We start from the raw sequence: 72089 nt of genomic DNA, 5'->3' as shown, positions 1-72089 counted from the left end.
TTTGATGAAGGCAGAAGACATGAAATCAAGAACATACTACTTTTTGCAGAAGTTTGCTGCCAGTTACCAGAAGCAGATATCACCATAAAAGATTTTTGTTTTCTTCTAGAAGGCTAAGTAAGAGGAAATGTAAGAATTGGGGTCATAAAATACTCTCCTGAAAATATCAGAGTCCTGTTTTGTCAGTTTTTCCCAAAGCATGGAGTACCTCATTCCTGATATCAATGCTAAACTCCTTCCAGGTTTGCTGAAGGTCAGCAACTCCAGTGGCTCATAATTTGATACTTGTAGAGTAGATGGCAAGTGCTAATTTGTAGGTGACATTTGCCACTGGCATGAAGAAAAACTTTCTGTGGCCCAGCCAGGACAAGTATCATGTTTAGATTTCTTCCATCACACTCTAGTCCTTTTTCTGTTTTACCTTAGAATGGATGAGGTGTTCCTTTATTGGGGTGTTCATTTATTTGTTTTCATACCTCTTAGACATGAACCCACTACCAGAAGCATGGCCCACTTTTCAGAGGGATCTGCAAAACTTTCTACAGGTTAGGTAGAAACATACAGGCTGATGCTTTTTGGAAGGACCCCAGGAGCTGGTACGGAATGCAGGAATCCTTCAGGAACCTGCACCAAAGGATTGTCAGGCTCTGCTTTTTTTTTAATCTTATTCTAGAAAATTTTACAAATGCAAAATGTCTTCTACAATGAACCTCCACGTAACTATTACTCAGCTTCCATAATTCTTAACTGATAACCAATCTTGTTTTCTGTAACACCTTCCATTCCCCACATCTGATTATTTTCAATCAGTTCTTAAGTATTATATAATTTCATCCAGAAATATTTCAATATGAATATAAAATACATGGATTATTCTTGAAAACATAACAAAAATATCATTTCACATATCTGAAATTCACATCAACATTCAAATGTTAAAAAGAAGCATAAAAAAAAATAGAGACAGCAATAATTAAGACTGATTCTAGAGAGTCAGTATGGTCTTTCAGAATAAGAAAGCACTGGCAACAATGCCTGCTGGACTTTGGCCACTGTGCCTTGAACTTCTCATGTGGTAAACTAAAAGCATTAGAAAGATAAGTTTTCACCTATCTCTGATGTTGTAAAAGTTTTCATAGTGAGGTGGGTTATCTTGTACCTATGAGTCTGAGTACCATTTAATGTACCCTCAACATTTTTATTAATGTCTTTGATAGCATTTCATCTATCTCCTCTACCAGAATGTACACTTACTGACCATCAAGAACTTATCTCTTATTCACTGTCAGATCCTCAGTTCCTAGTAGAAAAATTATAAAGGATCTTGTGTGCTGAGCCAAGGAGTTTGAATTTTATCCTGAAAGAATGAGGAGTCGTGGACGGAATTCAGTGAGAGAACATGGATCACCAGAAGTGTCTTTAAGAAAGATAGGATTTGTGGAAGGTGAGAGTAGCAAACGGGAGGTCAGTTAGGAAGTTACTTTTATGATCCTGAGCCTAGGTAGCAAAGATATGAACTAAGGAAATAAATGGTCTTCCCAGGTGGCTCAGTGGTAAAGAATCTACCTGCCAAACAGCAGAGGCAGATTCAGTCCCTAGGTTGGGAAGATCTCCTGGAGAAGGAAATGGCAACCCACTCCAGTATCCTTACCTGGGAAATCCCATGTACAGAGGATCCTGGCCGGCTACAGTCCATGGAGTCACAAAGAGTCAGAAACGACTGAGCAATTAAATAACAACAACAGCATCCTTAAGCTGATGGAAGGGAACTGTGGACCTCATTCCTATTCAGATTGAGAGCAATAATTTCCTCTTGGCAAGTTCTGACTCTTGGTGCAACCTCAGCCAGTGATCAAGATGCGGAGGGACAGCTGATGAGGATGAAGCATGGTAAGTATTGCTGGTCACCACTCTCAGGTTCAATGTAGATTATTTATTAAGTACAGTGAGGATTTGGCCAATTAAATCACAACTACTACAGTGTCTGCTGACTTGGTAGTTATTCAGGTAACAGATTCAAATATCTTGAGTGCTTCAGTAAACATGGATTATATAATTTAATGTATGATAGAATCCTTAAGCCCACAAACCCCAAAGTCCAAAGTCTCTAAGAGGTTCAGTAACTTGTCCACATTTGCTAGGTTAGTGGGTAACAGAGCCAGGCTTTGGGCACAGACAGAATGTCTCTGAGAGTTCATGCTTTAAAAATTCGTGTGACGTACAGCCTATCACCTTGCCCATCTACCTAGGTAAGAGATGAATACAGTCATTTAATACTGGAGATTACCAAATATAAGAAGAGGAGGCAATAAAATATGAATTTATAACAACCTTTCATTGTTCAGCCAGAGTCCCTGCCAGGGAATCTAATGCCTGGAGGAGAAAGGACTTGAATTCTGTAGAATCACTCAGCAGTTGAGCTCAAGAACATGAAAAGAGCTCTCTAAAATGAGTTTGAATTTTATCCCGAAAGAATGAGGAGTCACGGAAGGAATTCAGTAAGAGAGCGTGAAGCTGTTGCCTGAATATCTACCAAGTAGGCAGACATTGTAGTAGTTGTAATTTGATTGGCCAAATCCTCTCTGTACTTAACAAATAATCTACACTGAACCTGTGAGTGGTGACCAGCATTACTTACCATGCTTCACCCTCTTCAGTGAGTCTAGAATCATAGGGTAATGCTTGTGAGCTTTCTTCTAAAGACCACAGCAGGATTAATGTTGCAGCAAAAACAGAAATGAATAAAAGGCCTTAAGCACAAACCAGCCAAACAGGTCTGCAAGAGTTAAACAATCTGTGTTATTCTTTGGCTGTTGCTACTAACAAACACTTAGGTAGATACGCCTTTCACAAAGCTAATTACTCTCTGACTCCATATAAATTATACTCTGTACCTGGCAGTCTTCTCCCCCTACACTCCCTTGTAGCCATCTTGTGTTTCAAAACCAAAAAGTCACAGGCAGATAACCTCAGAGGCACTAGACTGTTACTGAGCCACCTGATGCTGGCTTTGACCATAGATTTTGCAGAAAAAAGGAAAAATGCAAGTCTTTCATCCCTCTGATCCTTTTCACCTACCCCAGACCATGAGCCCTGACTGTAAAACCTCTCCCTACTTCCCTGAGAGGAAGGCACAGTTCTTGAGGTGCTAGCCTTCTATGTTCCTTCTTTGCCTGGCAAAGAAAGAAAGTTACTCTATGTCTTTTCTCCAAAACCCTGTCTCCATATTTCTATTCAGCAGCAGTGCCAAGATTTTGGCAGCATTAATAAAGTGAGGCAGGGAGTTAATCATGTTAATAAACTGAGGCATGTGAATCTCTCTCCTGATGGGAACAGAGTTCAAGTTGAGGATCCTGGCTGTGTAAGGCCCCAAGAGTCCTTCAGGTAGGTGACAGTGAGAACAGACTCAGGGAAAGAACAAAGAGGGGCACCCAGATGTGGAGATGTCTTCTAACAGGAATAATTCTGATAACCTTTCATGGCAATACCCTCCACAGTTCAAAAGGCGTATACATGTATGTGCATTCCACACTCGCCCTTTCAGCAACAGCGAGGCAGTGATGTCTGGTGGCATTAGCTCCATTGCATAAGGGGAGAAACTGAGATTTAGAGTAAGTGGAAAATCCAGGATACAGAGCCCAGTTTTCAAAATCCAAGATCAGCTACATGTTGGAACAGATGGCCCCCAAATTCTTGGAGTAAAGAAGTGTGAAGTGCCTAAGGGACAGACCTGAGCAAAAAAAATTTAAGTGGTGTCAACTGGGAAGCTCAATACCTGTACATTCAATTTAGTCCCCAGTGTTTAAGATTCTCATGAGAATGGTCCTTAATCCAACAGCCTTTAAAATTAAATCCCCCATTTGTAGCAAAAGCACAATATCACTTTGCCACACACATAGAAAAGGATATTCTAACATAAATGGGACTTTCTAAAAAATAACTCTTGTCTGTAGTGTCTTGGAAGGCAAATCCAAGCCTATACATCAGAAAAATAGACCAGGAATTATATCTCTGATTATTTGCAGACTCAGAAGAATCTTCTTCCAGAAAATCAGGAGTGGAAATGAGTAGCAGGATCTGCTGACCAGGAGAGTTGGGAACACTTTTAACATCAATATTTAAAACAATGCCTTGGATATTGTCAATGCTCCATGAAAGTTTTGCCACTGAAATAATTCATCTTAGTTACCAGTTAACACTTTGGGGAAAGGGGAAGTCAGGTCTAGAACCATAACTTACCTTACTTAAGAATATCTTTGAGTAGAACGGTGGTTGCCAGGGGCCAGAGGGTAGAGGAAATGTTAGTCACAGGGCACAAACTTCCAGTTGTAAGAGGAATGAGTTCTGAGGATCAAATGTACAGCATAGTGACTGCAGTTACCACTTCTGTGTCCTGTGCTTGAAAGTTGCTGTACAAGTTGGTTTTGCACATTCTGTCCATAACAAAGACAGAGTGGCAGTTATGTGAGGTGAAGGATGTGTCAACCAGTCTTACTGTAAATATTTGACAATGTATTTGGATATCAAATCATCACATTATGCACCTTAGACTTACATGTTATGTGTCAGTTATCTATCAGTAAACCTGGGAGAAAAAAGAATATCACTGAAAGAGATACAAGAAAAATCTGTTATATACTAATATAGAAATTACTGCCAAATAGAGCAACACCCCATAAATGTGTATGTGAGTGCCTGTGCCTCTTGCCCTTACTTTGTGGGACAGCAGTCCTGTGCGTCCTGTCTGGAGTTACCATCACTGGTTGTTCACATCTCTAGTTTATATAATCCAAAATATGTTTTAGTAGTTTAGAAGTTGAATGGTTCTATGAAGATCTACAAGACCTTTTAGAACTAACACCCAAAAAAAGATGTCCTTTTCATTATAGGGGACTGGAATGCAAAAGTAGGAAGTCAAGAAACACCTGCAGTAACAGGCAAATTTGGCCTTGGAGTACAGAATGAACCAGGGCAAAGGCTAATAAGAGTTTTTCCAAGAGAACGCACTGGTCATAGCAAACACCCTCTTCCAACAACAAAAGAGAAGACTCTACACATGGACATCACCAGATAGCCAACACTGAAATCAGACTGATTATATTCTTTGCAGCCAAAGATGGAGAAGCTCTATAGAGTCAGCAAAAACAAGACTGGGAGCTGACTGTGGCTCAGATCATCAACTCCTTATGGCCAAAGTCAGACTTAAATTGAAGAAAGTAGGGAAAACTGCTAGACCATTCAGGTATGACTTAAATCAAATCCCTTATGATTATATAGTGGAAATGATAAATAGATTTAAGGGACTAGATCTAATAGACAGAGTGCTTGATGAACTATGGATGGAGGTTCGTGACATTGTACAGGAGACAAGGAGCAAGATCATCCCCAAGAAAAAGAAATGCAAAAAAGCAAAATGGCTGTCTGAGGAGGCCTTACAAATAGCTATGAAAAGAAGAGAAGCCAAAAGCAAAGGAGAAAAGGAAATATATACCCATCTGAATGCAGAGTTCCAAAGAATAGCAAGGAGAGATAAGAAAGCCTTCTTTAGTGATCAGTGCAAAGAAATAGAGGAAAATAATAGAATGGGAAAGACTGAAGATCTCTTCAAGAAAATCAGAGATACCAAGGGAACATTTCATGCAAAGATGGGCTCAATAAAGGACAGAAATGGTATGGACCTAACAGAAGGAGAAGATATTAAGAAGAGGTGACAAGAATACACAGAACTGTACAAAAAAGATTTTGACGACCCAGATAATCATGATGGTATGATCACTCACCTAGAGCCAGACATCCTGGAATGTGAAGTCAGGTGGGCCTTAGGAAGCATCACTACAAACAAAGCTAGTGGAGATGATGGAATTCCAGTTGAGCTGTTTCAAATCCTAAAAGATGATGCTGTGAAAGTGTTGCACTCAATATGCCAGCAAATTTGGAAAACTCAGCAGTGGCCACAGGACTGGAAAAGGTCAGTTTTCATTCCAGTCCCTAAGAAAGGCAATACCAAAGAATGCTCAAACTACCGAACAATTGCACTCATCTCACATGCTAGCAAAGTAATGCTCAAAATTCTCCAAGTCAGGCTTCAACAATATGTGAACCATGAACTTCCAGATGCTTAAGCTGGTTTTAGGAAAGGCAGAGGAACCAGAGATCAAATTGCCAACATCCATTAGATCATCCAAAAAAGCAAGAGAGTTCCAGAAAAATGTCTATTTCTGCTTTATTGACTATGCCAAAGCCTTTGACTGTGTGGATCACAATAAACTGTGGAAAATTCTGAAACAATTAGGAATACCAGACCACCTGACCTGAGTCTTGAGAAATCTGTATGCAGGTCAGGAAGCAACAGTTAGAACTGAACATGGAACCACAGACTGGTTCCAAATAGGAAAGGGAGTATGGAAAGGCTGTATATTATCAGCCTGCTTATTTAACTTATATGCAGAGTGCTGCTGCTGCTGCTGCTAAGTCGCTTCAGTTGTGTCCGACTCTGTGCAACCCCATAGACGGCAGCCCACCAGGCTCCCCCGTCCCTGGGATTCTCCAGGCAAGAACACTGGAGTGGGTTGCCATTTCCTTCTCCAATGCAAGAAAGTGAAAAGTGAAAGTGAAGTTGCTCAGTCGTGTCCGACTCTTCGTGATCCCATGGACTGCAGCCCGCCAGGCTCCTCCATCCATGGGATTCTCCAGGCAAGAGTACTGGAGTGGGGTGCCATCGCCTTCTCCAATATGCAGAGTACATCACGAGAAATGCCAGGCTGGTTGAAGCACAAGCTGGAATCAAGATTGCTGGGAGAAATATCAATAACCTCAGATATGCAGATGACACCACCCTTATGGCAGAAAGTGAAGAGGACCTAAAGAGCCTCTTAATGAAAGTGAAAGAGGAGAGTGAAAAAGTTGGCTTAAAGCTCAACATTCAGAAAATGAAGATTATGGCATCTGGTCCCATCACTTCATGGCAAATGGATGGGGAAACAGTGGAAACAGTGGCAAACTTTGTTTTTTGGGGCTCAAAATCACTGCAGATGGTGATTGCAGCCATGAAATTAAAAGACACTTACTCCTTGGAAGAAAATTTATGACCAACCTAGACTGCATGTTAAAAAGCAGAGACATTACTTTGCCTAGGCAAAGAAAAAGGCAAGGCTACAGTTTTTCCAGTGGTCATGTATGGATGTGAGAGTTGGACTCTAAAGAAAGCTGAGCGCCGAAGAATTGATGCTTTTGAACTGTGGTGTTGGAGAAGACTCTTGAGAGTCCCTTGGACTGCAAGGAGATCCAACCAGTCCATTCTAAAGGAGATCAGTCCTGGGTGTTCATTGGAAGGAATGATGCTGAAGCTGAAACTGCAATACTTTGGCCACCCGATGCAAAGAGCTGACTCATTTGAAAAGACCCTGATACTGGGAAAGATAAAGGCAGGAGGAAAATGGGACAACAGAGGATGAGATGTTTGGATGACATCACGGAGTCAATAGCCATGAGTTTAAGTAAACTCCAGGGGTTGGTGATGGACAGGGAGGCCTGGCATGCTGCAGTCCATGGGGTCGCAAAGAGTCGAATGTGACTCACTGACTGAACTGAACTACACACTAGTGAGGGGTCACTCTCCATCCCTCTTCTGATGTCTGTGTCAGAAGCTTTCTCTATCTCTCTTATACTTAAATGAATCTTTACTACAGAAAAGCTCTGAGTATCAAGCCTTGTCTCTGGCCCTGGATTGAATTCTTCTCCTCTGTAGGCCAAGAATCCTGGCATCTCTTGTGGTTCAGCAACAGCCTTTCACATTGATCAATATGTATTCATTATATTATTGCAAGATATGTTTACCATGTCTTTAAATTAGGTGTGATAACAGGCATCTGCTGCTACTGCTGCTAAGTTGCTTCAGTTGTGTCCGACTCTGTGCGACCCCAGAGATGGCAGCCCACCAGGCTCCCCTGTCTCTGGGATTCTCCAGGCAAGAACACTGGAGTGGGTTGCCATTTCCTTCTCCAATGCATGAAAGCGAAAAGGGAAAGTGAAGTCGCTCAGTCATGTCCGACTCCTAGCGACCCCATGGAGTGCAGCCTACCAGGCCTCTCCGTCCATGGGATTTCCCAGGCAAGAGTACTGGAGTGGGGTGCCATTGCCTTCTCTGTAACAGGCATCTAAAGCCCTGCAACTTTGGTCTTCATTAGAGATTTTTTTTGGGTCATTCTAGACTTTTTTTTTCTCTTTCCAAATGGATGTGGTGCTTTTTTTTTTTAGAGGAAGGCTGCACTATCATGACTTTCTTGTATGTTAAATGCTCTTTAATCTCCTCTCTGTTACCTTTTGGCAATCAACATTCTTTTAGTAAAAAAAAAAAAAAAAATCTAATTTCATTAGGTTCTCAAATACAGTTGGATATTGTTGATTTCAGTGTTCTTCTCTTATTTTAAATTTTCTTTGTTCCCCAAATTAGTTATCCACTTTATTGTTATTTTTAGCTTTGGAGAATGCTGCTGTTGCTGCTGTTAAGTCGCTTCAGTCGTGTCTGACCCTGTTTGACCCCATAAATGGCAGCCCATCAGGCTCCCCTGTCCCTGAGATTCTCCAGGCAAGAACACTGGAGTGGGTTGCCATTTCCTTCTCCAATGCATGACAGTGAAAAGTGAAAGTGAAGTCGATCAGTCGTGTCCGACTCTTAGAGACCCCATAGATGGCAGCCCATCAGGCTCCCCCATCCCTGGAATTCTCCAGGCAAGAACACTGGAGCAGGCTGCCATTTCCTTCTCCTCAGAGAATGAATTCTTTCATTTATTATTTCTGTCATTTATGGGGTTTTCAACATCAATTAAAAATAATCGCTACTCTCTTCTCCTTTCTTTAATATTATTTTCTGATGCCTTGAAATGTATACTTACTTAATTTATCATTATTTCCTATTTATTAACTCAAATATTTATAAAGTTATAAAAATTTATTTGAACACCTCTTATAGTTTGTAATGTCATGGTTTGTAAAATATTATTTTATACATATTTTTCAATTTTGTTTTTAACCAACCAAAGTGTTGTTTAAATGAGAATTTCAGTTTTAAGTGGTAGAATTTTAGGTGTTTTTAACTTCAAGCTTTACTTTTAAATTCTAGATCTACTTCTTTAGATCAGAGAATATTTTCTACACTATTTCTGATTTTTGGAGTCCATTGTATTTCTGTAATTCTTTCTGGGACATATAAAAAGGACATAGGAAAGAATTAAAAAAAAAAAGGAAAGAAAGAAGAAAGGGAGGGAAAGAGGAAGGAAAGAAAGAAAGAGAGAAAGAAAAAGAAGGAACAAAGAAAGATATTTGTCTGATTTCAAGTTATTTTGAAAGGGGAAAATCAGTTCTTCCAATAAACCAGACTGTGATGTGTCTATCACAGTATCAATAGCCACAAAAAACCAATTAGAAACAGCGTTTCTAACTGGATTCCCTCAGTCTACAAGGAAACTGTAAAAAGACTAAGAAATCTCTAAGTATCTGCTACTTTCTCACTATAGCTTTTCCTACTTTATTCTTTGCACCTCTTGAGCACTAATTACTGAGATGCCCAGTTGCTGGTCTTCTTTTTGCTAGTAACTAAATCTAGAGAGTACCTGCTTCCTTATTTCATACTTGGATTTGTTAAGCAAAGCATGTATTCTATAAAAAGCCCGTTCCCACTTACTGAGATGTCTATAGCTTCTGTGGAGTGAGCTAAAGAAGCAAAATAAACCTAAATTTTGATTTTAGGTGTGTTTGATTGGTAGGCTTCCACAATATAGAGTTTCTGTATGTATTTACTCTCATTAATTATATCAAATAGTTTTTCTGTAACTTTATTAAAATTTTTTTTTCTCAACTTGATCTTTCATGAACTGGGAGAGGTAAGTTTAACATTTACTATTACAGTACCATTATGCTTTTTTCATCCATGCATTTTGTGATCTTTCACCTTGTAAATAATAAGGTGATATTATTTAATATACAGGTTTTTCTCATGAATATAGCTACACAAAGTTCTCTATGCAAGGTATTTAAAGATATTACATTAAAGAATGTTTGTATAAGGAGACTTATCAAAATATTAAAACTTAGAAGCACCTCTGTCTTCAGAGATGATTCAGGGTGGTAAATATAAACATCTCTCCTTTCCTCTCAGAAGAGGATTTGCTTACACTTCGGGTGAAGATAAGGTTTCTCTCTGCAAAGCAAATATGAGCAGGTCACCGGCAACCTTAAGTAATATCAGAGTTTCATAATTTTGGGCTTTCTTTCCCAGAGTGCAGAAAAATGCACCCTGTTGCATGGGCTGGTATTATCTGGTTTCTTTTGATACTGTTTGTGTTAGAACTGGATCCATATCGCTATGCTTCTATGCTCGTAATTCAGTCCACAATTTGGAACTTCTGGAAACATTGAAGAAGACAATGAACTCTCATCCTATTGTTACAACATCCTATGATTTAACTGACGAGTGAGATTGAAAGAAGTATAATAAGTGATCTCAAGTCTTTTTTTTTTTTTAAACATGCTTGTCAACAGGATGGGTGTGTAATCAATTCTTTTTTTCCCCCCTCATGTTCAAGCTCAGGTATAACTTCTTCCGTTCAACCTCAACTCCTCCAACCTCAAGGCCTCACTTGTGGGTAAATGAGTCCATTCTGTAGCACCAAATTATTCATTGCATGTTATATATGTGCAAGATGGTATTGCTGGAGATTCATGTTATATTTAAAATACAATTTTACCAAAATGAACTGATATGATCTGCATTTGCCTGACTCCTGTGTCAGCTTCCTAGCTGGTTAGAGAACATACACAGAAAGGACAGATACTACTTCATAATGTCTGCATATGTATGCAGATTCACTGAAGGGGTTTTCCCCCTTACCTTTCTGCATGTTTTCTCAAAAAATGGCACTTTCAATTATTCTTTATAAAAGTAAAATAGCTTAGCTATAGACTCACAGCTAGAGTAATAGTACCAGACACTAAAAAAGATTTTTGTCCTGAGATTTTTTTATATTATACATATAGAGGGTATTTAAAAATTTTATACACTTTATTTTCTTGTTCTTTTTTAAGGGCAGGTGTTTGAAAAAAGGGCTCATCAAAAGGTTCAAAAGGAGTATCAAAGATCTTTTCAGACACTTTCAAGAAACACATGAATTAGAAAATTATTTAATCACAAGATGTTTTCATTAAATTTCAGATCCATTGATATAATTAAAGAACGCCTTTGGAACTCATGGGCTTCCCCAGTAACTCAGCTGGTAAAGAGTCCTCCTGCAATGCAGAAGACCCCGGTTCTATTCCTGGGTTGGGGAGATCCACTGGAGAAGGGACAAGCTACCTACCCCAGTATTTTGGGGCTTCCCTGGTGGGCTCAGATGGTAAAGAAACCACCTGCAATGTGGGAGACCTCGGTTAGATCCCTGGGTTGGGAAGATCCCTGGAGAAAGAAATGGCTACCTACTCCAGTATTCTGACCTGGAGAATTCTATGGACTGTATAGTCTATGGGATTGCAAAGAGTCAGCACGACTAAGTGACTTTCACTTCACTTGGAACTCACAAATATTTGAAACACCTTCTGCTGTTGAAAAATGAGAGAATTGTTCCTTGCTTGTTGAATCATACTGAGTTAGTAATTGATGTTCAGTCTAGGAACACTTTTTTCCAATCCCTTTTAGGGCTTCTCTTACATCTTGGTTTCTCAGACTGTAGATGATAGGGTTTAACATGGGAATCACAATCCCATAAAAAATGGAAGCCATTTTTTCTTGCTCTTGAGACTCTATGGTACCATGATGCACATACATATAAGAGAGTGTTCCATAGAAAATGGTGACAGCTGTCAGGTGGGAGGCACAGGTGGAGAAGGCTTTTTTCTTCCCTGCAGCAGAAGAGATCTTCAGGATGGCAGACAAGATAAACATGTAGGAAAAGATGATGACCAATATAGTGAATGTCAAGTTAAACCCCACAAAGGCTGCTAGTACCATGATGCTGAAGTAAATATCGGAGCATGAGAGGGCCAGAATTGGGGGTTCATCACAGAAAAAGTGGTTAATTTTATTGGATTTGCAAAACTTCAGTGAGAAAGTAAAGCCTACATTGACAGAAGCATTCAGGAAACCCATGAAGTATGAAGCAGTTAAGAGTTGACTGCAGACTCTCTGGGACATGACAGTTCCATAGCGAAGTGGGTTACAGATGGCCACATAATGGTCCACTGCCATAGCCCCCAGGATGTAGCAATCACTTGTTACAAAGGTGCCATAGACTAGCAACTGCACCATACATCCGAAGAATGAGATGGAATTTTCAGTGCTCATCAAATTATGCAACATCTTGGGAGTGATAGCAGTGGCATAACAGAGATCAACAAAAGCCAAGTTTTGGAGGAAAAAGTACATGGGGGTGTGAAGGGAAGAGTCAGTCTTGATGAGTAGTATCATGCCAATGTTACCCACCAAGGCGACCACATAGATCACTAGAAATACTATGAAGAGGACATGCCAAGACTTGTGTTGACCAGTGAATCCCAGGAGAATGAATTCAGTTACTTCAGTGCCATTGTTTTGTCCCATGGCTTGTAATGATTATCAGCTGAAAAGTTGCAAAGAAAGAGCAGAGAAAGCTGACTATTGTGATTCTTAAATTCTAGAACTGGAAATAGTACAATATATAACTTCACAGTAGGGTCAGAGAATAATTTCCATGACATAATTGACTTAGATATTTAAAGGTTGAACCTTGATATTTGACTGAGATATTTTTAGTTTGGGGATGTTGTTGTGGATCAAAGAGCATCTGTGTTCTCAAAGTGCAGAGTGATGGGTATTTCATAAGTACATCAATCCAGGAACAAATGAGATATACATAAAGAAATACTCTAATTATTCTTTCTTTTATGCTCCCTATACTTTAATTGGGCATCCCATCTTGCTCAGTGCGTAAAGAATCTGCCTGCAATGCAGGAGACACAGGAGACATGGGTTCAACTCCCCTGAAGGAGAGCGTAGCAACCAACTCCAGTATTGTCTGGAGAATCCCATGGACAGAGGAGCCTGGTGGGCTACAGTCCATGGGTCACAAATAGATGTGACTGAAGCAACTGGGCATGCAAGCATGCTCATATACTTTAATTAGAAATTCTAATTGGTTTAATTACTAATCATTGTATTTGAAATCCATAGAATTCTATATGATCTTGTTTACACTCATCTTTGTATTTTTCCTTTTATCCTTTTCCTTTCCTTAGCAGCTCTTCTCTACTATGATGGTCTCAATGAAATTGTAGAGTTCCTTATGGAAGTGTCTATCACAGCATTTATGGTTGGTAAAGGATTTATTTCTTTATAAAATTTCCAATCTGTTGTGATCCTTTACTTTTGTAAAAAACAACGAAAAGTTCTCAGCATTGTGAACATTTTGTGATCGTTTAAGCACCCGATCTCACTTTCAGTAGTTGCCCCATCACAGACTAGAGACAGAGAGTCCAAGGATGGGTGCTGGTCCGTGGATCACACACTGAGTAGCACTGCTCCGTGGTGTCCATGCATCCTAATTTACCGGTGTGCTTTCCTAGTGATGGATAGCAGACTGCCTACCACTTGTCTCCACTCCAAATAACCCAGAGTGAAATTTTTGTAGGATGTATTCCTAGAGAAAAAATTTTTGATCTGCAGGCATACTCATATTTAACTTAATCAAAGTTTTTCAGATCACTTTCCATAATGGATATCCCGATGTACAGTCATACTATTCATGCATGGGGATTCCCATGTCCTCACTTCCTAGTGAAAATTTGTTATTTTCCTAATATTTTTCTGCCAGGAAAATAGGTATAAAGTGTTGCCTCATTTTTATTCATTTATCCCCTTTAATTACAAAAATGTGATTATTGTCTATTATTCTTCTTAGACTAGGGGGTTTCTATTGTTTTGTAAATTGCCTATTTATATTATTTATAAATCCTTCTATTGATTGATTTTATATGTTCTTTGTTTATCTAAGATTTGAATATCTTATCAGTTTTTGCCTGAAAATTTTTCTCACATTCTATCATCTATTAATTTTTCTTATCCTTTAGAAAACAGAAATTCTTAAATTTAAAATAACAAGTCTTCATTTATTTGCCTTATGCTTGTTCGTGTGAAGAGTAAACTTAATTTCCCAGTTCATTTCCCCAGGATAGTAAAATGCGATAATAAAACCTTTTTCATTTTAGGTTGCTGGCATATGGTGTTTATGGCACATCACATTTTATATCATATATATAATTTGATAAATCTTATTCGTGTTTTCTCAGTATTTATTTTTTTAAAGAGGCAGCAGGAAAACAGGATAGAGTAATAGTAGTCACTGTGTGTCTCACTCTGTGTGTATGTGCAAAATATTTAAATATTTTAAAAGCATTATGTGATTTGACTTTTATTAAACATTTACAGATAATAGACCCAGTATATTACAGGTAACTTCTACCAAACATTTTTGAAACGATTAATTCTAATATTTATTTATGTAAATTTGTTTGAAACACATACAAATATCAAAGAATTAGTATCCAGTGTAAGTAATTTCTATAAATTGCCCCATGGGAAAAATTCACAAATGAAATAATCGGGACAATTGTAGAAGGGAAACTTATATGGCAAATAGGAAAATGTCACATATAACAACTCACCAGTAATCAGATATGTGTATATTAGTACTGCCTTGAAATAGAATTCTACACTTCTCAGTCTAAAATGCAAAGTTTAGGTGAGAATGTAGACTCACATATTTCTGATGTGAAGGTAAATTAGGATAGCCACATTGGAGACAAGTTTGGAAATATTAATGAAATTAAACACATACCTCCCTTTGGTCCATAATTTCCATTTAAGTCGCTTCAGTTGTGTCCGACTCTATGCAACCCCATAGACGGCAGCCCACCAGGCTCTGTTGTCTCTGGGATTCTCCAGGCAAGAACACTGGAGTGGGCTGCCATTTCCTTCTCCAATGCATGAAAGTGAAAGTGAAGTCGCTCAGTCGTGTCTGACTCTTCGCGACCCCATGGACTACAGCCTTCCAGGCTCCTCTGTCCATGGGATTTTCCAGGCAAGAGTACTGGAGTGGGGTGCCATCGCCTTCTCCATTATTAGTACATACTTTACACCAAATATGTAACTGAGCCTCCAATGAAAATAATGATGACTAGGCAGCTTGCTGCAGTTGATCAATACATAGTTCTGTATATGATCAATGATTGTAATGGTGTCACTCTAGTTATGGGAAGATGCAATAAGAGGGAATGTTTTCCTGGACCATAGAAGACAGGTGTCCAGAGATCTTTAATTATAAGACTGAGTCCAGTAATAGCACACTGAATGGTCTATCAGCAAAATCTTCTCTGGAACTAGGAAAGAGCCTTAGCAGTGTGCATGGAATGGTCATGAAATGCCTCCCAAAGTACAGTTGAATTTATGACCATTTGGAGAACCTATTGTTGGAGATATGTCTCCAGGACTTGGAAACGGCAAACCTGAAAGAACAACACTTGGACAGTCTCTGCAAGGACTGACAAGTTTATTTCTGCAGTCAAGCCTTTTTATAGGAGCCAGGAATAAACAGCTTAGAGCATACAGCCAGCAGAACATGGACAAGGCTAGGATATAATCAGTAAAAGATACTTCAAGGAACAGCGCATTCTTAACGACCCATGTATTTATCCACGACCCATTTTCTGAAGCAACGTCTTTAATGTTTAATTGTTAAATCTAGGCGCCGAGCATAGCCAAAGGCAGGAAATGTTCTTCAGCAATCAGTACAATGCCTGGGTACTTCTGTCCCTTCGCCATTTTCTGATGGACTTTCTCCTTCAAGGCTATTTAGCACTGTGCCTCCCAACACCTATCAACTACAGACTGGCACTGCCAAGGGCATTTGCCATCTGCCTCCACAATTTCCGCAGATTGAATCCTGTGCTCCTGCAGCTGTTGACCTTGGATGTGCCCAGAAGGGAGTTCAGGGTGGAGACTCAGGCATTCTGTGCTCCAGGAAAACTGGTAGGACAGGTCTTTAGGCAGATAGATATTTTCAGGAACCGATTTCATGTCTGAATCCTTGCATCTCCATATATCTAGGAAAGCACTAAATCCCTTCGTGATGACATCAGCTCCTCATGACAAGCAGAAAACCTCTTATAAAGTAAGTTCTCGATTGTGGTGAACTCCTCCTTCACCAAAAACATATATATTGAGCTTCCCCCACTACCTCTTTGGAGCAGCTTCTCAGAACTATCTAAGGTGCTGTCTCCAGGACTGAAGCCCTTATTTTGCCTCAAATAAAACTTAACTCACACACACACACAAAGTACATATTCTAGACAAATTAATGACCACATAAACAAAGATATATAGGCACACTAGACTTGTAAATACGTGTACATATGAATGCATACACAGAAGAATGTTCATAGCAGCATTCTTGAACTCAGGAAAAATAAAACTTTTATTAATATTATTTTAAAAAATAATATTAATAAACCAGTGAGAATTCAGTAAACTGGTGCTGTGACATTTATGTAGATGTATTTCTGAAATGGAAAACTGAGTAATAAAAAGCAAGTTGCCAAACTTAGATGGTGGCTACATGAATAACTCATTTGAAAAAACCCTGATGCTGGGAAAGATTGAAGGCAGGAGGAGAAGGGGACGACAGAGGATGAGGTGGTTGGATGGCATCACCGACTCAATGGACTTGAGTTTGAGTAAACTCTGGGAGTTGGCGATGAACAGGGAGGCCTGGCGTGCTGCAGACCATGGGGTCGCAAAGAGTTGGACACGACTGAGCGACTGAACTGAACTGAACTGACATGAATGCTTGTTATATTATTTTAAATATACTTTTATGCACCTTAAATATTGTGCAATGACAGAAGTTCCTCACAAAACCCCCACATCCCCATACATCAGTAGAGGGCTCCTTCCTCTGGAGTCAGTAACTCCAGACAGAGCTGTGCCTCCACAGATGCGATGGTCAGTTTGGGATAAGAAGGGGCCTTTAGTGGTGGGGATGGAGTGTATCAAACCAAACCCCATGACTGATGTTGACAATCTGGCTCTTTCAAACATCTTGAGAAATGAACACAGTGGGATAACTCTGCAGTGAAGGAACAAGAAACAATTCTCTCCTTTCAACTGAGTGAGAGCTAAAGGCCAGTAAGTATGTGAGTTGCCTCCTCAGGTAAATTTACCGTGAAATAAATTAAATGCAGCACTGTCACGGAGGCTTCCATCTGGTAGGTGAAAGCGCTTGTCAGAGGAAGCAAACATTGATCATAAGTCCACTTAACTAGAATCTTGATGAGATAATGACACTTGCTGTGTTAATTATTTAGAATTCAAATGAAATGTATGCCATGACATTTTCCAAGTTATGTAAAAATCAGTACAAAGGCGCACACACACACACACACACACACATACACACAAGAACCTAAGTTTCTGAACATGCTTAACCTATTCTGAGACCTGCTGCTTTGCAGCTTCATTTGTATTCAGGACTATGCAGTAGAAAGGACCTGAGTTTGAACTCTAGTCCTACAACCTCACAGAGAAAAATGATGTAAGTCTACCCCTCAGCCTCAGTTTTACTTTATATAAAATTGGGATCACAGAATTACTTATAAGGTATGAGACTCATTGCAACACCATGTACAGCAGCAAAAGTTTGGAAACAGAGTTAAATAAATCAGAATGGATTCATACCATGAATCCTGGGTTTCCCCTGTGGCTCAGACAGTAAAGAATCTGTCTGCAATGCAGGACACCCAGGTTCAGTCCTTGGGTTGGGAAGATCTCCTGGAGAAGGGCATGGCAACCCACTCCAGTATTCTTGCCTGCAGAATTGCATGAACAAGGAGCCAGGCAGGCTACAGTCCATAAAGTCACAAAGAATCAGACACGACAGAACGACTAACACTTTCAATTTTTCTTTCATGAATCAATATATAAGTCCAACAAGCATGAGATAAATACATACCCTTATGGAAAAGTGTTCATATCAGAATGCCAAATGAACAAACCAAGTTGCAGAATAGTATGTAAATCTGGACTCTCTTAAAATAATACTTTTTTGTTTTGAACTTACCCTCCTTTAGCTAATTTTCTGTATTTATCCATGAAGAGGCTCTGGAAGGATTCATGCCAAACTTTTAATTGTTATCCTTGGGTGTGGGAGTAGATAGAGGAGGCCTTTAAACTTCAGCACTTTTTCATTTTAAAATAACTTTGTTTTATATGGTGAATGTGACTTAAAGTGATGTGGTTTATATAAACTCTCCAGCACAGGGCCAGCCATTGAATGGGCACTCAAAACTGGTCATAACACATGCAAATAACACACTAAAGTCATGTACTGCTGACTACTAATCATACATTCATTCATTAAATCTTTCACTCAATTGTTCATTCATATCCTCGGGCAATGCTCAGCCCAGTTCAAAGATCCCTTACTCCAATTCCACTGTGTCATCAGGGATGAAACCTTTATTCTAGGTCTCAGGGTGAAACTTACTAGAACTTTGACCCTTTTGCTCCACCATTTCCAGCACATACTGGGATGATACATGACTGTTTGAAAGATGGGCTGTGCTCTGATCTACTTACATGAGAGTTTCATCCAGATTCTCGTTCTGCAACTGGTACAGGCTGTTTGCCCACCAATGTCTCTGTGTGCCTCCTTCTAACTGGGGAGTTTAAAGCTTAAGCCTAAGGGATCAACACTTGCTCCCTTGAGAACCTGAGCTTCCAGGGGCTGTAATGGAATTAGAATAAACAATGTTCAGTAGTCATTTCTGCTGAAGAACATTCAAGCTTTCTCTAGAGAAGATACATTTAATCATGTTACTGTCACTGGGGACTTTTCTTTGTCTGTGTGTTGTCCTGTTACAGAACAATTCCTTTAAAATTTTTTTATTATGAGTCAGGTTGAACAATTTTTATTATGCCTAAGAATATGCGTTCACTTCTAGAAAACTGGTCTCATCACCAAAATCAGAAGAAAGCCCAAACTGACATAAATTTATAATCAGACAGAGTTACTACTATTTGAATACATTTTTTGTATTACCACTTTGAACATTTTTTTTAATTTGAAGGAAAAACTGACTCTGATCTCTTTTTTTCTAATAATGTTTACATTTTAAAACGAGCCCTGGATAAAGACACTCTTCTCTTTCTTTCGGTTACACTTTGTACCATGAGAATGCTTCAGTTAACAATCTGTGGAATAAGAGATTTTGAGTAGTCCTTGGCTATCAGGCTGCTAGGGTTACATCTTTAACCAGTGAAAGGAGAAAGCTAGATTCAATGAGTCTGTAACTTCTTGTTGAAGGGAAATGATTGGCAAAGGCTGGTGAACTGACATTCAATATTCCTCATTTTGAGTAGACCAAAATCCAACGTATTTTTGGCTGTTACTTTTGCAAAAAAGACTCATTTTTCCTTCATAGTAATAGTTTGGGAGTCAAGGTTCATTTTGTGATTTTCTCAGTCCCTTCCACATGCTGGTTGCCTCACAGTCTAACCTGTCTGCTCTAATGCTAGGCACTACACTTCTCAAATCAGGAAAAAGGATCCCGGAGGGCAGGGTGACAACTGCATACACGCTCTTGGTCAGGAAGACAAAAGCTTTCCCCAGGTCCAGCAGACTTCTGCGTACATCTCACAGAGCTCTGACTCTGGGTCCTGCACCACACGTCCTCCATTACTCGATTTCAGTGCACCTGTGGTCAACAGCTCTGCCGGTGTTACTAGTGGCAGGTTTCCTAAGGTATATCCCTGCTTCCCTGCCTCAGGAATATCTCATACGCCATGGAAGACATTGAGTGGCCATCAAGCTGTGGGGGAGGAGAAGGGAATAACTGGCTCACGCTCTTGTTTTCCAGAGGGACAGGTGTCTGGGACGTGTTACATAGTTTAGTAAAATCCCTCGTGTCACTGAGTTGCAGTCTCCTGGGTGTCAGACAGCTGATATATTCATCCTTTCCGTGCTTTGGTCCTTCTATATGTCATTCTTCTTGCTCTCTCCCTGTGCTGCTTGGACAGTTCTCTCCCAAAAGTTCAGTACACTGCATAGTAGGAGGGAACTGTCCCTGTAGGACGGCTGTCAGTTCAGACAATGGCCGACAGGTCAAGGGTCCTCAGAGCCACTCTCACTCACTGCTGTTTAGTCACTAAGTCATGTCTGATCCTTTGTGACCCCCTGGACACCAGCACACCAGACCGCTCTGTCCTTCACTGTCTTTCAGATTTTGCTCAAACTCATGTCCATTGAGTCGGTGATGCTATCCAACCATCTCATCCTCTGTCACCCCCTTCTCCTCCTGCCCTCAATCTTTCCCAACATCAGGGTCTTTTCCAGTGAGTTTGCTCTTCCCATCAGGGTGGCAAAGTATGGAGCTTCAGCTTCAGCATCAGTCCTTCCAATGAATATTCAGGGTTGATTTCCTTTAGGACTGACTGGTCTGATCTCCTTGCACTCCAAGGGATTCTCAAGGGTCTTATCCAACACCACAGTTCAAAAGCATCAATTCTTAAACCCTCAAACTTCTTTATAGCCCAACTCTCACATCTGTACACGTCTACTGGAAAAATGTTAACTTTGACGAGACAGACCTTTGTTGGCAAAGTGATGTCTCTGCTTTTTAATATGCTGTTTAGGTTTGTCATAGCTTTTCTTCCAAGGGGCAAGTATCTTTTAATTTCATGGCTGCAGTCACCTTCCACAGTGATTTTGGAGCCCAGGAAACTAAAATCTATTTGTAGCTGGCTACATATTAGGGGTCTCCACAGTCATCCTCTGTTTTGCTAATTCACTAGAACGACTCAATGTCATGGACTGAATTTTCATTCTCAGCTACCAAATTCTATTTTGAAGCCTTAACCCCAGGGTGATAGGTTTAGGAGATTGGGCCTTTTGAATGTAGGTAAGTCATGAAGATGCGGACCAAATGAAGAGGTCTATCACCCTTAAAGGAGACCCCGGAGAGTTCTCCAGTTCTTTTCCCACTCTATGAAGACACAAGGTCGGCTCTCTGCAACCCAGGAGAGGGCTCTCACCAGACTCCAACCTTGCTGGCACTCTATCTCAGACTTCTAGTCTCCAGAACTGCTACAAGTAAGTTTCTGTTGTTTAGGAGCTACTCGGTCTATGTAAATTTCAGTACAGCCTGAACTAACACATCTGGAATTCACTGTACATATAATTATAGTATTACTACAGCAAAAGGATACAAATAATAACCAGCCAAAAGAAGATACATAGAGGGCAAAGTCTGTCAGAGTTGCAAACATGTAGCTCCCATTATCCTTAGGGATGCATCACCCCTCTGGGTGTCAACGTGTGGCAATACACATGGAGTGTGGCCAGCCCGGCAGCTCACCTGAGCCTCTGGTGTGCACAGCTCCTTTCTGGGCTTTGTGTCATTGCTCATGTGGCTGACCCCTATTTCCCCATCACTCTTGGAGTTTCAGGGTAATAACTTTAGTCTCCAGTTCTTCTGGATGTTGGAGCCATTAGGGCACATCCCAAGCTCCCATCACATATCACGTTGTTACGACTGTCCAGTGTTCAAAACCTCCAGGCAAACAAAGATGCTTCTAGGGAAGGCATTTCAGGGACTTTGAGTTGACCTCCTGTAAGGTGAATCCTAATGTCAGACCTTTCTGCAGGTAAGGTTAATTCTTCATCACACACCCCCACATATATTACCTTTACCCAAGGCCATATCTCAGGAACGCTAACTAAAACACATACCATTCTAGCTACAGTAGAAAATGGACAGTAGAATATCTATTTACTGGATGCATTACCTTCTATATGGGTTCTTTTTAGGTAGGAATAAGAGGAAAATGGACAGTGGATAGGAGAACAAGTATATTTTGCCCCAGCTACTGAATACATGTAAGGAATGGTGCATAGATTCTTTAAGTTCTGTAGGTATCTTCTCCAGGTCATTCTTGATCAAAACTTTTATGTGTGACACTGTATATTATTCCATCTTGGTCTAGACTAAAATTTTCTATAAAGTTAGGCATCCTTCATTGGAAGGAATGATGCTGAAGCTGAAACTTCAATACTTTGGTCACCTGATGTGAAGAACTGACTCATTGGAAAAGACCCTGATGCTGGGAAAGATTGAAGGCAGGAGGAGAAGGGGACGACAAGGATGAGATGGCTGGATGGCATCATTGACTCAATGGACATGAGTTTGAGCAAGCTCCAGGGGTTGGTGAAGGCCAGGGAAGCCTGGCATGCTGCAGTCCATGGGGTTGCAAAGAGTCAGACATGACTGAGCAACTGAACTGAACTGAATGTTCTATTAGTTTCTAGTATACAGCAGAAGTGATTAAATTATATATATTTATATTCTTTTCCATTATGATTTAATCACTGGATAGTGAACAGAGTTCTGTGTGCTATCCAGTAGGACCATGTTGTCCATCCATTCTATATATATTAATAATTTGCATCTCCCAAACTCCCAACCCACACCTCTCTACAATTCCTTCCCCTTGGCAATCATATCTGTTCTCCATATCTGTGAGTCTGTTTCTATTTCATAGATATGTTCATTCCTGTTGTATTTAGATTCCACATGCAAGTGATATCATATGGTATAAAAAGTAATTACTCCAGGCAGTAACAAGTTGAGTAGGTTGTAAAAATGACCACAAATTCTTTCCTTCAATGCAGTCTCATCATTTCAAGGTGATGTGTCAGATCCTTTCACTAAATGGTGGAGTCAATTCCTCTGACTCCTTAAATCTGAGTTGGCCATGTGACTTGCTATGGCCAATGTCATATCAGAAACTGCAGCAGAATACTCACGACTTGGATATGCTTGGCACTCAGTGTAATTAGTTTATGCCCAAGCAAGAAGGACTTATTCCTTATTGATTGTAGAGCTTCTTTTGCTTCCTCATTTCATAGGCAGTAGATAAGGAGGTTTAACATGGGGTCATAATGCCACAAGATAAAGATACTTTTCAGTATTCTTCAGAGTTGATAGATTTAGGCTGTAAGTACATGAGAGAGGGAGCTGCAAAGAATGATGAGAGCGGTCAGGAGCAAGATGCCTGTGGCAGAGGACTTTTTCTTTCCCCATAGCAAAGGGCAAGCTCAGGATGGTGAAAGATATGTGTATATGAGAAAACAAGTACCAACACAGCTCAAAATGAAGTTAATATATAGAATAGATTAACATTTCACTAAGTGTATTTTTAATGAGTCATTGAAATGATTATAGATTTACTTGCAGCTGTAAGGAGTAATACAGTGAGATCCTTTGTTTAGTTTTCCCAGATTCCTCTTGGGACAGGCAGAGTAACAGTTCCCAAAGATCTTCATATCCTAATACTTGGAATCCATAAATCTGTTAGGCTACATGGCAAACAGGAAGTAAGGTAGCAGACAGGCTGACCTAGAGCTGGAGATATTATTTTGAATTTTCCAAGAGTCTTTAAAATTGGAAGAGGGAGGCAGAACATTGACAGTCAGACAGAGATTTGAAGATGCTGTGTGATGTTTGTGTTGAAGATGAAGTAAATGGTTATACTCAAGGAATACAGGTGGTTTCTAGAAATTGAAATGATCAAGAAAGTAGATTTTTCTAGAGTCCCTCAAATGAACACAGCCCTGCTGACACCTTTATCTAGAGACCCATTTTTACTTTCTAACTTCCAGAACTCTAAGAGAATATATTTGTGTTGTTTTAAGTCATTAAATTTGTGGTAATTTGTTACAGCAGCAACAGAAAACTAATACACCCCTAACGGTAGCATTTTACAAAACTACATTATTAATATTACAAGCAGGATATTGACCTTGATGCAGTCCACTGATTTACTCAGATTTCTTCAATCTGAGTGTTTGTGGTAAATCCTATTACCATTTTATCACCTCTCTAGCTTCCCTTGTTCACCACTACAATCAAGATACTGCACACTTTCAACTAGGCTCTACCACAAGGCTTCTTGTAAATCACCTTGATGGGAAAAGACCTTCTGTTTGGTTAAAAAAAAGAGTCCCCATGAGCATTTCTAACTACCACCCTGAATTCACAAGAGTTTGGAATTGAAATTTGCATTATTAGGAAATAAATTAACAGAACCTTGTGCTGGGTTGTGAATACCTTAGCTATCTGGCAGAAACAAAGTCAAACTATAATGAGTAAAATAAAAATATTCCAGATTTTCTTAAGATTCCTGCAGGTAAAATCAGTTAAAACATAGTAATTAATATATACATATATTTAAAAAAAGTTATCCTGAACAAAGCTAAGCAGAAACAACAGATAATACAATAACACAGGGCTTTGAATATTGGAATTACCAAGTACAGAATATAAAATAATACATTTTTAAATTATTTAAATAAATTTAAAAATTAAAATAAAACTGTCTCACATTACCAAAAGCACTTAGTGCTGTGCTGTTTCTTCAGTGCTGACTGGGAGATGCTATGGACTGCAACCCGCCAGTAATAATATAACACAGAAGTGAGCAGAACAAAATACTCAAAGTGCTGAGAGAAAATAATCACAGTCTAGAATTGCACATCCATGGATCAATTAACAAAGTGGGGCAAAAGCATCATCTGAAAGATATTATAATTATCACAAACGATTGAATCCTTAATCTGAGAACAAAATACCTACAAAAGATATTTTTGGGACAAGTAGGGAAATTTAAATAATGAGTACACAAGAGACCATGTTATTTTGTGCGTGCTCAGTCTCTCAGTCATGTCTAACTCTTTGCGACCCCACAGACTTTAGCCCACCGTCCATGGGATTCTCCAGGCTAGAATACTGGAGTGGGTTGCCATTTCCTTCTTCAGGGGATCTTCCTGACTCAGGAAATGAACCCATATTTTCTGTGTCTCTTGTATTGGCAGGCAGATTCTTTACCACTGAACCACCTGGGAAACAATATTAAATTCCTTTGACAATAAAGCTTGGTTATAATAGACATTTTCTTTGTAGGAGATAAACGCTGAATCAGATCAGATCAGAAATCAGATCAGTCGCTCAGTCGTGTCCCACTCTTTGCGACCCCATGAATCCCAGCACGCCAGGCCTCCCTGTCCATCACCAACTCCCGGAGTTCACTCAGACTCAACGTCCATCGAGTCAGTGATGCCATCCAGCCATCTCATCCTCTGTCGTCCCCTTCTCCTCCTGCCCCCAATCCCTCCCAGCATCAGGGTCTTTTCCAATGAGTCAACTCTTCGCATGAAGTGGCCAAAGTACTGGAGTTTCAGCTTTAGCATCATTTCTTCCAAAGAAATCCCAGGGCTGATCTCCTTCAGAATGGACTGGTTGGATCTCCTTGCAGTCCAAGGGACTCTCAAGAGTCTTCTCCAACACCACAGTTCAAAAGCATCAATTCTTTGGCGCTCAGCCTTCTTCATAGTCCAACTCTCACACCCATACATGACCACAGGAAAAACCATAGGCTTGACTAGATGAAACTTTGTTGTCAAAGTAATGTCTCTGCTTTTGAATATGCTATCTAAGTTGGTCATAACTTTCCTTCCAAGGAGTAAGCGTCTTTTAATTTCATGGCTGCAGTCACCATCTGCAGGGATTTTGGAGCCCAGAAAAATAAAGTCTGACACTGTTTCCCCATCTATTTCCCATGAAGTGATGGGATCGGATGCCACAATCTTCATTTTCTGAATGTTGAGCTTTAAGCCAACTTTTTCACTTTCCACTTTCACTTTCATCAAGAGGCTTTTGAGTTCCTCTTCACTTTCTGCCATAAGGGTGGTGTCATCTGCATATCTGAGGTTATTGATATTTCTCCCGGCAATCTTGATTCCAGCTTGTGTTTCTTCCAGTCCAGCGTTTCTCATGATGTACTCTGCATATAAGTTAAATAAACAGGGAGACAATATACAGCCTTGATGAACTCCTTTTCCTATTTGGAACCAGACTGTTGTTCCATGTCCAGTTCTAACTGTTGCTTCCTGACCTGCATACAAATTTCTCAAGAGGCAGATAGCTCTTATCTATTTGTCAGTGTACAGATAAAGCTAAATGGAATGGAAAATAATGGGTTAATGTAGATGAAGTTCATACCAGTGTTTCTTGTACTATCATTTTAACTGTTATGAAGGTTTTATTTTAAAAAATAAGAAATTAATAAAAATGGATAAAATAAAACACTTTCATGCAAGAACAAATGAGAGAGTTTACCATCAATAGTTGTACGCTAAAGATGCTTCTAAAGACTTGTTCAGAAGAGAGGAATAGGATTTCTGAGCAAGTCTTAGAAGAAAGAAGAAACAGTGAGCCTAGAGACTGGCAAATGTGGGAAATAACATATTGGCATAAACAGAGGCAGTTTTAAATATCAATAACATTGTCTATGTTGTGCGTGTGTTAGTCGCTCAGTGGTGTCTGACTCTTTGTGACCCCATGGACTGAAGCCCACCAGGCTCCTCTGTGCATGGGATTCTCCAGGCAAGATTACTGGGTGGCTTGTCATGTCCTCCTCCAGGGGATCTTTCTGACCGAGGGATGGAACCCACGTCTGTAATGTCTCCTGCATGGCAGGTAGGTTCTTTACTGCTAGCACCACCTGGGAAGCCTTATGTCTATGGGGAAGTGAGAAATTAAAAATATCAGCTAACACTAACATATTACATTGGAATATTCACTACATTTAGAGTGCTCAAAATTCTTATACTTTATTACTTATATGTATGTATTTTCAAAAATTACAAAAGATAACAATGAAGTTTTTATAAAGTTTAGGGAAATAAATGGACTTTTAAAATCAATCAATCTAAATAAAAATAAAGAAGGTAAAAAGAATAATAGGAAAAATCAAGACAAATAGAAATCCCCTGAGAAGGCATAAATAAGTCTAAATTAATTAGTAAGGAAAATAAAAATGGACTGAACTCATCATTAAAATTCAAAGATTGTGAATGTGGATTTTATAAATATAAATGAAGCCATTTGATATAACAGACAAAGATGAAAAAGGAATGAAACAAGTAATAAATAAATAAGGGCATAGAGAATATCATGCATTAATGAAAATGAATTAATTCACAAGAGCTACACTTCTCAACCCAAATTATAAAAAATATAATATTGAGGGAAAGAGCTTATAGATTAATTACAGCACAGTAAAATACTGAGGCTTTACTGTTGCTGGTGATGCTTTATATTTGGTGGTTATATGTGTTGGTTGTATATTCTGCACGTCTTTTGTAATATTAAATATTATTTACACCCTCAAATTGCATTTAAAGCACAGATTATAGATATACCACCTCTCTCAGCAAGTCAAAATGCTGCCAGGTTTACTAAATCAAACCCACATCTCCTTTGCTAGACATTAGAAGGCATTACCATTTTCAAGATTAAAAGACAAGTTGGTACTAAAACATATTTTGGATTATATAAACTAGAGATGTGAACAACCAGTGATGGTAACTCCAGACAGGACGCACAGGACTGCTGTCCCACAAAGTAAGGGCAAGAGGCACAGGCACTCACATACACATTTATGGGGTGTTGCTCTATTTGGCAGTAATTTCTATATTAGTATATAACAGATTTTTCTTGTATCTCTTTCAGTGATATTCTTTTTACCCCAGGTTTACTGATAGATAACTGACACATAACATGTAAGTCTAAGGTGCATAATGTGATGATTTGATATCCAAATACATTGTCAAATATTTACAGTAAGACTGGTTGACACATCCTTCACCTCACATAACTGCCACTCTGTCTTTGTTATGGACAGAATGTGCAAAACCAACTTGTACAGCAACTTTCAAGCACAGGACACAGAAGTGGTAACTGCAGTCACTATGCTGTACATTTGATCCTCAGAACTCATTCCTCTTACAACTGGAAGTTTGTGCCCTGTGACTAACATTTCCTCTACCCTCTGGCCCCTGGCAACCACCGTTCTACTCAAAGATATTCTTAAGTAAGGTAAGTTATGGTTCTAGACCTGACTTCCCCTTTCCCCAAAGTGTTAACTGGTAACTAAGATGAATTATTTCAGTGGCAAAACTTTCATGGAGCATTGACAATATCCAAGGCATTGTTTTAAATATTGATGTTAAAAGTGTTCCCAACTCTCCTGGTCAGCAGATCCTGCTACTCATTTCCACTCCTGATTTTCTGGAAGAAGATTCTTCTGGAGTCTGCAAATAATCAGAGATATAATTCCTGGTCTATTTTTCTGATGTATAGGCTTGGATTTGCCTTCCAAGACACTACAGACAAGAGTTATTTTTTTAGAAAGTCCCATTTATGTTAGAATATCCTTTTCTATGTGTGTGGCAAAGTGATATTGTGCTTTTGCTACAAATGGGGGATTTAATTTTAAAGGCTGTTGGATTAAGGACCATTCTCATGAGAATCTTAAACACTGGGGACTAAATTGAATGTACAGGTATTGAGCTTCCCAGTTGACACCACTTAAATTTTTTTTGCTCAGGTCTGTCCCTTAGGCACTTCACACTTCTTTACTCCAAGAATTTGGGGGCCATCTGTTCCAACATGTAGCTGATCTTGGATTTTGAAAACTGGGCTCTGTATCCTGGATTTTCCACTTACTCTAAATCTCAGTTTCTCCCCTTATGCAATGGAGCTAATGCCACCAGACATCACTGCCTCGCTGTTGCTGAAAGGGCGAGTGTGGAATGCACATACATGTATACGCCTTTTGAACTGTGGAGGGTATTGCCATGAAAGGTTATCAGAATTATTCCTGTTAGAAGACATCTCCACATCTGGGTGCCCCTCTTTGTTCTTTCCCTGAGTCTGTTCTCACTGTCACCTACCTGAAGGACTCTTGGGGCCTTACACAGCCAGGATCCTCAACTTGAACTCTGTTCCCATCAGGAGAGAGATTCACATGCCTCAGTTTATTAACATGATTAACTCCCCCTGCCTCACTTTATTAATGCTGCCAAAATCTTGGCACTGCTGCTGAATAGAAATATGGAGACAGGGTTTTGGAGAAAAGACATAGAGTAACTTTCTTTCTTTGCCAGGCAAAGAAGGAACATAGAAGGCTAGCACCTCAAGAACTGTGCCTTCCTCTCAGGGAAGTAGGGAGAGGTTTTATAGTCAGGGCTCATGGTCTGGGGTAGGTGAAAAGGATCAGAGGGATGAAAGACTTGCATTTTTCCTTTTTTCTGCAAAATCTATGGTCAAAGCCAGCATCAGGTGGCTCAGTAACAGTCTAGTGCCTCTGAGGTTATCTGCCTGTGACTTTTTGGTTTTGAAACACAAGATGGCTACAAGGGAGTGTAGGGGGAGAAGACTGCCAGGTACAGAGTATAATTTATATGGAGTCAGAGAGTAATTAGCTTTGTGAAAGGCATGTCTACCTAAGTGTTTGTTAGTAGCAACAGCCAAAGAATAACACAGATTGTTTAACTCTTGCAGACCTGTTTGGCTGGTTTGTGCTTAAGGCCTTTTATTCATTTCTGTTTTTGCTGCAACATTAATCCTGCTGTGGTCTTTAGAAGAAAGCTCACAAGCATTACCCTATGATTCTAGACTCACTGAAGAGGGTGAAGCATGGTAAGTAATGCTGGTCACCACTCACAGGTTCAGTGTAGATTATTTGTTAAGTACAGAGAGGATTTGGCCAATCAAATTACAACTACTACAATGTCTGCCTACTTGGTAGATATTCAGGCAACAGCTTCACGCTCTCTTACTGAATTCCTTCCGTGACTCCTCATTCTTTCGGGATAAAATTCAAACTCATTTTAGAGAGCTCTTTTCATGTTCTTGAGCTCAACTGCTGAGTGATTCTACAGAATTCAAGTCCTTTCTCCTCCAGGCATTAGATTCCCTGGCAGGGACTCTGGCTGAACAATGAAAGGTTGTTATAAATTCATATTTTATTGCCTCCTCTTCTTATATTTGGTAATCTCCAGTATTAAATGACTGTATTCATCTCTTACCTAGGTAGATGGGCAAGGTGATAGGCTGTACGTCACACGAATTTTTAAAGCATGAACTCTCAGAGACATTCTGTCTGTGCCCAAAGCCTGGCTCTGTTACCCACTAACCTAGCAAATGTGGACAAGTTACTGAACCTCTTAGAGACTTTGGACTTTGGGGTTTGTGGGCTTAAGGATTCTATCATACATTAAATTATATAATCCATGTTTACTGAAGCACTCAAGATATTTGAATCTGTTACCTGAATAACTACCAAGTCAGCAGACACTGTAGTAGTTGTGATTTAATTGGCCAAATCCTCACTGTACTTAATAAATAATCTACATTGAACCTGAGAGTGGTGACCAGCAATACTTACCATGCTTCATCCTCATCAGCTGTCCCTCCCACATCTCCTTTGCTAGACATTAGAAGGCATTACCATTTTCAAGATTAAAAGACAAGTTGGTACTAAAACATATTCAACTTCAGCTTCTTCAGCATTACTGGTCGGGGCATAGACTTGGATTACCGTGATATTGAATGGTTTGCCTTGGAAACGAACAGAGATCATTCTGTCGTTTTGGGGACTGCATCCAAGTACTGCATTTCGGACTCTTTTGTTGACCATGATGGCTACTCCATTTCTTCTGAGGGATTCCTGCCCACAGTAGTAGATATAATGGTCATCTGAGTTAAATTCACCCATTCCAGTACATTTTAGTTCGCTGATTCCTAAAATGTCGACGTTCACTCTTGCCATCTCCTGTTTTACCACTTCCAATTTGCCTTGATTCATGGACCTAACATTCCAGGTTCCTATACAATATTGCTCTTTACGCTGGAAGCACTGGACCTTGCTTCCATCACCAGTCACATCCACAGCTGGGTGTTGTTTTTGCTTTGGCTCCATGTCTTCGTTCTTTCTGGAGTTTTGTCTCCACTGATCTCCAGTAGTATATTGGGCACCTACTGCCCTGGGGAGTTCCTCTTTCAGTGTCCTATATTTTTGGCTTTTCATACTGTTTATGGGGTTCTCAAGGCAGGAATACTGAATTGGTTTGCCATTCCCTTCTCCAGAGGACCACGTTTTGTCAGAACTCTCCACTGTGACCCGTCTGTCTTGAGTGGCCCCACACGGCATGGCTAACATGGCATTGCTAGTGTTAGCAAGGGAGTTGTATACTTTTTAATTAGTTATTACAAAAAATTAAAAGAATGTCTGGATCTTACTAGACCCATTCCTGTAATTTACATTTTCAGATAACAGGATTAGCCAGAAGGTTTTCAGGAAGGAGAAACTGTCCTCAAACAGGATACATTGTTGTTATATAATCCTTAATACAGAGTTTAAACTGAATTGTTTGTTGTGTAATTATCAGTTGGAGGCTTAAAGATAAAAACGTTTTATGTGACTAAGACTAAGGAAGGTAGGGGGAAAAAACGTTTGTCCTTTCCACCTCATTGAGAATTCCAGACCCCTCATTCCTTGGAGACCCCCCGACTTCTTATCAACCTGCCTAGGAATTGACTCTCTCAAGTTGAAAAGATATAGAGGGGGAAAAATAAATCAACAAATATATGATCAGCAGATTTTCAACAATAATACTTAACCAATCTCATAATGAAATTATTCTTTTCAAAAAAATTGTGTTGAAAACTACTCTGTGGTCTCCCCTCCATGTCTGCAGTTTCTAAATTAGTGGGTTCAACCAACTATGGATTAATAATAGTGATATTTTACCCATAGGGTTGCTCCCTGGAAGACCTCCCTAGCAAAACTATCATTATTTGACCTAACTGAAAGTTCATTCAATGTAAAGAGACTTTTCCCCCAAGTGCATTTGTTTAAAGAAATATGAAGTCATACTTTAACGCTGCAGCTGCTTACAGATGTAGCTAAGTGTTGAGCCAAACAATAGGAAAACCAAAAAGCCTAAAAACAAAAGCTAGAGAATGAAATTTTCACAAGGGTATGAAAAACTTCCAATATATTCCTGAGAATTACAAGACTGTGACCATCTTGTCTTGTAGGACTGTGAGCTGTCCCAGGGCTACATTCATTTTCAAGAAAGACTTAGGAAGAAAAACACCAATACAGTACACTAATGCATATATATGAAATTTAGAAAGATGGTAACGATAACCCTGTATGTGAGACAACAAAAGAGACACAAATGTATAGAACAGTCTTTTGGACTCTGTGGGAGAAGGAGAGGGTGGGATGATTTGGGAGAATGGCATTGAAATATGCATAATATCATGTATGAGGTGAATCGCCAGACCAAGTTCGATGCATGATACTGGATGCTTCGGGCTGGTGCACCGAGAAGACCCAGAGGGATGGTACAGGGAGGGAGGAGGGAGGGGGGTTCAGGATGGGGAACACGTGTATACCTGTGGTGGTCATGTTGATGTGTGACAAAGCAAATACAATACTGTAGAGTAATTAACCTCCACCTAAAATAAATAAATTTATATTTTAAAAAAAGAAAGACTTAGGAAAATCTTAGACATGAACTCTAGCTAATCCTAAAGCCATACTCAAGCAGGAAGTCAAGGCTAAGATGACATTATAAACTACTTTTACTGAGGGTTGGTTGCATAACCCAACATACACTCAGAGCTGGTTGTAAGGACTGGGAGATTTTTCCAGGAATTTCAGTAAATCTTTATCCAATTACAAGCCGACCACTAAAGTAACGGAGCAGAGACACTGCAATGAGCATACATGAAAAGGAATATAATTTTTACAGGATTCATTCAGAAAAGTCATGAAACACAAACATTAACAACAACAAACAGCACCAGTAACAAATGCTAGAGAGAAAGAATAATCTGATTTCCAGGGTTGTTATATGTCATCATTACAAAATAATTATCCTGTAATTATTTGTAGTAATAATAATCTCCTCAGAATGAGGAGAGAAGCACTGCTTGTGGAAGGTTAACCCTCCTCCAATTCCAGGAATAATGGAAAGCATTTTGCTGATGTTATGGCAAGAAGCGCCCCACTTGGGAATGGGTGCCATCTGGCCAAGAAGACGCTGCTCAGTGTCTGCACACTGGGCAGGGGTTACGTTATGCCAGTCTTCCCACAATTCAGTTCAGTTCAGTTCAGTTCAGTCGCTCAGTCGTGTCCAACTCTTTGCGATCCCATGAACCGCAGCACTCAAGGCCTCCCTGTCCATCACCAACTCCCGGAGTCCACCTGGGAGTTGGTGATGTCCGTTGAGTCAGTGATGGACTCATGTCCATGATGAAACTCATGTCCACTGAGTCAGTGATGCTATCCAACCATCTCATCCCCTGTCATCCCTACTCCTCCTGCCCTCAATCTTTCCCAGCATCAGGGTCTTTTCCAATGAGTCAGCTCTTCACATCACGTGGCCAAAGTACTGGAGTTTCAGCTTTAGCATCAGTCCTTCCAATAAATATTCAGGACTAATTTCCTTTAGGATGGACTGATTGGCTCTCCTTGCAGTCCAAGGGACCCTCAAGAGTCTTCTCCAACACCACAGTTCTAAAGCATCAATTCTTCGGCACTCAGCTTTCTTTATAGCCCAACTCTCACATCCATACGTGACTACTGGAAAACCATAGCCTTGACTAGACAGACCTTGGTTGACAAAGTAATCTCTGAAAAATTATTGCAGTTGCTTTTCTGACCAGGGAAGAGAGGGAGGGGACAGGATTCCTCACTTGGTAAAACAGAACTGAGACACAGGGATGAGACCCACCACTAAGCAGCCCCAAGAAATACAATTGGGGTTTGATAAAAAGGCAGAACATTTCAGCTTCCCTGGGCACCCAAGTTTTAATCAGAGCCCATGAGCAGTTTCTAGGACTGTGAGGCTCTTGCCCACACAGGCTGTGTCTGCCCTGCGAGATTCTCACTGGACCTCCCAGAGTTGGCGCAATAATCCCCCATCTCCTGGACCACTTGGCAGTTCTTCCTACCCACTGGGCAGTCTAAACTCCTCTCTGTCCAAAAAGCACACCCATCTGATTCCCACCTCCAAGTCCCCTTAAGTTGTCCCATTTGCTTTCCCACCCTTCCCACGTGCTCCGCACACACCTCACTCTTACAGGAAATCCTCCTGGATTGCCCCCTGCTCTTCCAGTTGGTGATGGACAGGGAGGCCTGGTGTGCTGTGGTTCATGGGCTCACAAAGAGCTGGACACGACTGAGAGACTGAATTGAACTGACTTCCTGTTCACAGTATTTGCCACTCAATGTTGGTCTTGAAAGTTAGTTTCATTTCCATGGCCTCAAACTGTAAATTGTCTGAAGGCAAGGGTTTAAAGACTAGCTAATGAGCGTTAAGAGCTTTGCAAGCTTGATTTTATTTAAACCTTCACAACCCTTCTGAAGTAGGCACTTTCATTGTCCTCATTTTACAAGTGAGGAAGTTAAGACTCAGGACATAAATAACACACCCAAGATCACAGAGCTAGTGGCAGAATCAGACAAAGACCCATTGGAAAAGACCCTGATGCTGGGAAAGATTGAAGGCAAAAGGAGAAGAGGGCAACAGAGGATGAGATGGTTGGATGGCATCACCGATTCAGAGGACATGGACTTCAGTGAGTTCTGGGAGATGGTGAGGGACAGGGAGGCCTGGCATGTGGCACTCTATGGGGTCACAAAGAGTCAGACATGACTCCGCAAGTGAACAACAGTATTAAATAGTTAATATTGAGAAATAAATATTTGAAGATTTTACAAGGAAGAGTTCTTGACTCCAAACATCATTGTAAAATCAAAAATTTTTAACAGGGCAACATATATAAACAGATAACTCACAGAAAAGGAGATACTAATCTCTCTTGGACATTGAAAAAGTTGCTCAGTCTGGTTTGTAGTGGAAAACTGCAAACAAAACTAAATTCTACTGTTCTCTACGTATCGCAGTGACAAAGTTTAATAACATTTCTTAGTATTTTGTTAGAGAAGATATACAGAAATAGTCACTTTAGATTTGCTAGATGTGATTTAAATGGACAGAACCTTGTTCTGAAGGACACTTGGGCAATACCTATCAACATTTATAGTGTTCGTGCCCTTTGACTTGGAGGTTCTTCTCCTAAATATCTTTCAATCCTAGAGATATAGTTCACACTTATGCACACTAATATATGTATTGTATGTTTTTTAGAGAAGATTGGAAACCATCTAAATATCTACTAATAGGGAAGAGAGTTTGGTTAAACATATTAAGCAATGCAGCTGTCCCATGAAATACTATACAACAGGGTAAGAGTGAGATTTCCCTTTCCATATAGATCACCCAGAAATATTATGTGAACTGCAGGCCACTGAAAAATGTGAGTGATACACTGTCATTTGTACAGCTGAGGAATAAAGAATATAATATTGATATGTTTGCAAACGCAATGCAAGGCTAATCTGGAACAATAAAGAAGTAGGGACAGTGATGTTCTCCAGGGAGGGAAACTAGAGATTGGGAATCAAGGGATAGAGGGGAGTGGTGTCTTATGCTATGCACTTTGGTACATCTGCATTTTTAACCATGTGGATGGCTTATTATACACCTCACCACCACCACCACCACCACCACCCCAAAAAAAGGAAGGCAAGGAGACAGGTGGGAGAAAGGAAGAAAGGAAAGGAAACAAGGGAGGGGGGAGAAGGAAGACAAGGAGGAAGGGAAAACCAGTGAGGGAAAAAGGAAGGGAGATATGATAATTTGTCAACAATGGGGCTTCCCTCGTAAGTCAGTGGGTAAAGAATCTGCCTACAGTGCAGGAGACCCAGGTTCGATCCCTGGGTTGGGAAGATCCCCTGGAGAAGGAAATGACAACCCACTCCATTATCCTTGCCTGGAAAATCCCATGGAGAGAAGAGCCTGGTGGACTGCAGTCCATGGGGTCGCAAAGAGCCAGGCACGACTGAGCAACTAACACTCAGGGCTCTTAACAAAGAAACCAAATCCCAAAAGGCAGTAACACAAAATCATATTTTCTCCCCTCGGGAAATATGAACTTTTATCCATCAGAGAATAACTAATGAATGTTGTTGTTGTTTTTTCAATTCTGTCACAGCTCTGGAAGCTCAAGTTCTCAAGGGACCCAGTAGAGATCCCTCAGGCCCCAGCTATAAGCTCCCAGATTGAAGGAAACCACATGGAGAGACGTGGTGAGCAGTCAGTCTCCACCAGTTGCAGAAAGAGAATGTGGAAGCAGCATCGGTGTAAGTAAAACAAAGTAATCCCATTTTCAACATCAGCCATGTATCACCCTAGTGTGTGCAGAAAGTGGCAGAATTAAAGGGGCCAGAACTTCACTGTGCTCTACCCCAGGACCGGGAGGACTTCCCTCACTTCCACCGATGTAATGGAAGTGGACTGGAGGAACTCAGTTGGACTGAGCATCGCCAGGGAAAGCATACAAGTGAACAAATAATTGACTGATACATATATATTCTTCCGGAGCTGGAAAAAATGTATATTCTCTTTTAGGTGGAGTGTTTGGTAAATATCTATTACATTCAGTTGGTTAATTGGGGTCATTATTGAGTTTTTCTGTATCCTTGTTGCTTTCTGACTAGTTTTATCAAGCATTGGGAGAAAAATGTTGAAGTACCCAACTATAATTATGTGCCTGTCTATTTCTCCCTCCGTTTCTACCAGTTTTCACATCATATATATGGTAGCTCTCTTGTTTGGAGCCCATACCCTTAGGATGGCTTCCTTGGTGGCTTGTGGTGTACAGAATCCACCCACAATGCAGGAGGCAAAGGTTCAACCCCAGGGTCTGGAATATCTCCTGGAAAATAAAGTGGCAATATTCAGTCCAGTATTCTTGCCTGAGAAATCTCATGAACAGAGGAGTCTGGTAGTCTATAGTCCATGGGGTTGCAAAAGAGTTGGACATGTCTTAGCAACTAAAGAACAACAAAACCCTTAGGATTGCTATTTCGTCTTGGTAGGTTACCATTTATCATTACATGATGTCTCTCACTGTCCTTGGTAGCTTTCTAAGCCACAAAGTCTCCTTTATCTGCTATTAACACATGAAGATTAGCCAGTCTGTCATTTGTCTGATGTTTGCACAAGTATACAATTTTTCTTTTCCTTAAAACATACATATGTCATTTCATTTGAAGTAGGTTTGGGGACACAGCATTTAATTGTGTTATGCATTTCCATCCACCCTGACAAATTATTTCTTTAACTTCATGTTTAAATAGTAAACCTTGTAACAACAAAAAAGAAAGCAAAGAGCACAAATATGGTTAAATACAATTTACTTTACATTGAGGTTTCTAAATTATGTTTGACAATAGAAGCAAAAAGTTTAACACTGACTAATATTGTTCTCAGTGTACTCCACATTTCGCTCAAACTGGTAAAATGTAACTGCAGCTGTGTGTACATACAATAGAACCTCTAGAGTGGCCACTAAAAAAGTTATGCAGTGATATGTGATTAAAAAAAAAAAAATAGATAAGTCAAAATAGAATTCTCAAAAAAGCTCAAGTGGCCCAGAGATATGGAAATTAACAAAACCAGAAATGAAAAAAACAGAAAATGAAATATAAAATGCCAGACTTCAGCATTAGCTAATCAGTAAACCCATAACATGTAAACAGTCACTTTATTTATAAAACAACGTTATGAATTTCCCCTTTTAAAATGAAAGCAAAGTGCTGAGTTTACAAGTTTAAGTGAGATTTTCTCTCATTCGATGCAACAACCATGGATAAATTAAAGAGTTTTGTTTCCTAACTGAAACTTATATTTTCAGTGCTTGCTGTGTATTCTTCCTGACCTTTTTTTCCCTGAAGAAATAAAGAGAATGAAAGCATGAGAGAAAGTTTGATTTTTAAAAGGTTATAAACTCTACCTATTACTCTACATTTTACTTTTCTCACTTGATAATATAAAGGGACACTTTTTTATGAGTGTATATTTATCTCACCCTTAGGACTGAGTACTGATCCATCATATGAATCTGATGTGAGCTAGTTAACCTGATTTCCAAATTTTCGCTCTTGTAAATGATGGTTCAGTGGAGATCATTAACTTCTAAGTAGTTCTGGGATTACCCTTGTTGCAGAGGAACTGAGGCTGAAGGGGGATATATCCTTTTTCTCTATTAATTGGTAGGATAAAAATTCAAGTTCAAATCTGTCAGTTTCCTTCCCACAGCCCAAAGCTGAACATAAACGAATCCTCAGAAGCACTGAGATCCAGCAGAGGTTAAGCACATCCAATTGCTCAAACAGTTGGCCTTTCTTCATAGCAATCATTTGATTAGCAAAGACCTTCATCATAAATGAAGCAAAAAATTTCATGCTGAGACAACTCAAACTTAGCATACACATTCTATAAAATCTCTTGCTTTGTCAGCACATGTGTGCCCTCGGACAATTCATTTCCGAGTGTTAGACAAGAGCCCAGTTTCAGGCCCTGGAAGAGGTCTGCCTTCCTGCAACAAATGGCGACTCTGGCGGGGACTCTTTTTCGCTGAGACTGACATCCTGACCACTCGGGGTACTCAGGGGCCAGCTTGCCTGCCAATGGACCAGACCCAGTGGCCGCAACTGGGACCCTTTTGTCCCTGGTCTCCTCCTGACACAGACAACTGGCCAGAGTGCCCCGACGGGTAAGGAACAAGAGACTTTATTGACTTATCTCTCCTTCCCTCTCTCTTTCCTCTCCTTAACCCTTCCTATCCTTCCCCATTTTTCTAGTCCCACAGTCCTGGACGCAGGAATCTGGTCGACGGGCCCTCAGGCTGAGCTGAGGATTAGAGACTGATCACCTCTTGGCAGAGAACTCAAATTCTGGTTCTGGTCTGGTCTGATTTCTGGTAGGGCCGAGTTCCAGTCCTCCGTTCTCTGGAGGCACAGGGGAAAGTCCCATAACGCCTGGATATCTGTAGGTGGCCGGAGACATATGTAAGGCCACCCCTTTCGCCCCCCTCTCCCGCCTCCTCCCCCTTCTTCTTTCAACCTGGCTTCCTTTCCTCCCTTTGAAATCTTTGATGTTAGTACTTGGATCTGAAGTTCTGTGTCTGTAGGAGAGACTATATTCTTGTTTTTAAGGGCTTCCCTGTTGGCGCAGAGGTTAAAGCATCTGCCTGCAATGTGGGAGACCTGGGTTCAATCCCTGGGTCAGGAAGATCCCCTGGAGAAGGAAATGGCAACTCACTCCAGTATTCTTGCCTGGAGAACCCCATGGACAGAGGAGCTTGGTGGTCTACAGTCCACGGGTCGCAAAGAGTCGGACACGACTGAGCGACTTCACTTTCACTTTCTGTGTCAGATGAGAATGGTGGGACTTCGACTAGTTTCATTAGCTCTTGAAAAAGTGTCTTACTAATGTCATATCTATACTTCACTTGAATTCAGAGTGATGAAAGTCAAGTTGGTATAGTAAATGAAATAGTAATTATCCTATCAAGATTCTAGATTAAGTGGACCCTTGCTCTATTCTAGCTTCCTCTAATAGATACTTGTATCTATGGTTGGATGCTTCTTTAAAAGGGCTGCATTTCATCTATTTCACACCAGATTAACCTGAGGGAGGAGCTTGCACTAACTTATCTATTCTCCGCCTACTCTAAACAGTGAATTGAAGAGAATAGTTTCTTGTCCTTACAACAAAGTTATCCCACTGAGCTGACTTCTCAAAAGATTTCAGCAAACATACATGGGAGCTTCAGAGGAGCTCATGTCAGTAAGAGGCTTAGTCTGTAACATTCCTAACACTAAAGAAAGTGAAGTTGCTCAGTCGTGTCTGACTCTTTGCGACCCCATGGACTGTAGCCTGCCAGGCTCCTCCATCCATGGAGTGGATTGCCATTTCCTTCTCCAGGAGATCTTCCCGACCCCAGGATTGAACCCAGGTCTCCCTCATTGTAGGCAGATGCTTTACCATCTGAGCCACCATGGAAGCCCCTAACACTAAACACATCCTTACTAGCCACCTCAAGTATGGAGGTATATAGATGACTTAGAGTTATTTACATGAGACTCCTTTACCCTGATATATATATGAAATGAGAGGACTGTCTGGCTTGTGAAGAATATCATATATAGGGAAGTGCATGGTAAGAATAGTGGTACAGATTTTCTGAGCCTCAAACATACATGGTCATGAATAAATCTCAAAAATTTCTTTGTCTAATTAAGATTCTACTAATTTTGAGATCTAAAACTAGGTTTAAATGATAAATGGCTGAGGAAAACTATAGGTTGCTTAAATGTATGTAATTATGTTTGACTATTGCTTTACGAAACTTTAGATATCTGAAATGTATGTTAATCTATGTTTCCTAGAATCACAGATTTTAGAAGTGAAACTTCGTCTGTGAAAACTTCTTTGTTTCAAAACTGAATCCAAGGCTTACATGTTACTTTTATGTGGTGGTTTCTTATCAAGAAAATAGAAAGAAATATTTGGAAAGAAATAAACCTTGTTATGAGTGATTGCCATAAAAATCTATTTTTTACAAAGTGACATGAAGAGTTAAGACCTTTTACTACTCAACAAATCACAAAGATTTCTTGTCTGTTCTTGGTCCTCATCTTGGTCCTTTCTAGACTTTTTTACTCATGACAGAAGGAAATAGCACTGAAGTGACTGAATTCTTTCTACTGGGATTTGGTGCACAATATAAGTATCAGTATTTCCTCTTCACTGGATTTCTGGTCATCTATGTGACCTCCATGGTGGGTAATATTGGAATGATCCTACTCATCAAGACAGATTCCAGACTCCAAACACCAATGTACTTTTTCCTACAACATTTAGCTTTTGTAGATATCTGTTATACTTCTGCTATCACTCCCAAGATGCTGCAAAACTTCACAGTAGGAAGCAAATTAATATCATTCAAGGGCTGTGTCATGCAGTTATTGATTTATGCAACATTTGCGACCAGTGACTGTTACCTCCTTGCTACTATGGCGGTGGACCGTTATGTGGCCATCTGTAACCCGCTTCACTATCCCACAGTCATGTCCCGAAGAGTCTGCATCCCATTGGTAGCTGGTTCATACATCATGGGCTTCATAAATGCATCTGTGCACACAGGTTTTACATTTTCACTGGTCTTTTGCAAGGGTAATACTATCAATCACTTTTTCTGCGATGTCCCTCCAATTCTTGCCCTTTCATGCTCCAACATTGACATCAACATCATGCTACTTGCTGTCTTTGTGGGATTTAACTTAATATTTACCGAGTTGGTTATCATCTTTTCCTATGGAAATATCATCACTACCATCCTAAAGATGTCCTCTACTACAGGGAGGAAAAAAGCCTTCTCCACCTGTGCCTCCCACCTGGCTGCAGTCACCATTTTCTATGGAACCCTCTCTTACATGTACTTACAACCTCATTCTAATAATTCCCAGGAGAATATGAAAGTGGCCTCCATGTTTTATGGCATTGTGATTCCCATGTTAAACCCCCTCATCTACAGTTTGAGAAATAAGGACGTTAAAGAATCTCTAAAAGTCATATGGAAAAAAAAATTCTTCTAGGTTGGACCAAATTGTAAAATTCAGCACATCAAGTCATCCAGTAGAGATGTTTAAACACTATTTGGTATTTTGAAATAGAGAAAATGCTCACATCTTAAACTAATGCTTCTTTCTTCAACAGATAATTTCTTTGAGTGAAAGTAATATAGTAACTGGAGAAGGAAATGGCCACCCATTCCATTATTCTTGCTTGGAGAATTCCATGGACAGAGGAGCTTGGCAGGCTACATACAGTCCATGGGGTCACAAAGAGTTGACCATGACTGAGCGACTGAGCGCACAACATAGTAACATCTCATCTCATCTCTACTTTTCCCTTGGACTTAGTTTGAGAAACATGTTCCACACTACCCATGAAAAGGGACTGTATTGAGATTATTTAACATATAAGTATGTATAGACATCACAAAGTATATAGTTATTTCAAATATATTGCAAATATATTCTTAAAGATTAGAAAACCCCAATTTTGTATATAATCAATATTAAAATTGAGGTTCATGGTTTTCAATTCATTTAAACAAGTTCCCTAAATTGTCTACAAAGAGGATCCTCATATGTTTGGTTTCAATTATTGCATAAACCTGAAATGTAAAATAAATGTACTGCTTTATAAAGGAACATGATAAATGCCCACCAAACCAAACAAAAGAGGAAGAGAGAGGGAGTACACCTGAAAAAGAATTCAGAATAAGAATAGTAAAAATGATTGGAAAATCTTGAAAACAAAATGGATTACAGATAAATAAACTGGAGACAAGGATTGAGAAGATGCAAGAAAGGTTTAACAAGGACCCAGAATAAATAAAAAAGAGTTGATATATAATGAATAATGCAATAACTAAGATCAAAAGCACTCTGGAGGGAACCAACAGTAGAATAACAGAGGCAGAAGACAGGATAAGTGAGGTGGAAGATAGAATGGTAGAAATAAATGAAGCAGAGAGGGAAAAAGGAAAAAGAATTAAAATAAATGAGGACAACCTCAGAGACCTCTGGGACAATGTTAAACGCCCCAACATTCAAATCACAGGAGTCCCAGAAGAAGAAGACAAAAAGAAAGGCCATGAGAAAATCCTTGAGGAGATAATAGTTGAAAACTTCCCTAAAATGGGGAAGGAAATAGACACCCAAGTCCAAGAAAACTAGAGAGTCCCAAATAGAATAAACCCAAGGCAAGGGAGGAGCCAAGATGGCGGAGGAGTAGGACGGGGAGAACACTTTCTCCCCCACAAATTCATCAAAAGAACATTTAAACGACAGGTGAATTCCACAAAACAACTTCTAAATGCCGGCAGAGGCCATCAGGCACCCAGAAAAGCAACCCAAGTCTTCGAAAGGAGGTAGGAAAAAATATAAAAGACAAAAAAAGAGACAAAAGAGGGAGGGACAGAGTTCCATCCCAGGAAGGGAGTCTTAAAAAGAAAGAAGTTTCCAAACACCAGGAAACCTTCTCACTGCTGAATCTGTGCCGAGCCTTGGAAGCACAGAGGGCAACATAACAGGGAGGAAAAATAAATAAACAATTAAAAACCGCAGATTACGAGCCCTGTGGTAACTCCCCAGCAGAGAAGCAGTGTAGACGCCTGCACACGCCACTAGCAAGCAGGGGCTGGGCAGGGAGGCGCAGCGTGGGCTGCATCGCTTAGAGTAAGGATCTGGCCTGAATACCCAGAGTGCTATCTGAGCGAAATAATTTGGGCTAGCAAACCAGACTGTGGGATGTCTACCATGCGAAAGCCAGCCCTAACCTAAGACACCGCCAGGCCCGCGCACGGAACAGAGGACTGAACAGAGATAGCCGGCTAGAGACCATCCCCCTCCGGTGACAGGCAGCCAGAGCTGGAAGGGGGCAATTGCAGCCCCAGAGAGACATTATCTATAAAACTGTAAGCAGGCTTCTTTGCTAACTAAAACTTCTTGGGTGACTGGACGGTCAACACCTGCCTGAGAAGGTGCGCCAGTCGTACACCTAGATAACTGAGCGGCAGGGAGGTGATAAGTCGCAGCAGTCACGCTCACCAAACACCTCATCACCTGAGATGCTTGGACCTGGGAAGGGCACAAAACGCAGGCCCAACCAAGTCTGTGCCCCTGAGGACTACCCAAGTGCCTGAACCTGAGAGGCTTGGACCTGGGAGGTACAAGCAGCCCAGGGCCGGACACAGATGGTTCCTGGCGGAGCAGCCTAGAGCCTGAGCAGTGTGGGCAGGGAGGCTACATGCGCCGTGAGCAGGGGCAGGCCCAGTGTGGCTGAGGCACTGTGAGCACATGCCAGTGTTATTTGCTTGCATCGTCCCTCCCTCTCCACAGCATGACTGAACAAGTGAGCCTAAAAAAACAAAAAGTGTCCTCCACCGTCCCCTTTGTGTCAGGGTGGAAACCAGACACTGAAGAGACCAGCAAACAGAAGAATCTATAACAGAGGGAACCGCCTTGGAAGCTACAGGCAATAGATTAAAACCCTGTGGTTAATACCGACTACATAGGAAGGGGCCTATAGATCTTGAGAAATATAAGTCAGACGAAGGAACTAGCCGAAAATGAACTGAACCCACAATACCCACAACAAAACTAGAGAAAGTCCTAGATATATTTTTACTATTTTTATGATCATTCTTTCTTTCTGTCTTTCTTTTAAATTTTTTAAAGAATTTTAAGTCCTCTATTATTCCTTTAATTTTCAATTTTATAACCTACTATTACTTAGCAAAAAAAAAAAGACCCTATTTTTTTAAAGCAAACTTCATATATATATTTTTTATAATTTTTTTTGACTTTTTTTTTCTTCTTTTCTTTAACATTGCATTTTTGAAATTCCAAACTCTACTCTAGATATTTAATTTTAACTTTTTGGTATTTGTTATCAATTTTGTACCTATATTTTTTTTTTTATATAATTTTTGTGAGGTTTTTTTTTTTCTCTTTCTTTCTCTTCTTTTTTTTAACATTGTATTTTTGAAATTCCAAACTCTACTCTAGATTTTTAACTTTTGCTTTTTGGTATTTGTTATCAATTTTGTACCTATATTTTCTTTATAATTTTTGCGACTTTGTTTGTTTTTGTTTGTTTGTTTTTTCTCTCTTTCTTTTCCTTCTTCTTTTCTTTAACATTGTATTTTTGAAATTCCAAACTCTACTCTAGATTTTTAATTTCTGCTTTTATGTATTTGTTACCAATTCTGTACCTTTAAGAATCCAGTCTTCAGTACTCATTTTTCACTAGGGAGTGAGATTACTGGCTTGACTGCTCTCTCTCCCTTGGACTCTCCTTTTTCTCCACCAGGTCGCCTGTGTCTCCTCCCTAAACCCTCTCTACTCTACCCAACTCTGTGAATTTCTGTGTGTTCCAGATGGTGGAGAACACTTAGGGAACTGATTACTGGCTAGATCTGTCTCCCTCCTTTTCATTCCCCCCTTTTATCCTCCTGGCCACCTCTGTCTCCTTCCTCCTTCTTCTCTTCTCTGTATAACTCTGTGAACATCTCTGAGTGGTCCAGTTGTGGAGTGCACATAAGGAAGTGAGTACTGGCTAGCCCATTCTCTCCTCTATTGATTCCACCTTATCTCATTCGGGTCACCTCTAACTCCCTCCTCCCTCTTCTCTTCTCCATGTAATGCTGTGAACCTCCCTGGGTGACCCTCACGGTGGAGAAACTTTTCATCTTTAGCGTAGATGTTTTATCAATGGTGCTGTATAGAAGGAGAAGTTTTGAAACGACTGTAAAAATAGGACCGATAACTGGAAGCAGGAGGCTTAAGTCCAAACCCTGACTCCCGGAAACATTAATTGACAGGAGCTCATCAAACACCTCCATACCTACACTGAAACCAAGCACCACACAAGGGCCAACAAGTTCCAGGGCAAGACATACCAAGCAAATTCTCCAGCAACACAAGAACACAGCCGTGAGCTCCAAGATACAGGCTGCCCAAAGTCACCCCAAAACCATAGACATCTCATACCTCATTACTGGACACTTCATTGCACTCCAGAGAGAAGAAATACAGCTCCACCCACCAGAACACCAACACAAGCTTCCCTAACCAAGAAACCTTGACAAGCCACCTGTACAAACCCACACACAGTGAGGAAATGCCAAAATAAAAAGAACTCCACAAACTGCCAGAATACAGAAAGGACACCCCAAACTCAGCAATTTAAACGAGATGAAGAGACAGAGGAATACCCAGCAGGTAAAGGAACAGGATAAATGCCAACCAAACCAAACAAAAGAGGAAGAGATAGGGAATCTATCTGATAAAGAATTCTGAATAATGATAGTGAAATTGATCCAAAATCTTGAAATCAAAATGGAATCACAGGTAAATAGCCTGGAGACAAGGATTGAGAAGATGCAAGAAAGGTTTAACAAGGACCTAGAAGAAATAAAAAAGAGTCTATATATAATGAATAATGCAATAAATGAAATAAAAAACACTCTGGAGGCAACAAATAGTAGAATAACAGAGGCAGAAGATAGGATTAGTGAATTAGAAGATAGAATGGTAGAAATAAATGAATCAGAGAGGAAAAAAGAAAAACCAATTAAAAGAAATGAGGACAATCTCAGAGACCTCCAGGACAATATTAAACACTACAACATTCAAATCATAGGGGTCCCAGAAGAAGAAGACAAAAAGAAAGACCATGAGAAAATACTTGAGGAGATAATAGTTGAAAACTTCCCTAAAATGGGGAAGGAAATAATCACTCAAGTCCAAGAAACCCAGAGAGTCCCAAACAGAATAAACCCAAGGCCAAACACCCCAAGACACATATTAATCAAATTAACAAAGATCAAACACAAAGAACAAATATTAAAAGCAGCAAGGGAAAAACAACAAATAACACACAAGGGAATTCCCATAAGGATAACAGCTGATCTTTCAATAGAAACTCTCCAAGGCAGGAGGGAATGGCAAGACATACTTAAAGTGATGAAAGGAAATAACCTACAGCCCAGATTATTGTACCCAGCAAGGATCTCATTCAAATATGAAGGAGAAATCAAAAGCTTCTCAGACAAGCAAAAGCTGAGAGAATTCTGCACCACCAAACCAGCTCTCCAACAAATACTAAAGGATATTCTCTAGACAGGAAACACAAAAACGGTGTATAAATTCAAAACCAAAACAATAAAGTAAATGGCAACGGGATCATACTTATCAGTAATTACCTTAAACATAAATGGGTTGAATGCCCCAACCAAAAGACAAAGACTGGCTGAATGGATACAAAAACAAGACCCCTACATATGTTGTCTACAAGAGACCCACCTCAAGACAGGGGACACATACAGACTGAAAATGAAGGGCTGGAAAAAGATTTTCCATGCAAATAGGGACCAAAAGAAAGCAGGAGTAGCAATACTCATATCAGATAAAATAGACTTTAAAACAAAGGCTGTGAAAAGAGACAAAGACGGTCACTACATAATGATCAAAGGATCAATCCAAGAAGAAGATATAACAATTATAAATATATGTAAGACAAATGCTAACAAGTATGAAAGGAGAAATTAACCATAACACAATAATAGTGGGAGACTTTAATACCCACTCACATCTATGGATAGATCAACTAAACAGAAAATTAACAAGGAAACACAAACGTTAAATGATACAATAGACCAGTTAGACCTAATTGATATCTATAGGACATTTCATCCCAAAACAATGAATTTCACCTTTTTCTCAAGCGCACATGGAACCTTCTCCAGGATAGATCACATCCTGGGCCATAAATGTAGCCTTGGGAAATTCAAAAAAATAGAAATCATTCCAAGCATCTTCTCTGACCACAATGCAGTAAGATTAGATCTCAATTACAGAAGAAAAACTATTAAAAATTCCAACATATGGAAGCTGAACAACACACTGCTGAATAACCAACAAATCATAGAAGAAATCAAAAAAGAAATCAAAATTTGCATAGAAACGAATGAAAATGAAAACGCAACAACCCAAAACCTGTGGGACACTGTAAAAGCAGTCCTAAGGGGAAAGTTCATAGCAATACAGGCACACCTCAAGAAACAAGAAAAAAGTCAAATAAATAACCTAACTCTACACCTAAAGCAACTAGAAAAGGAAGAAATGAAGAACCCCAGGGTTAGTAGAAGGAAAGAAGCCTTAAAAATTAGGGCAGAAATAAATGCAAAAGAAACAAAAGAGACCATAGCAAAAATCAACAAAGCCAAAAGCTTGTTCTTTGAAAGGATAAATAAAACTGACAAACCATTAGCCAGACTCATCAAGAAACAAAGGGAGAAAAATCAAATCAATAAAATTAGCAATGAAAATGGAGAGATCACAACAGACAGCACAGAAATACAAAGGATCATAAGAGACTACTACCAACAATTTATGCCAATAAAATGGACAACGTGGAAGAAATGAACAAATTCTTAGAAAAGTACAACTTTCCAAAACTGGACCAGGAAGAAATAAAAAATCTTAACAGACCAATCACAAGCACAGAAATTGAAACTGTAATCAAAACTCTTCCAGCAAACAAAAGCCCAGGTCCAGACAGCTTCACAGTTGAATTCTACCAAAAATTTAGAGAAGAGCTAACACCTATCCTACTCAAACTCTTCCAGAAAATTGCAGAGGAAGGTAAACTTCCAAACTCATTCTATGAGGCCACCATCACCCTAATACTAAAACCTGACAAAAATGCCACAAAAAAAGAAAACTACAGGCCAATATCACTGATGAACATAGATGCAAAAATCCTTAACAAAATTCTAGCAATCAGAATCCAAAAACACATTAAAAAGATCATACACCATGGCCAAGTGGGCTTTATCCCAAGGATGCAAGGATTCTTCAATATCCGCAAATCAATCAGTGAAATACACCGCATTAACAAATTGAAAAATAAAAACCATATGATTATCTCAATAGATGCAGAGAAAGCCTTTGACAAAACTCAACATCCATTTATGATAAAAACTCTCCAGAAAGCAGGAATAGAAGGAACATACCTCAACATAATAAAAGCTATATATGACAAACCCACAGCAAACATTATCCTCAATGGTGAAAAATTGAAAGCATTTCCTCTAAAGTCAGGAACAAGACAAGGGTGCCCACTTTCACCATTACCATTCAACATAGTTTTGGAAGTTTTGGCCACAGCAATCAGAGCAGAAAAAGGAATAAAAGGAATCCACATTGGAAAAGAAAAGTAAAACTCTCATTGTTTGCAGATGACATGATCCTCTACATAGAAAACCCTAAAGACTCCACCAGAAAATTACTAGAACTAGTCAATGAATACAGTAAAGTTGCAGGATATAAAATCAACACACAGAAATCCCTTGCATTCCTATACACTAATAATGAGAAAATAGAAAGAGAAATTAAGGAAACAATTCCATTCACCATTGCAACGGAAAGAATAAAATACTTAGGAATATATCTACCTAAAGAAACTAAAGACCTATTTATAGAAAACTATAAAACACTGGTGAAAGAAATCAAAGAGGACACTAATAGATGCAGAAATATACCATGTTCATGGATTGGAAGAATCAATATAGTGAAAATGAGTATACTACCCAAAGCAATTTATAGATTCAATGTAATCCCTATCAAGCTACCTACGGTATTCTTCACAGACCTAGAACAAATAATTTCACAATTGGTATGGAAATACAAAAAACCTCGAATAGCCAAAGCGATCTTGAGAAAGAAGAATGGAACTGGAGAAATCAACCTACCTGACTTCAGGCTCTACTACAAAGCCACAGTCATCAAGACAGTATGGTACTGGCACAAAGACAGAAATATAGATCAATGGAACAAAATAGAAAGCCCAGAGATAAATCCACACACATACGGACACCTTATCTTTGACAAAGGAGGCAAGAATATACAATGGATTAAAGACAATCTCTTTAACAAGTGGTGCTGGGAAATCTGGTCAACCACTTGTAAAAGAATGAAACTAGAACACTTTCTAACACCATATACAAAAATAAACTCAAAATGGATTAAAGATCTCAACGTTAAGACCAGAAACTATAAAACTCCTAGAGGAGAACATAGGCAAAACACTCTCTGACATACATCACAGCAGGATCCTCTATGACCCACCTCCCAGAATATTGGAAATAAAAGCAAAAATAAACAAATGGGACCTAATTAACCTTAAAAGCTTCTGCACATCAAAGGAAACTATTAGCAAGGTGAAAAGACAGCCTTCAGAATGGGAGAAAATAATAGCAAATGAAGCAACTGACAAACAACTAATCTCAAAAATATACAAGCAACTCCTACAGCTCAACTCCAGAAAAATAAATGACCCAATCAAAAAATGGGCCAAAGAACTAAATAGACATTTCTCCAAAGAAGACATACAGATGGCTAACAAACACATGAAAAGATGCTCAACATCACTCATTATCAGAGAAATGCAAATCAAAACCACTATGAGGTACCATTTCACACCAGTCAGAATGGCTGTGATACAAAAGTCTACAAGCAATAAATGCTGGAGAGGGTGTGGAGAAAAGGGAACCCTCTTACACTGTTGGTGGGAATGCAAACTAATACAGCCACTATGGAGAACAGCGTGGAGATTCCTTAAAAAACTGGAAATAGAACTGCCTTATGATCCAGCAATCCCAATGCTGGGCATACACACTGAGGAAACCAGAAGGGAAAGAGACACGTGTACCCCACTGTTCATCGCAGCACTGTTTATAATAGCCAGGACATGGAAGCAACCTAGATGCCCATCAGCAGATGAATGGATAAGAAAGCTGTGGTACATATACACAATGGAGTATTACTCAGCCATTAAAAAGAATACATTTGAATCAGTTCTAATGAGATGGATGAAACTGGAACCTATTATACAGAGTGAAGTAAGCCAGAAAGAAAAACACCAATACAGTATACTAACGCATATATATGGAATTTAGAAAGATGGAAACAATAACCCTGTGTACGAGACAGCAAAAGAGACACTGATGTATAGATCAGTCTTATGGACTCTGTGGGAGAGGGAGAGGGTGGGGAGATTTGGGAGAATGGCATTGAAACATGTATAATATCATGTATGAAACGAGTCGCCAGTCCAGGTTCGATGCATGATACTGGATGCTTGGGGCTGGTGCACTGAGATGACCCAGAGGGAGGGTATGGGGAGGGAGGAGGGAGGAGCGTTCATGATGGGGAACACAGGTATACCTGTGACGGATTCGTTTCGATATTTGGAAAAACTAATACAATATTGTAAAGTTTAAAAATAAAATAAAATTAAAAAAAAAAAAAACTGGAAATAGAACTGCCTTATGATCCAGCATTCCCACTGCTGGGCATACACACTGAGGAAACCAGAAGGGAAAGAGACACGTGTACCCCAATGTTCATCACAGCACTGTTTATAATAGCCAGGACATGGAATCAACCTAGATGTCCATCAGCAGATGAATGGATAAGAAAGCTGTGGTACATATACACAATGGAGTATTACTCAGCCATTAAAAAGAATACATTTGAATCAGTTCTAATGAGGTGGATGAAACTGGAGCCTATTATACAGAGTGAAGTAAGCCAGAAAGAAAAACACCAATACAGTATACTAATGCATATATATGGAATTTATAAAGATGGTAACAATAACCCTGTTTACGAGACAGCAAAAGAGACACTGATGTATAGAACAGTCTTATGGACTCTGTGGGAGAGGAAGAGGGTGGGAAGATTTGGGGAATGACATTGAAACATGTATAATATCATGTATGAAACGAGTCGCCAGTCCAGATTCAATGCATGATACTGGATGCTTAGGGCTGGTGCACTGGGACGACCCAGAGGGATGGTATGGGGAGGTAGGAGGGTCGAGGGTTCAGGATGGGAATCCACCTGTGGTGGATTCATTTCGATATTTGGCAAAACCAATACAATATTGTAAAGTTTAAAAATAAAATAAAATTTAAAAAAAAAAAAAAAACCCAAGGCGAAACACCCCCAAGACACATATTAATCAAATTAATGAAGATGAAAAACAAAGAGCAAATATTAAAAGCAGCAAGGGAAAAGCAGCAAATAACACACAAGGGGATTCCCATAAGGATAACAGTTGATCTTTCAATAGAAATTCTTCAGGCCAGAAGGGAATGGCAGGACATACTTAAAGTGTCGAAAGAGAAAGACCTACAACCCCAATTAGTATACCCAGCAAGGATATCATTCAAATATGAAGGAGAAATCGAAAGCTTTACAGACAAGCAAAAGCTGAGAGAATTCAGCACCACCAAACCAGCTCTCCAACAAATGCTAAAGGATCTTCTCTGAACAGGAAACACAGAAAAGATTTATTAACTCGAACCCAAAACAACAAAGTAAATGGCAACGGGATCATACTTACCAACAATTACCTTAAACATAAATGGGTTGAATGCCCCAACCAAAAGACAAAGACTGGCTGAATGGATACAAAAACAAGACCCCTATCTATGGTATCTACAAGAGACCCACCTCAAAACAAGCGACACATACAGACTGAAAGTGAAGGGCTGGAAAAAGATATTTCACACAAATAAAGACCAAAAGAAAGCAGGAGTAGCAAAATTCGTATCAGATAAAATAAACTTTGAAGTAAAGGCTGTGAAAAGAGACAAAGAAGGACACTACATAATGATCAAGGGGTCAATCCAAGAAGATGATATAACAATTATAAATATATATGCACCCAACATAGGAGCACCGCAATATGTAAGACAAACGCTAACAAGTATGAAAGGGGAAATTAACAGTAACACCATAATAGTGGGAGATTTTAATACCTCACTCACACCTATGGATAGATCAACTAAACAGAAAATTAGCAAGGAAACACAAACTTTAAATGATATAATAGACCTGCTGCTGCTGCTGCTGCTGAGTCACTTCAGTCGTGTCCGACTCTGTGCAACCCCAGAGATGGCAGCCCACCAGGCTCCCCCGTCCCTGGGATTCTCCAGGCAAGAACACTGGAGTGGGTTGCCATTTCCTTCTCCAATGCATGAAAGTGAAAAATGAAAGTGAAGTCGCTCAGTCCTGTCTGACCCTCAGCAACCACATGGACTGCAGCCTACCAGGCTCCTCCATCCATGGGATTTTCCAGGCAAGAGTACTGGAGTGGGGTGCCATTGCCTTCTCCATACAACAGACCAGTTAGACCTAATTGATAACTATAGGAAATTTCACCCCAAAACAATGAATTTCACCTTTTTCTCAAGTGCACACGAAACCTTCTCCAGGATAGATCACATCCTGGGCCATAAATCTAGCCGTGAAAAGTGAAAGTGAAGTCTCTCAGTTGTGTCCGACTCTTTGCAACCCCGCGGACTGTAGCCCACCAGTCTCCTCTATCCATGGGATTCTCCAGGCAAGAATACTGGAGTGGGTTGCCATTTCCTTCTCCAGGGGATCTTCCCAACCCAGAGATTGAACCCAGGTCTCCTGCATTGCAGGCAGACGCTTTATCCTCTGAGCCACCAGGGAAGCCCCAAAATCTAGCCTTAGTAAATTCAAAAAAGTTGAAATCACTTCAAGCATCTTTTCTGATCACAATGTGGAAAGATTAGATGTCAACTAAAAAAAGACTATTAAAAATACAATCATATGGAGGCTGAACAACGCCGGGAGAGAAAAGCGGAGGGAAGAGGAAAGAAAGAAGACAGGGAAGAAAGACAAAACAGAGGGAGAAAGCAAGAGAGTTCAGGAAGGTAATTTGTTACTAACAGGGCAACTCTTTCAACAGTGAAACCAATAACTCCCTAAAGGACAAAATTACATTTTGTCCCCTCTGGAAATATGAACTTTTATTCAGCAAAGAATAATTAATGAATGCTGTTTTTTCCGGTTCTTCCACAGCCTCTAGAAGCTCAGACTCTCAAGAGATCAAGTAGTGATCCCTCAAACCCCAGCTATAAACTCCCAGTCAGGAAGGAACCCCACGGGGAGCCTTGGCAGTCAGCCTCCACCAGTTGCAGAAAGAGAATCTGGGAGCAGCATTGGTGTAAGTAAAACAAAATAAATTTCACTTTTCAACATCAGCCATGTCTCACTGCACTGCATGCAGGGAGTGGCAGGTGGCATGGTCAGAGTCAAAGTTCATCATGTTTTGCCCTAAGGGCAGGAGGAACCCCATCATCACTGGTGATGTAATGGAAATGGAGTGAGGGAAGTCAGTAGGGCTGAGTGTTGCCTGAGAAGGCACATAAATGAACAAATAATTGGATGACTTAATTCACTGATCAATCACTGCGTCAATATTCTATGCCCATAGTGTATTATTTGCATGGGTTATGATGGCCATTTGATGTACACTGATTTAATACTTGTCCTCGTGTGGATAAATTTACAGAAATTTGCTCCCTTGAACCTCACATCATTGCAAAGCAGGCTTTACATTTTTTCTTCTTCCTTTTTATACCGTCATTCTGAATAAAAATGCATTCACTGGAAGTTGCAAAGATAGTAGATAAAGCTACCATGTTTGATACCATCATGTTCAGGGAAGATACACCATGATTTCAATTCTTTTAAATTTTTAAAGGACTTTTTTTTAATGGCTTAGGATATGGTCTACCTTGACATATATTCTGCTGGTGCTATAAAAAAAATTCATACTCTCTTTTAGATGGCATGTTTGGTAAATGTCTACTAAATCCAGTTGTTTGATGGTGCTGTTGAGTTTTTTCATAGTCTTATCGTTTTCTGTCTAGTTTGTTCTACCAAGTGTGGAGAAGAGTGCTAATGTATCCAACTATAACTATGCTTGTCTATGTTTCCCTTCAGTTCTATCAGTTTTTGCATCGCATATGTTGCATCTGTCTTCTTTGGTACTCATACCCTTAGGATTTCTATTTCTTCTTGGTAGCTTAACCCTTTTATCATTACACACTATCGCACTATCTTTGGTAATTTTATACGCTGTGAAGTCTATTCATCTGCTATTAATATAGCCAGTCTTTCATTTTTTGACTGATGTTCGAACAAGCATATGTTTTCCCTTTTCTTTGAAACACATGTATATTGTTCTGTGTGAAGTAGGTTTCTGACACACAGCATTTGTGTCATTCTTATCTATGCACCTAATCAAGTTCTTTCTTTTAGTTGGGGTTTAGATAGTATATCTTATAACAGTAAGAAAGAAGAAAGCCAAGGAAAGAGAAAAGTATGAATAAATAAAATTGACTTTCTCTTGAGATTTCTAAACTATGTTTGACAGTAGAACTAGAAAGATTAATTCTAACTAATGTGATTCTCAATATATAGAGCATTTCACTCAAGCTGGTGAAATGTAAGACCAGCTATTCATACACACGATAGAATCTCTCGAATAGCCACAAAAAAGTTATATAAATATCTGTGATAAAAAACACTATAAATAAATTTAAAAAGTGACATTCTTTAAAAAATTCAAGTGACTCACAGAAATGGAAACAAATAAAACCAGAAATAAGACACATAAAAAAGTATAAAATGGTAGACTTAAGCCTGAGCAAATCAGTTAATCCATAAAATATAAATGGTCATCTTTGTTTTAAAACAAAAAAAAATATTTTTAAAAAAGCATTTTTTAAACTAAAGAAACAGTGCAGAGATATATAAGTTTATAAAGTGATTTTTTCTCTCACTCAGTTTCCCACCTATTCATAAGTCAGTTTGCAACGTTCCTAACACTGAAAGTACATTTTTACTAATCATCTCACATAGAGAGGTGCATAGCTTGGCTTAGAGCTGCTGATACGATGAGGGTACTTTCCCCGATACATATATGAAATAAGAGGACCATCTGGCTTGTGAAGAATGTAGGTTCACGGTGAGGATAAGGGCTTCCCTGGTGGCTCAAACTGTAAAGAATCCACCTGTGATGCAAGAGACCTGAGTTCAGTCCCTGGTTTGGGATGATCCCGTGGAGAAGGGAATCAGCTGCCCACTCCAATATTCTTGCCTGGAGAATTCCATGGACAGAGGAGCCTGGCAGGCTACAGTCCATGGAGTCACAAAGAGTCAGACACTTCTGAGCAATTAACACACACACACACACACACACACACACACATATTAAACATGTATCCATAGTTTCGTAAAGCAATAGTCAAACACAACTTATGCACATTTTCAGCAACCTATAGTTTTTCTCAGCCATTAATCATTTTAATCCCAGTTAAATTTCCTGAAATTAGTAACTTTTTAATTAGAGAGAGAAATTTTTGCGACATTCATGACCATATGTTTGGTCCATTATCTTTGTACCATTATCCTTACAATGTACTTCCCTTTAACTGATATTCTTTAAAAGCCAGATAGTCCTCTTATTTCATATATATATATATATATATATATATATATATATTAGGTGAAATAACCTCATCTTATAAATAACTTTAAGTCAAGCAATGTACCTCCATAATAAGATGGTGAGTAAGAAGGTGCTTTCAGTGCTAAAAATGTTGCAGACTAAGCCTCCTGTTGATATGGGCTCCTCTCATTCTCTGAAACCATTTGAGAAATAAGCACAGTTGGATAACTTCATTGTAAGGATAAGAAATCATTATCTTTAATTCAGTTGCACTAACTTATTTCTTCAAGAAGAAATAAGTTAGTGCAAATTCCTTCCTCAGGATAATTTGGTGTAAAAGAATGGAAATGCAACACTTTTAAGGAAGCAGCCACCCATGGATACAAGTACTTATTCGAGGAAGCTAGAAGCAATCAGTGGTCCACTTAATCAGAATCTTGATAGGATAATTATTATTGCATTTACTATATCAACTTGATTTACATCACTCTGAATTCAAGTATAGATATGACATTAGGAAGACTTTTCAAGAGCTAATGAAACTAAGACAAGTCCTACCATCCACATCTGACACATGTGTATGTTTTAAGCTTGGGTTGTCTCAGTATGAAATTCTTTGTTTCATTTATGATGAAGGTCTTTGCTGATTAAATGATTACTATGAAGGCCATGAGCCTTTCTACTATGAAGAAACTGCCTAAGCAATTTGAATGTGCTTAACCTCTGCTGGCTCTCAGTGCTTCTGAGGCTTCATTTATGTTCAGCATTGGGCCACGGAAAGGAAACTGGCAGGTTTGGTGAAATGTATGTCAATCTATGTTTCTTAGCATCCAAATATTAAAAGTGAATCTTCTTCTGTGAAAACTTCTTTGTCTTCAAAATGAATCTATAGCTAATATATTGTTTTTATGTGGTTATTTCTTATTTTAAAACGTTGAAAGAAATTTAGGAAATAAATAAACCCTGTTGTGAGTGATTACCATGAAAATATAATTTTTTGCAAAGTGACATAAAGTGTTAAGGGACTTTTCTATTCAACAAGCCATTTCTTTTCTTTTCCTGGTCTCCCTCTTGGTCTTTTCTAGACTTTTTGTGCTCATTACATCAAGAAATAGCACTGAAGTGACTGAATTCTTCCTTCTGGGATTTGGTGTCCAGTATGAGTTTCAGTATTTCCTCCTCACTGTATTTCTGGTCATCTATGGGACCTCTATGGTGGGTAATATTGGAATGATCCTACTCATCAAGATAGATTCCAGACTTCAAACACCCATGTACTTTTTCCTACAGCATTTGGCTTTTGTTGATATCTGTTTTACCTCTGTTGTCACTCCCAAGATGATGCAAAACTTCATAATAGAAAATAAATCAATCTCATTCAAGGGCTGTGTTGTACAATTATTGGTTTATACAACATTTGTAACCGGTGACTGTTACCTCCTTGCTGCTACGGCGGTGGACCATTATGTCGCCGTCTGTAACCCGCTTCACTATCCCACCATCATGTCCCGAAGAGTCTGCATCCAGTTGGTAGCTGGTTCATACATCATGGGCTCCACAAATGCATCTGTGCACACAGGTTTTACATTTTCACTGGTCTTCTGCAAGGGCAATACCATCAATCACTTTTTCTGTGACATTCCTCCAGTTCTTGCCCTCTTCTGCTCCAACACTGACATCAACATCATGCTAATTTTTGCCTTTGTGGGATTTAATCTGACATCCACTGTGTTGGCCATCATCGTTTCCTACATGTTTATCCTGGCTGCCATCCTGAAGATCTCTTCCAATGCAGGAAAGAAAAAAGCCTTCTCCACCTGTGCCTCCCACCTGACAGCAGTCACCATTTTCTATGGAACCCTCTCTTACATGTACTTACAGTCTTATTCGCATAATTCCCATGAAAATAGGAAAGTGGCCTCTGTGTTTTATGGCATTGTGATCCCCATGTTGAATCCCCTGATCTATAGTTTGAGAAATAAGGAGGTAAAAGAAGCTCTAAAAGTCATATGGAAAAAATTCTTTTTCAGATTGGATCCAAAGTGTTAAAATTCAGCACATCAAAGCATCCAGTATAGCTGTTTGACCACTATTTAATATTTCTGAAGTAGACAACTTCTTCACATCTTGGTTGTGGTTGTGGTTTAGTTGCTAAGTCATGTCCAACTCTTGCGACCCCATGGACTGTATCCCACCAGGTTCCTTCTGTCCATAGGATTTTCTAGTCAAGAATACTGGAGTGGGTTGCCATTTCCTTTACCAGGGGATCTTCTCGACCCAGAGATTGAACCCGGGTGTCCTGCACTGCAAGCAGATTCTTTACTGACTGAGCGACCAGGGAAGCCCCAATGCTACGTCCAGTAGATAATTTCTTTGACTGCAGGAAATTCAGCAACATATCATCGGACCTATTTTCCCTTGGTTTTAGTTTGAGGACCATATCCCATACTACCCATGAAAAGGGGATTTTTATAATATAATCTCTTATTTTAAGATTATAAGATATAAAGTGTGTATAGACTTGACAATGTATATAGTGTTTCAAACATATTTCAGATATATTCTTAAAGAGTAGAAAACCCCAGTTTTGTGTTTGTGCTGCTAAGTGCTTAGTTGTGCCCAATTCTTTGAGAGCCCATGGACTGCATCCTGCCAGACTCCTCTGTCCATGAAACTTTCCAGACAGGAATACTGGATGGGGTTGCCATTTCCTATTCTAGGGGATCTTCACAACCCAGGGATCAAACCTGTATCTCTTGTGTCTCCTGCATTAGCTGGCAGATTCTTTACCACTGTGCCACCTGGGAAGCTCAATCCATATTAAAATTGAGGTTCATAATTTCCTATTCATTTAAACACATTCCCTAAATTGTCTACATAGAGGCTTCTCATTGGTTCTGTTCCAATTATTGCATAATCTGAAATGTAAAATAAATGTACTCCTTTGAAAAGTGCCTTATAACTCAGACTATTATTGTTGTTTTTCTTCAGTTGCTTGGTTGGGTCTGACTCTTGGCCACCACGTGGGCTGCAGCACGCCGTGCTTCCTTGTCCTTTACCATCTCCTCCTGCCCTCAACCGTTCCCAGCATCAGGACCTCTTCCAATGAGTTGGCTCCTCCCATCAGGTGGCCAAAGAATTGGAGCTTCAGTTTCAGTTTCAACATCAGTCCTTCCAATATTCAGGGTTGATTTTCTAAAGGATTGACTAATTTGATCTTCTTGCAGTCCGAGGGACTCTCAAGACTCTTCTCCAGCATGACAGTTTGAAAGCTTCAACTCTTCAGCACTCAGCCTTCTTTATAGTCCAGCTCTCACATCCATACGTGACTACTGGAAAAACCATAGCTTTGAACATATGGAACTTTGTCAGCAAAGTGACATCTCTGCTTTGTAATATGCTATCTAGGTTTCTCATAGCTTTCTTTCCAAAGAGCAAGTGTCTTTTTGTATATCTTACTCCACAGCAATAGAAAACCTGGAATGTAGATGGATCTAAAATGACAGTAATCATTCATTTATTTAAATGAGAAAATGAAAAGGCCAAGAGTGCTCTGAGTCAGGAAGACAGACTGTTGAGGGGGAAAAAAAAAAAGAGCTTTAGTAAATAGATTCAGGTTAAGTGATCAAAACCCTCAGATGACTCTAAAGATGCCATGTTAGCCAGATGAAAGAGCAGGTTTCACATAAAATAATACCAGCCAATCTAATGAACTGGCCAGAAAAATGTACTTACTATTAAATAATACAAGAATTATTGGGCAAAAAAGAAAAAGAAAATATATCTTTTCAAATACACTCTCCTTCCTAAATTCTAAGAAGAGAGTAACACTAACATGAAGTCAGTGGAGCAGAACCAGAGTCTGCCCAGCAAAGAGTTTGTCTATCAAGGAAGAAACCTTCTCTCCAAGGCAGGCCCATGTATCTTCAAAGACCAGGGGCAGTAACTGAGAATCATGGAACGCAGACAGAGGGGGTCCTGAGATCTTGGGAAAATTGGAGATTAATGTACAGAGTTTTGACTATAGTTAAAATACAGTACCATATACTTGAAATTTGCTTAGATAAAATGTTTTGAGCATTGTCACCACAGAAAGGAAGGAGGGAAAGAAGGAATAGAGGGAGTGAGGGGAGAAGGGAGAAACAGGAAGGAATGAAAGAAAAAAAAAGAAAAATATGTGAGTGATAGATTTATTAATGAACTTAATTATTGTGATCATGCCACAACCTATATTAAAATGCAAATTACATACATGCAAATTTTGTCAGTTATATCTCAATGAAGCTGGTAGGAGGGAGATGATAAAGCAAAGAAGAATTTAGTGCACGTGTGTAAGTCTATGTGGCCAAATAGGAATTAACACTCAAAATGCAGTCACACAGTGCTGCACTTTCAACAGAGGTGAAAGAAATCCCAAAAGGAAATAAACTCCATGACAAATAAACAAAAGCAGCAAAATCTCTGACGTTGACATCAGTTCTGACATACGAACAGTTAGCAGTCATTAGCCCTTGTCCAAGAGAGAGCCCTCCTTTCTGACATTACGTGGGCCAGTAATGGTCTGATGTTGCATAACCATGTATTTTTCATAAACATGAGCTTTATACTTTAGGCTGGGTGGTTCAAGACTAGACTGAGGGAAGTAGAAAATATAAACCCTAATCTTAAATAAATCAATATTTTGTGCATTCATTTATATATTTTCATAAATTTTAAACATTTACATGTAAACATTTACTAGTATAGAATCATGGGACACCCATAATTGAACCAGATAATCTCTAGCAAGAGATTTAGGAGCACCAAGATTGCTCAAAAGAAAGAAAGAAAATAATACTATAATTAACCTGTTCACCTTCTTTCCAAAGCAGTTGGAGGAATAGAACCAGGACTTATTCCCAGCCTAGCATAGCAGCCTGGGAGCCTGAGAGAACCACCTGGAAGGGTAGCTAGAGGTCAAAATTGGATGAAGACTAAGCACATGTTCATGAAGCAGAAGCCTAAAGCTCTGTCATCAAGGGGATACCCTCCTAAAAAGTGAAATCACTCAAAAATAAAAGTGAATGAAAGTTTGGTACACACAACAACTTTGATTAATTTTCAGGGAATTATGCTGAGTGAAAAAGCCAAACCACAGAGTTGTACGCTGTGAGTTCCAGTTACAGAACATATTTGAAGTGACAAAAATGTAGTAATTGAGGACAGATTAATGGTTACCAGGATTAGGAGCGAGTGAAGAAGGGGTGTGGTGAGGTTAGGTCATGCTGTAAAAGAACACATGGGATTCTTGTCTGTGCTGTTCAGTGTCTGGACTGTGATGGTGAGTACAGGATCACTGTGGACCATAAAATTCTTTAGAAATTATTACAAGCACATACACACAAATGAGTATAGGGCAGATTGGGGATATCTGGATAAAATCAGTGGAATGCATCAATGTCAATAATCTGGTTGTGATATTTTATTACAGTTTTGCAAAAGATTACCATTAGGGGTATATTATTTTTCTGTCACTGCTACAACAAATTACCATAATTTTAGTGGTTTAAAACAACACAAAGTCTAAGCTATGGTTTTTCCAATAGTCATGTACAGATGTGAGAGTTGGACCATAAAGAAAGCTGAGTGCCGAAGAATTGATGCTTCTGAACTGTGGTGTTGGAGAAGACTCTTGAGAGTCCCTTGGACAGCAAGGAGATCCAACCAGTCCATTCTAAAGGAGATCAGTCCTGAACATTCATTGGAAGGACTGATGCTGAAGCTGAAACTCCAATACTTTGGCCACCTGATGCGAAGAGCTGACTCATTGGAAAAGACCCTGATGCTGGGAAGGATTGAAGGTGGGAGGAGAAGGGGACAACAAAGGGAGAGATGGTTGGATGGCATCACAGACTCCATGGACATGAGTTTGAGCAAGCTCCAGGAGTTGGTGATGGACAAGGAGGCCTGGCATGCTGCAGTCCATGGGGTCGCAAAGAGTTGAACACAACTGAGCGACTGAACTGAAAACAACACAAATGTATTAGAATCCTAGAAGTCAGCAATTCCAAAGAAATCTCCAGATCAAGTGTCAGTGGCGCTATACTCTTTTCTAGATAAACTAGGGAACAATTCATTTCCTTAATTTCTTCAACTTTTAGAAGCCACCTCTTAATCAAGAAGCTACAGACTGACTAAATCTAGCTTTCTTCTTTCACTGATTAAAGGTTTAACCTTAGCAACCTCATAGCCAAACACTACTCAAAATCTCTTATTCCACGACTGTTAACTGAAATATTTTAATGGTGCAAAGTGTAATTGGAAGAAACGATGTTATTATCCAGGGCTGAGTTTTTTTTTAATATATCCGGTTTTTAGGGGAAAGAATGGAAGAAGGGGTCAAGAGTCATTGTTTTCTCCAAGTTAAAAAAAAAATGCTCAAAGTGGTAATATAAGACTGCGGGGAGCTGTCCGTGAGAACGGGGTCTTTTGTCCGAAGGACACAGCTCTGGGAGCTGCCTCAGTCTTTGAGGGTTTGCTTGCAAACATAGCTCTCTGTCCCGCCACCCCAGAGATTAGGCGCTTATTTACTGCAGGCACCTGGAGTTTTGTGCAAACTTTTCATGCACAGAGAAATGTTATCTGGTGTAAGAAATAATAACAGGGAGCCATTCCCATGCTCTCAAGATTTTTTGTGACTGTTTGTAAGATGTATAGGCTAACCAAGAAAAAATGTCAACTGTTTTGTTTTTCTCACGCTTTTTTGTATAAATATGAGATGTTGAATAAAGTTGGTGTCAGACTGCGTCCCTTCGTGGTGACGTGTCTGAACCTCTCGACCCCATCTTTGTAGTCTCTTGCTTTAGTTTCTTTCTTAGCCCCGCCGTGCACGTTCTCGGGACCTGATCGACTTTGCTGGCTGGCTCCGGCAGGTGGCGCCCGAAGAGGGACTCGAGAATCGGAGTGCGACGACGGCCGCTGCCCGTCAAGATTGAGGTAAGTAAAGAGGAATTCCTAAGTAATTAAAAGTAAAGGGCAGAGAGGGTGATTGTCGAGAGTAATAAATCATGGGACAAGGCAATAGCCGCCAGTTATTTGTACATATGTTGAAACCTATGTTAAAAGGTAGGGGAATTCATGTAAATAAGTTACAGCTAGAGAAGTTTTTACTTTTTATAGAGGAGGTTTGTCCCTGGTTTCCAGAGGAAGGAACAGTTAGTCTAGAAACTTGGAGAAAAGTAGGAAAACAATTGCAGACATATTATTCCTTACATGGTCCCAATCATGTTCCTGTGGATGCTTTTTCTTTGTGGACTCTCATAAGAGACTGCCTGGATCCTGAACATGAGGGACATAAAATTCAAACGGCTCTCAGGGATTCCACAGGACCCGAAGTTACAGAGCCTTCTGCCCCTCCACCTGAGCCGCTTTATGCTGTGCCTGAAGAAACAGCTTATAAGGCTGGAGGGAGTGATGATGTGTTAAGCTCTGATGAACAAAAAGAGTTAAATGAACAAGCGGCTCAGTACCATAGAGAAGATATGCCTTGGGAGATGATGGTTAACATGGAATCCCCCCCGGGACAAGGGGAATTAAAGCATTCAGGGCTTTCTGAAGAACAGCTGGAAAATTTAATTCAGAAGATTGTTATAGCAGTAAAAAAGGATGCACAGGGAGACTCCCACTCCAGCCAGCCTGCGCCTCCAGCATATCCTCCCTCGGTTCTTGCTGGACTCGATCCACCTCCGCCTTTCGTAGAACCGCGAGAGCTTATATCTATCCCTGCTTCTTTGCCCGGTGAAAACATAAAAATTAAAAGTGAGATATTATTATCTCCTCTTCAACAAGCAATTAAGCGAGCTAATGAAGAAGGAAAACATATTCCCGGGTTTTCAGGAATCTATCCAGTGTTTGAAAATGCTCAGCAACAGAGGTATTATGAGCCGCTGCCCTTTAAGCAACTGAAAGAGTTAAAAATGGCTTGTGCACAATATGGCCCGACTGCGCCGTTTACTCAGGCTATTATAGAGGCTTTAGAAAATCAAAATCTGCCACCTAATGATTGGAAACAGGTTGCTCGAGCTTGTTTATCTGGAGGAGATTATTTACTATGAAAATCTGAGTTTGCTGAGCAATGTGGGATCACAGCCGATATCAATCGGTGACAGGGACTGAACACCACTTATGAAATGATGGTGGGAGAGAAAAAATATCGAGACACTAATAGTCAACTTAATTATTTACCTGGAGCCTACCCTCAGATTAGTGCTGCGGCTCTACAAGCATGGAAAAAGCTTCCAAATTCTGATAAAAAGACTGAAGATTTATCTAAAATTCGCCAGGGGCCAGATGAGCCATATCAGGATTTTGTTGCCCGCCTGCTTGAGACAATTGGTAAAATGATAGGGGATGAGCAGGCGGAGATGGTGTTGACTAAACAGCTTGCTTATGAAAATGCCAATTCGGCTTGTCAAGCTGCCCTGAGACCTAACAGGAAAAAGGGAGGCTTATCTGACTATATACGGATTTGTGCTGATATCGGCCCTTCATACGTTCAAGGCATAACTTTGGCCGCGGCATTACAAGAAAAGACAGTTAAAAAAGTACTGTATCAACAACAAAAGCGGGATAAAACTAGTAGTCGGCTTCGAATCCCTGGCTCTGGCTGTTTTTCTTGTGGCCAGATGGGTCATCAGGCCGCCCACTGCCCGCAAAAAGCAGGCCCGAGACCTGCTCAAACCCCTAACCTTTGTTCTAGGTGTAAAAAGGCAGACACTGGGCAAGGGATTGCCGTTCTAAAACTGACTTACAGGGAAGCCACTTCCTCCGGTCTCGAAAACTGGGTGAGGGGCCAGCCCCAGGCCCCAAACAATGTTATGGGGCGATGCAAAATCTGACCAAATTGGAGACGCTTCAAGGCCAAAACGCAAAACTGTTACCGAGTTGTTCAGAGCAACTGCAGAGAGTGCAGGCTTGGACCTCAGTTCCTCCACCTACACAGTATTAACTCCAGAAATGGGCATGCAGGCTTTGCCAACTGGAATTTTGGCCCTCTTCCAAGAACACTGTGGGCCTCCTATTGGAGAGAAGCAGTACTACGATGAAAGGTTTATTATTAGCCCCTGGAGTCATAGACTCTGATTATACGGGTGAAATAAAAATTATGGCCCATTCACCACAGGGCATAACAGTAATACAATCTGGTCAACGTGTTGCTCAATTAATTCTACTTCCTATAATTCCAGTTGGAAAAGCCATTAGGCAAAACGAAGATCCCGAGGTTTCGGGTCTTCAGACGCTTATTAGATTCAGGCCATTAATAAGCAACGCCCTGAGCTTCTACTGTATATTCAAAAAAAGCCTTTTAAAGGTATTTTGGATACTGGTGCAGATGTTTCTGTTATATCTCAAAAACATTGGCCTGATGAATGGCCTAAGTAGGTTGTAATTTCTACTTTGCAAGGCATTGGGCAATCACATGACCCAGAACAGAGTTCAACCTTTTTAAAATGGAGGGACGAAAAAAGACATGAAGGACATTTTAAACCTTATGTTTTGCCAGGACTGCCGGTTAATCTATGGGGGAGAGATGTTATGATGAATATGGGGGTATATCTTTATAGTCCAGATAAAAAGATTAGTAATCAATTGTTAGACCAAGGCCTTTTGCCCCATCAGGGGTTGGGGATAAATTCACAAGGGCCTTTACAACCCCTGATCCCTGCAGTTAAAAATGATAAAAAAGGTATAAGATGTTTTTAGGAGGGGTCATTGATCGTCCTGCAATCCATGCTGATCCGATAAAATGGAAGTCTGATGATCCAGTATGGGTTGATCAGTGGCCCCTATCAATAGAAAAAATCACGGCCGCCAATCAGCTTGTGCAGGAACAGCTTGCTCTCAGCCATATTACCCCTCAAATTCACCTTGAATTCACCTATTTTTGTCATTAAAAAGAAAACAGGTAAATGGAGGCTATTACAAGATTTACGAAAGGTTAATGAAACAATAGAATTGATGGGCCCCCTTCAGCCAAGGGTTGCCTACCCCATGGCCATTCAAAAGATACTTACAAAATTATTATTGACTTAAAAGACTGCTGTTATACTATTCCCTGCCACTAATGACTGTCAAAGATTTGCTTTTAGTGTCCCTTCTACAAATTATAAAGAACCTATGAAAAGATATCAGTGGCAAGTTTTACCTCAGGAATGGCTAATAGTCCTACTCTCTGTCAAAAATTTGTTGCTCAAGCTTTAAAACCACTAGGTCCTTGTACTCCCAAGTATATATTATTCATTATATGGATGATATTCTTTTGGCATATGAAGATGAGGAGTTGCTATTAAGAACATTCGCTTATATGCAAACTGCATTACAAGATTATGGTTTGATTATTGCAACAGAAAAGGTGCAACGCTTCCCCCCCTATTCTTATTTAGAGTTTTTTCTGAAAAAAAAAAAATGGTTTCGAGCTCAAAAGACAAAAATTCGTAAAGATAATTTGGTTACCTTGAATGATTTCCAAAAACTGTTAGGAGATATTAATTGGATAAGACCTTACTTGAAGCTAACTACAGGGGAAATGAAGCCTCTTTTTGATATTCTGAAGGGTGATCCTGATCCAACTTCTCCCCGAACTCTGACTCTGGAGAGAAAGCAAGCCTTAGATAAAGTTGAACAGGCCCTGTCTAAACAACAAGTTACTTATTGTGACTATACTCAAGAATGGGGTTTATATATTCTTCCTACTAAACATGCTCCTACAGCAGTCTTATTCCAAAGATTGCCTTTAAGATGGCTTCACTTGCCTGCCTCTCCCTCTCGGGTATTAACCCCTATTATGATTTGGTTACTACCTAATAGCTCTTGGGCGGTCAGAATCCACTGTATATCTAAGAAGAGACCCACATTTTATATGTGTTCCATTTTCTAAAATTCAGCAAGACTGGCTGTTTCAGTTTAGCGACAATTGGGTTATTGCCTTAGCTGGTTTTAGTGGACGGCTTGATAATCATTATCCTCAGATAAAATTTTGCAATTTGCTCATTATCACCAATTTCTCTTCCCAAAAATCATTGTTTCTCAGCCCCTTGCCGACGCCCTAACTGTATTTACTGATGGCTCTTCTAATAGAATAGCTAGTTTGATTATACAAGACAATACTACCACCTGGCATACTAATTATAAGTCTGCTCAAAAAGTAGAACTATTTGCTGTTTTTCAGGCTTTATTACAAATTTCTGCTCCATTTAATTTATATTCTGACAGTCAATATATCATAAGAGCCTTAAACACTATTGAGACTGTTCCATTTATTGGTACCCTGAATTCTACTATCCAAACTCTTTTTCGTGATATACAACATTTAATTTGCTCCAGAGTTAATAAATGCTATTTTGGTCATATTCGTGCTCACTCTGGGCTTCCTAGACCTTTAGCACGAGGCAATGCTTTGGCTGATGAAGCTACACGTATGATATTTCCTTCACTGGAACAAATGGCAAAAACTTCCCACAGCTTACACCATCAAAACAGCAATAGCTTAAGACTTCAATTTGGCATTACTCGAGAAGCTGCCAGACAGATTGTTAAGCAATGTCAAACATGTCCTCAGTTTTTTAGCGTCCCCCACTATGGAGTTAATCCTCGAAGATTGTTGCCAAACGATATATGGCAAATGGATGTTACCCATATTCCTGAATTTGGTAAACAAAAATTTGTTCATGTTACTATTGACACCTTCTCCGGCTTTTTACATGCCTCTCTACAATCCGGAGAAGCTAGCAAACATTGTATAGCTCATTGCATTAAATGTTTTGCTGTTATGGGAACCCCTAAAACCATAAAAACAGACAATGGTCCAGGATACACTGGAAAAAATTTTCAATTATTTTGTACACAATTATCTATCTCACATAAAACAGGTATCCCTTATAATCCTCAAGGTCAAGGAAGTATTGAACGGACACATCAAACTCTCAAACATCAATTACAAAAACTAAAGAAGGGGGAATTGTATCCCAATACCCCCTCCAACTCTCTAAACCATGCTTTATTTGTTCTAAATTTTTTTACAATTGGATATAAGTGGCTGTTCAGCAGCACAGCGATTTTGGAACTTTGATGCACAAACAATAAGACCTAAAGTCTTTTGAAAAGACCCACTTGTGGGAAAATGGTATGGACCAGATCCAGTACTAATCTGGGGACAAGGGCATGTTTGTGTTTTCCCACAGGATGCGGCCGCGCTGGCTGCCAGAAAGGTTGGTACGCACGGCGGAGACAGTCTCTAGCAAATCAGATGAGGAGATTGACAATTCAAGAGCATGATGAATTACCATCTCGGCAACAACTTCAGGCATTGATGCGAGAGGCACAGAATCGTGTTGTGGTGCAGGGCGATCCGATATCGCCTTTAAGCTTCCTGATAACCTTATTAATTATCTTAAATCAGATTAACACTGCACACTCTGAAGAATATTCAAGTGCTTACTGGGCTTATTTTCCTGACCCTCCCCTTCTCCAACCTGTGGGCTGGGAGGGTCAGTCCATTCCCATATACACTAATAAAACTGTTTTATTTCTTGCACCTTGTTTAATTAAAAAACTGATTGATGATCTATGGATCATAAAGGCTTCCATCTATGGAAATGGTCTGTGGTTAAAGGAACATAAGCGTGTGCCTATATAAAAAGAAAGGGGGAGATGCGGGGAGCTGCCCGTGAGAACGGGGTCCTTTGTCCGAAGGACACAGCGCTGGGAGCTGCCTCAGTCCTTGAGGGTTTGCTTGCAAACATAGCTCTCTGTCCCGCCACCCCAGAGATTAGGCGCTTATTTACTGCAGGCACCTGGAGTTCTGTGCAAACTTCTCATGCACAGAGAAATGTTATCTGGTGTAAGAAAATAATAACAGGAGCCATTCCCATGCTCTCAAGATTTCTTGTGACTGTTTGTAAGATGTATAGGCTAACCAAGAAAAAAATGTCAACTGTTTTGTCTTTCTCACGCTTTTTGTATAAATATGAGATGTTGAATAAAGTTGGTGTCAGACTGCGTCCCTTCGTGGTGACGTGTCTGAACCTCTCGACCCCATCTTTGTAGTCTCTTGCTTTAGTTTCTTTCTTAGCCCGCCGTGCACGCTTCTCGGGACCTGATCGACTTTGCTGGCTGGCTCGGCAGGTGGCGCCAAACAGGGACTCGAGAATCGGAGTGCGACGACGGCCGCTGCCCGCCAAGATTGAGGTAAGTAAAGAGGAATTCTAAGTAATTAAAAGTAAAGGGCAGGAGGGTGATTGTCGAGTAATAAATCATGGGACAAGGCAATAGCCGCCAGTTATTTGTACATATGTTGAAAACTATGTTAAAAGGTAGGGGAATTCATGTAAATAAGTTACAGCTAGAAAAGTTTTTACTTTTTATAGAGGAGGTTTGTCCTTGGTTTCAGAGGAAGGAACAGTTAGTCTAGAAACTTGGAGAAAAGTAGGAAAACAATTGCAGACATATTATTCCTTACATGGTCCCAATCATGTTCCTGTGGATGCTTTTTCTTTGTGGACTCTCATAAGAGACTGCCTGGATCCTGAACATGAGGACATAAAATTCAAACGGCTCTCAGGGATTCCACAGGACCCGAGTTACAGAGCCTTCTGCCCCTCCACCTGAGCCGCTTTATGCTGTGCCTGAGGAACAGCTTATAAGGCTGGAGGGAGTGATGATGTGTTAAGCTCTGATGAACAAAAAGAGTTAAATGAACAAGCGGCTCAGTACCATAGAGAAGATATGCCTTGGGAGATGATGGTTAACATGGAATCCCCCCCGGGACAAGGGGAATTAAAGCATTCAGGGCTTTCTGAAGAACAGCTGGAAAATTTAATTCAGAAGATTGTTATAGCAGTAAAAAAGGATGCACAGGGAGACTCCCACTCCAGCCAGCCTGCGCCTCCAGCATATCCTCCCTCGGTTCTTGCTGGACTCGATCCACCTCCGCCTTTCGTAGAACCGCGAGAGCTTATATCTATCCCTGCTTCTTTGCCCGGTGAAAACATAAAAATTAAAAGTGAGATATTATTATCTCCTCTTCAACAAGCAATTAAGCGAGCTAATGAAGAAGGAAAACATATTCCCGGGTTTTCAGGAATCTATCCAGTGTTTGAAAATGCTCAGCAACAGAGGTATTATGAGCCGCTGCCCTTTAAGCAACTGAAAGAGTTAAAAATGGCTTGTGCACAATATGGCCCGACTAGCCGTTTACTCAGGCTATTATAGAGGCTTTAGAAAATCAAAATCTGCCACCTAATGATTGGAAACAGGTTGCTCGAGCTTGTTTATCTGGAGGAGATTATTTACTATGAAAATCTGAGTTTGCTGAGCAATGTGGGATCACAGCCGATATCAATCGGTGACAGGGACTGAACACCACTTATGAAATGATGGTGGGAGAAAAAATATCGAGACACTAATAGTCAACAATTATTTACCTGGAGCCTACCTCAGATTAGTGCTGCGGCTCTACAAGCATGGAAAAAAGCTTCCAAATTCTGATAAAAAGACTGAAGATTTATCTAAAATTCGCCAGGGCCAGATGAGCCATATCAGGATTTTGTTGCCCGCCTGCTTGAGACAATTGGTAAAATGATAGGGGATGAGCAGGCGGAGATGGTGTTGACTAAACAGCTTGCTTATGAAAATGCCAATTCGGCTTGTCAAGCTGCCCTGAGACCTAACAGGAAAAAGGGAGGCTTATCTGACTATATACGGATTTGTGCTGATATCGGCCCTTCATACGTTCAAGGCATAACTTTGGCCGCGGCATTACAAGAAAAGACAGTTAAAAAAGTACTGTATCAACAACAAAAGCGGGATAAAACTAGTAGTCGGCTTCGAATCCCTGGCTCTGGCTGTTTTTCTTGTGGCCAGATGGGTCATCAGGCCGCCCACTGCCCGCAAAAGCAGGCCCGGAGACCTGCTCAAACCCCTAACCTTTGTTCTAGGTGTAAAAAAGGCAGACACTGGGCAAGGGATTGCCGTTCTAAAACTGACTTACAGGGAAAGCCACTTCCTCCGGTCTCGGGAAACTGGGTGAGGGGCCAGCCCCAGGCCCCGAAACAATGTTATGGGGCGATGCAAAATCTGACCAAATTGGAGACGCTTCAAGGCCAAAACGCAAAACTGTTACCGAGTTGTTCAGAGCAACTGCAGAGAGTGCAGGCTTGGACCTCAGTTCCTCCACCTACACAGTATTAACTCCAGAAATGGGCATGCAGGCTTTGCCAACTGGAATTTTTGGCCCTCTTCCGAAGAACACTGTGGGCCTCCTATTGGAGAGAAGCAGTACTACGATGAAAGGTTTATTATTAGCCCCTGGAGTCATAGACTCTGATTATACGGGTGAAATAAAAATTATGGCCCATTCACCACAGGGCATAACAGTAATACAATCTGGTCAACGTGTTGCTCAATTAATTCTACTTCCTATAATTCCAGTTGGAAAAGCCATTAGGCAAAAACGAAGATCCCGAGGTTTCGGGTCTTCAGACGCTTATTAGATTCAGGCCATTAATAAGCAACGCCCTGAGCTTCTACTGTATATTCAAAAAAAGCCTTTTAAAGGTATTTTGGATACTGGTGCAGATGTTTCTGTTATATCTCAAAAACATTGGCCTGATGAATGGCCTAAGTAGGTTGTAATTTCTACTTTGCAAGGCATTGGGCAATCACATGACCCAGAACAGAGTTCAACCTTTTTAAAATGGAGGGACGAAAAAAGACATGAAGGACATTTTAAACCTTATGTTTTGCCAGGACTGCCGGTTAATCTATGGGGGAGAGATGTTATGATGAATATGGGGGTATATCTTTATAGTCCAGATAAAAGATTAGTAATCAATTGTTAGACCAAGGCCTTTTGCCCCATCAGGGGTTGAGGATAAATTCACAAGGGCCTTTACAACCCTGATCCCTGCAGTTAAAAATGATAAAAAGGTATAAGATGTTTTTAGGAGGGGTCATTGATCGTCCTGCAATCCATGCTGATCCGATAAAATGGAAGTCTGATGATCCAGTATGGGTTGATCAGTGGCCCCTATCAATAGAAAAAAATCATGGCCGCCAATCAGCTTGTGCAGGAACAGCTTGCTCTCAGCCATATTACCCCTCAAATTCACCTTGAATTCACCTATTTTTGTCATTAAAAAGAAAACAGGTAAATGGAGGCTATTACAAGATTTACGAAAGGTTAATGAAACAATAGAATTGATGGGCCCCCTTCAGCCGGGGTTGCCTACCCCCATG

At 40.0% G+C, this 72089-nt stretch overlaps 4 protein-coding genes across 4 annotated transcripts; 3 read left to right on the top strand and 1 right to left on the bottom strand.

Moving 5' to 3' along the window:
• Window positions 1-11659: 11659 nt before the first annotated feature.
• LOC102287140 (putative olfactory receptor 5AK3) lies at window positions 11660-12589 on the bottom strand. The gene has a single exon (XM_005894449.1). The coding sequence runs from the start codon at window positions 12587-12589 to the stop codon at window positions 11660-11662; it is 930 nt and encodes a 309-aa protein (XP_005894511.1).
• A 27981-nt stretch (window positions 12590-40570) lies between these two features.
• On the top strand, window positions 40571-41503 carry LOC102286859 (putative olfactory receptor 5AK3). The gene has a single exon (XM_014477827.1). It carries the CDS (start codon window positions 40571-40573, stop codon window positions 41501-41503), a length of 933 nt encoding a protein of 310 aa, XP_014333313.1.
• Window positions 41504-53128: 11625 nt separating this feature from the next.
• Window positions 53129-57866, top strand: LOC102270282 (olfactory receptor 5AK2). Its single transcript, XM_005911578.2, has 2 exons — window positions 53129-53232; window positions 56903-57866. The coding sequence occupies exons 1-2, from the start codon at window positions 53129-53131 to the stop codon at window positions 57864-57866; spliced, it is 1068 nt and encodes a 355-aa protein (XP_005911640.2).
• Window positions 57867-62855: 4989 nt separating this feature from the next.
• LOC138990935 (endogenous retrovirus group K member 113 Gag polyprotein-like) lies at window positions 62856-64366 on the top strand. Its single transcript, XM_070383141.1, has one exon. The coding sequence runs from the start codon at window positions 62864-62866 to the stop codon at window positions 63908-63910; it is 1047 nt and encodes a 348-aa protein (XP_070239242.1). The 5' UTR covers window positions 62856-62863; the 3' UTR covers window positions 63911-64366.
• Window positions 64367-72089: the final 7723 nt, after the last annotated feature.

The sequence above is a fragment of the Bos mutus genome, chromosome 15 (assembly GCF_027580195.1).
Source record: "Bos mutus isolate GX-2022 chromosome 15, NWIPB_WYAK_1.1, whole genome shotgun sequence".
NCBI lineage: Eukaryota > Metazoa > Chordata > Mammalia > Artiodactyla > Bovidae > Bos > Bos mutus.
The sequence above is the reverse complement of the archived record's forward strand: the minus strand, read 5'-3'. Positions and strand labels throughout refer to the sequence as shown.

What these genes read in the sequence shown, in the direction of transcription:
- LOC102287140 (XM_005894449.1), bottom strand. Translation starts at nt 12,589, where the DNA reads ATGGGACAAAACAATGGCACTGAAGTAACTGAATTCATTCTCCTGGGA.
- LOC102286859 (XM_014477827.1), top strand. Translation starts at nt 40,571, where the DNA reads ATGACAGAAGGAAATAGCACTGAAGTGACTGAATTCTTTCTACTGGGA.
- LOC102270282 (XM_005911578.2), top strand. Translation starts at nt 53,129, where the DNA reads ATGGAGGCTGAACAACGCCGGGAGAGAAAAGCGGAGGGAAGAGGAAAG. An exon ending in AAGCAAGAGAGTTCAGGAAG is followed by an intron (nt 53,233 to 56,902) that starts GTAATTTGTTAC and finishes GGTCTTTTCTAG; the next exon opens with ACTTTTTGTGCTCATTACAT.
- LOC138990935 (XM_070383141.1), top strand. Translation starts at nt 62,864, where the DNA reads ATGGGACAAGGCAATAGCCGCCAGTTATTTGTACATATGTTGAAACCT.